Source organism: Cynocephalus volans, chromosome 2 (genome assembly GCF_027409185.1).
Source record: "Cynocephalus volans isolate mCynVol1 chromosome 2, mCynVol1.pri, whole genome shotgun sequence".
Lineage (NCBI taxonomy): Eukaryota > Metazoa > Chordata > Mammalia > Dermoptera > Cynocephalidae > Cynocephalus > Cynocephalus volans.
The window spans coordinates 6,209,988-6,280,836 of NC_084461.1; the positions used below are offsets into that span (position 1 = coordinate 6,209,988).

Sequence of the window (70,849 nt, forward strand, 5' to 3'; positions counted from 1 at the left end):
GGGCAAGAACAGAATGTGGGAAACCAGCTAGGAGGCACTGTTTTAAAATAGGTTAGGAATGGAATAATGCTGCTGGAAGGGAGAGTGAGAAGGTGGGGATGGAGGGAGAGGGGTAGCAGTTTGATTTTGGATGTTTCTGGCAGTGCAGCCAAGAAAACGTGTGGGTTATGGAGAGAGCGAGCTAGCGGAGCTTCGACGTGACTTCAAGGATTTTGGCCTGAGCCACTGGAAACAAAAGTTCCAGAGTAACGAGTATTCGCATGTGATTTTCTGTAGCTTTTTAAATATACGTGTTCTGATCCTTGGTCATAATTCCCACATGGACGACATACAAAGGTACTTCAAAACGTCTGAACGGGAACATTCAATTTTATTACTAAATAACACCCCTTGCCCAGAAGCCTCGGTAAGCAATACACCTTTCCTGTCGACGTTCGAAGTGTCAACCCTTTAATCACGTCTACTCATCCGTGATGCAGGGAAGTAGGTATTTAAAACACGCCGTTCCAAAGGCCTCGTCCTGTGACGCTCAAGAAGAGCGGAGCCGGGGGCCGTGGGGCCAGGGCGAGCGGAGGGGCGATTCCCCAGCGAACCCTGCCACCTCGAGGCCAGCGGGGATCAATGGAGCCGGCCCGGGCGCGCCAGCTGGTTCGCCGAGGGTGGGCACCGTCCAGCGTGCCCGGGGAACTGACGTGGGAGTTGTCACGTCCCCCACCGCACGGGAAATCACTTTTAAAAGGAAACAGAACGCCTGTACGCGGACCTACGGCAGCGGGACTCCACCATGCGGCCCAGCCCCGGTTCCGCAGCAGCGGACTGGTGCCCGAGTGCCCGCAGCGGACGGAGGGTCGCCTGTCCCCCGCGGACACGAGTGACCGCAGAGCGACTGGACGCACGGCCCCTCTTCTTACGAAAAACGGGGAAGCAGTTTCGCCCCGTTCCGAGAGCTGTGACCGAACCTCCGCCCTTATGGAAGACGGGCGGGCTCACCCGTCGGAGGAACGGCCCAGGGTGGCATCCGCGGCTACCGCCCGCGGCGCGGAAAGTTGCACCCGGCGGCGGCGGCCTCGCGTTCCAGCGCACGCGCAGCGCGGCCTGGGCGGCTGCTAGGAACCCTGACCATACTGCGCATGTCGGCACGCCCGGTCCTGCGCACTGTCGGGGCGCGGGGGGGAGGCGCCCGCCGGCGAGTGTCGCTGATCTAGGGCGGCGCACGTGTCTCGCCGCTGCTCGGTCTCCCACTCCAGCCAAGACTAGTCTGGAAGAGCCCGCGCCGCCGCCGCCGCCCCTTTCAGCCCCTCCCTGCGTGTCCTTCCGACGCTGTACCCTCCCCTCCCGCAGCCAAGCGTGCGCCAGTACGCAGGCGCGGTAACCAAGGCGGCGGTGTCTAGTGAGGATTTGAAATCGGCCGCGCGTGCGCACTGGCGTCGCGGCCCCGGCGAGGGAGGCCGCGCTTCCTCTCCACCGCCCCCGCCCCCTCCTCCGCCCCTCATTGGAGAGGAGACAGCGGGGGCGCCCCCTCCTTTCCCCGCGCCCTGTCGCCGCTGAGAGTGTCTTTTCGCCGCCGCCGCTGCTACCGCGGTCGAAGCCTGGAGCGACCGGCGCGAGCGTGACTGAGGGCCCGGCGCACGGCCCGCCCCCTCGGCTCCATCTCCCGCCCCTCTCCGATGGCCTCTCCCCGCGGCCTGAGTGGAACGCCGCCGCCGCGGCCTCCGCGCCCGCCCCGAGCCGCGTGAAGCGAGCGCCCAGAGGCCGGAGCCGCCCGCGGGGACGTGCCGAGCGCCGGAGCCGTCCGCCGCACGGCCTGTCTGGACCCGCCGCCGCGCCGGGACCCGACGGGAGCGAGGCGCGAGCAGGAGGCCGGGCGCGCAGCCGGCTCACCCGCCGCCGGTCCAGGGCCAGTCCGTCCGTCCGTCTGTGCGCCCGCGGCCGGGCCTTGGGGCGCGGCGGGGGCGGGGCCGGGCGCGCGGGCCCCGCGGGGGCGGCGCGTGGATGGATCCGCGCGTGGCCTGGATCCAGCCCGAGCAGAAGGGCCCGGCCAATGCCCTGTGGATGCAGATCTGGGAGACGTCGCAGGGCGTGGGCCGCGGCGGCTCGGGCTTCGCGTCCTACTTCTGCCTCAACTCGCCGGCGCTCGACACGGCGGCCGCGGCGGGGGCGGCCGGGCGGGGCGGTGGCGGCGGCCCAGGCCCGGGCCCCGCGCTGCCCGCCGCGTCGCCCCCGCCGCCCGCGCCCAGCCCCGCCGCGCCCGCCGCTCTGCCCCCCGCGCTGCTGACGGCGCTCGGGCCCGCGGCCGAGGGCGCGCGGCGCCTACACAAGTCGCCGTCGCTTTCATCGTCGTCTTCGTCCTCGTCCAACGCCGAGTCGGGCACCGAGAGCCCCGGCTGCTCGTCGTCGTCCTCCAGCAGCACCTCGCTGGGCCGGGCGGGCGGCGGCCGCGGCGGCGCCTTCTTCAGCTTCGCCGACGGCGCGCACGGCGCCCCCGGCGCGGCCAACGGGCACCCCGGGCCGCGCGGCCCCGCGCCCGCCGGCTCCCCGCTGCAGCACCAGTTCCACCCCGGCCGCCGGAAACGCGAGAACAAGGCCAGCACGTACGGCCTCAACTACCTGCTGTCGGGCAGCCGCGCGGCCGCGCTGAGCGGAGGGGGCGGCCCCGGGGCCCAGGCGCCGCGGCCCGGCACGCCGTGGAAGAGCCGCGCGTACAGCCCGGGCATCCAGGGGTGAGTGCGCCGGGCGCGCCGGGGACGGGCGCGAGGGTACGGACCCCGCCGAGGGAGCCCCGGAGTCGCGTCGCGTCTGGGCTCAGGTTTTATTTCGAGGATGGATGTTGGAGGTTAAGGTCCAATTCTGCTTCTTCTTCTTTTTTTTTTTTTTTTTTAATTTTAAGCTCCTTTTTAATGGAATGATCTGCCTGGGTCCTAGAACTAACTGTGCAAGAAGGGGTCGCTAAATTCAATTTGTGCAGATGTTTCCCTTTTCTCCCCTTGAGACTGGAAAGGGAACGGGCACTTTCTCTGTTTTCCTTTCTCCCTGCTTGGCAGGTTAGGGACTCCTTGTCAAAGTGGGGCGCAGATAGGTTTGCAATTTCATATAAGTTAAATTGCAGAAAATATTAGTATTGCCAGGAACTCGAATCAGGTTGAAGGTAGGTAACTAACACTTTTTTTTTTTTTTTCTTTTTGAGGAATTTTTTTAGGAGATGACTCGTTCTTTGGTAGTGATACAGTTTAACGAATTTAGACGTGGTATGTGGGTGGGGCTGTATTTTATGTTTTAGTTTTGTGGTGAAATTAGCATAAAAAGTATCATCTGCAGTTTTTAAAAACTGGCTAATAGCATTCAACGAAAATAAAAACAGATTTGTCGTAAAGACTTTTCCGGAAGGTGCCGTTTTCATTTTAAAGATTTCCACGTTAAGCCTAGAGGAGATTAGAAGTTCTGTTTAAATGTAGTGCACCTACAGACAGAATGGAATGAAACAAAACAAGAAAGAAAACGTGGTGTGTGGGGGGAGGTTGGAATTGTCCCAGGTGAGGCTGTTCAGAAGTGATGCTTCTTATCCAGCCTCTTTGTCTTTGTGTGTGCTTTTCTGGGTGTCTAGAAACAACGTATTCGTATGTAGGTTGAATGTCGGTATTTCCACACTTAAATGATAAACTTTCTTTGCAGAATTTCTTGCTAATTTAAAAGGCACTTAAGGATTTTCCAGGGTGTTAGGGTTGTTTCAGACATTACAGTCTTACAAATACCCAAAATTGCTAGGTATCGGGACTCCTTTTTAAATTTTTTCTCTTACATTTCTATTTTTTATCCAGAGTATATTAGGAAATATGTTGATACTGCTTTAAAGTATGTGTGATAGACAGTAATAGCTGCATGTTCTGCAACCTGTTTCACCTGGTTTGGGCCAGAAATGTTACTTTCTTAAATTCCTTGAAGCCTGAGCATGCACTGCAGACCCAAGCGGGAGCCCCGTCTCCTCTCCCCTCTCCCTCCAGTTCTCACTTGGGGAACTTTGAGATGAGGTGGTGGGGAGGAGTTGATGTATGAATATATCTAATTTTCAGCCTGTTATTTAACTGGAATGGACTCTGTGTCTGTAAGTAATAGAATAAAAAAATAGGAATACCTGTGGTGGTTGCTCACAGAAGGTGTTTTGGCCCCCATCGTCAGGAGTTGCGCTTCTGCCTTCATGAGTAGTGAAGAGCCTCACGCATGTCACTTGGGCTCTTGAAGCTGTTAGCTCATCAGTAAGCCATAGGCTTCTAGGCATACTAAGGGACACAGCATTGTTGTAGCTTTTATTAGTAAGTGAGCCTACTGGGGGTCAGGTGCTGTGCTGGAATGTGGGGCAGGGGTTGGCGTGGGAGACACAGCCTCATGATCTTGACACTGAAACCTGGCCCTTCTCTGAGTGCCCCATGCCTAGCACTTGTGAGCACTCCCTGTCCAATTGTGCAGATCTCGATCCTTTCACCCTCTTCTTTCCATCTCCCAGGTTCAGATATTTATCAGATGCTGTCCCTTTTGGCCCCTTTAATCTCTCCATACCTCATATTCCTCACCCCCATGAAGGCTGTTGTCATCTCTGGTGGAGTTCACTCAAGCAACCCCAGGTGGGTGTTTTTCATGCACTCTGGTCACCCTCAGGTCCTTTTACGGAACTGCCGATGAGATGATCTCCTCTGCCAGCAGGTTTGGTCAGGTTCTGCCCCTCTGCAACCCTCTGATGATACCTGCCCCCACCTCCACTCCCCCTGCCCACCGGGCTCAGCTCAGAGGCAACATGGTGTAGGGCTTAAGAGTGGGCTCTGAAGCTGGCTGGAAGATGTGGTTTGATTCCCACCTGTATGGGAGATGATGCAGTAATGCTCTTTGAACCCTCCCTTTTCCTTTCACTGTCACCTGTTTCTTGCCTAGCCCTGGGTGGCATTGCCAGGCCTCCAGTTCAGCCCTCGGTGCATCCACGTCCTGCCACCTCTGCCTTGGATTGCCTGCCATGGGCCTGGAAGGGCAGAGTGACCTCTGCTTGGTTTGCTATTCTGGCTGCTGTCTCAGAAGAGACAGGCAAGGAAGTACTAAACCAGAGTAGTAGTGGAGCTGTGCCCATGATTACAGGAGAGAAGGTGTCCCTAGTGACCATTTCTGTGTCACCCATTGCTCTTATGTGAACTGACCTTTTAAGTATCAACAAATAGCTTTGTCTGGAATTTGCTCCTGGCCACCAGCTTACCCAGTGTTTAAAAAGGTCACTAAAAAGTATTTCAGTGTGGCTTACAAAGGGACAGAACTGAGATTAGGGCATACCTGGTCTGGCCAGTAGTGAAGGGCCTTGTTGATAAGAAGCTGCTCAGAGTCCCCAACGTGTATTTCTGAAAAGACAGTGTCTGCGGCCCTCAGGAAAGGATAAGCAGTTGCCTGTGTGGTAGGGGTCTGAGTAGCATAAACTGAACCCAGTTGGGTCTTAGCCTGGGGCCCGTGTAGCAACCTGCACTATTTGTCCTTTTCTGGGGAGGAGTTTTCTGCCCTTGGAAACATTGTCTGGTGACCTGGGTCTGTAAGACTGCCAGTCTGCCTTTATACTTGAGTAGTATACAGAAAAAAGCAGGTGGAAGAGAACGGGAATTCATGCAAGAACTTTCAGAGTGGAGAAGGTAAGACGTTTGTTATTGGAGCTGTCACTGGCTCTGATTCTTACTCTGTCTTTTAGTTGAACTTTCAAATATTGTTTTGGGAACGATGTGGATAACGGAGACATGCTCTCTTCCTGGACTTCTGGTCTAGAAATTTGGGCAGGTGTGTGGATAGGCTCTCCGGCCCTGTGCATTTCAGCCTCTGGCTGCTGCCAATTTTACGTACTCTCACCTCTGACCCCTCACCTCCTGACCCAGCCGTGCTTTGGGTTGTTGTTACTTTTCCCTGGTCAGTCCCAACAGCTTTAAAAACTTCCTCATGTTTAAGGCAAAGAAAGTTCTGCACAAGTGAGGCCCGGAGTGTGGCCCCCAGATACTTGGCCCTGTCCTTACTGGTGCATTGCACATCCCCAGAAAGAGTATAGTGGGACGATGGAAGGTCCTAGCCCTGGTAGACACCTGCAGTCCCATGCCCTGACCAGCTTCCGTTCAGAGTTTGGCCCTTCCAAGATTGTGCTACCTTAGGTGTGCCTGCAGCGTGCAGCAGTCACAGCAGCTTCCTTTCTGTAGTTTCCTTGACAGCATGTAATTTAATATTTTAACATCTATTCCCCAAAGAAAGTCTGTTCTTTTGAAGTCTGTAAGAAGCCACCCAATGTCAACATTCATAGGACGTGATCAGCCATGCCCCACAGGGCCCCTGTGTGGGTCATTTCTAACTCACTGCATGTTTTCTTTGCTCCCTTCTTGCACAGGAGTCAGAGCAACCAGGATCTCTTGGTGGCTGCAGCACGCTTCGTACTACATAGACTAGAGCGGCGGTGACCTCCCCAGAACGTCTTTGTGAGGCTCAACTGGGGAGGGTGCAGGTGAAGCCCCAGCAGGGCTGCTGCAGAGCAGGGGAGTCACTACTTGTTGCCTTTCTCTTGTCCCCTTATCTTCCTGCAGATGTCAAGGCAGTTGTGAGATCTGCCTGAAAGGGTGATGGTGGCACACTTGGGCCTTTTTTTCCGGGCTTCATCTTCTGAGACCCCAAAGATATGAGGTTGTAGAGGGAAACAAGAATGAACACTATGCAAATATTTGCTGCTACCCCGACCGTTTATGAAATTAGCTCCCACTGAAACACTGCTCCTTTTTAGTAACGGCATCGTTCTTTCCTGCCCTTTGTACCACGGCCGCTCTCCAGAGAGTGAAATTGAAAATCTAGCACGAGATGCTGGCTGTGATGGGGCGAGGAAGGTCGTGATGGGGCGAGGAAGGTCATGCTGGGGAGCTGGTTAAACCACATGCGCGGTCGCGGGTACATGAGGACTGGCAGTTAGGACAGCTGACACTGGAGAAGGGGCTGTCCAGGAGGCACCACTCTGGAAAAGGAGGGTTGGGATAGTAAGCAGGCTGGGGGTTGTCCTTTGGGAAAATGGGAGGCCTCAAATGTTTTTGCAAAAAGTGGCCTTCTTAACGCTTATGCTGTGGAAGTCAAAGTAGGGTAAGGGGGATCCTGTCCCTCTTACTGCCGTGAGCTTTCAAGAGAAAGCAATGAAATTTGCTGCTTCTTAGAGGTAACACATGGCTGTGACTTAATTTTTTTAAAAGTAATTTTTAATATTTTAAAGTAAATGTAAGTTTTTCATAATTTTAAGCTTTGTATTTCAAGGTAAAGTCTCAGATTTCTTTGGTCACTATTTTGTATGAGATTTCAGTCCCCATTTTAAATGGACTCATGTAAGTAGCTTGTGGGAGGAGGGATAACAGTTTCTTTTGGAAAAATAAGGATTTTTTGTGTCTTGGTTAGGTCATACGGTTCAGGGTCTGTTTCTCTAATTGTGAGGTTAAAAAAAAAAAAAAAAGGTGGTAAGGGGAGCTGTACGGTGTACTCAGTTGGTTGGAGCGAGGTGTTAACAACACCAAGGTCAACGGTTTGGATCCTTGTACCAGCCAGCCACCAAAAAAAAAAAAAAAAAAAAAAAAATAGTGTTTTAAAAAAAAGAAATAAAAACTTGCGATGTTCAAGTTCAGAAACTTGATTTTGTTGGTTCAGACAGTATTCAGGTGAAAGGGGGGAGGGGTGACTGAATCAGAGAACCCAGACTCACAGGAGGTTATGGGAGCCTCAGTGTTGCTGTGGAGAGGCCCTGTGTTGGGGATGCTGACCAGCTTGTCAGTGGTTTCTCTTTTCTGAAGCAAAGATTGATGGGAAGCCACACCCTCTCAGAAAGCTGCGGGGGAGCCAGGCACCTGAGTAAAGGGCAGGCAGGTGGGTGATACTGAGTAATTCAATATCTTATTCTTGATATTTCTGGGATGTACTAGTCTTCTGTTGCCATGTAGCAAATTACCACAAACTCAGCAGCTTAGAACAACACTCATTTATTGGCTCACAATTTCTGAGGGTCAGATCAGGGATGGCGGGGTGGGTTCTCTGCTCAGGCTCTAGCAAGGCTGAAGTCAAGGTGTTGGCCAGCTGCGTGCTCAGCTGGTGTTCAGGCTCCTCTGAGAAGGCGCATTTCTCAGAATTGAGTTAGAATTCAGTTCCTTGCAGTTGTAGGACTGAGGTCCCTATTGCCTTGCTGGCTGCTGGCTGGGGGCCTCTTTAGCTTCTTGAGGCCACCTGCATTCCTTGCGTCATGGCTCCCTCCGTCTACAAACTAGGAAGGTGCTTTGAATCTTTCCAGTGACATCTCCCACCAGCTGGAGGAAGTCCTCTGCCTCTAAGGGCTCATGTGATTGGGCCCACCCAGATAACCTGCCTCGCTTAAAATCATGTAGTTATATGACATGATCACTGCATGGTGATCTTGTCAGAGCAACATGTTCCAGGGATTAGGGTATGGAATTCTACATGCAGGCGTTCTTCTGTGGGTAGACCTTCCCTGCCATGGAAATAGTTGATGAGGCTGTGGTTTTCTTGTCCCACACTTCTCTCCCTTGACTGGACTCCAGCCCATCAGGATGACTCTTGCAGATTGCCCGTCCTGTCCTCTGGCTTAATTGTCACCACTAAACCACGAGAGCTATGAGAACCTTTCTGTGCCTCTCTCAGATGGGCTGTTCTTTCAAATATGTTATTTAAGAAAAGTTTACTAAAAGGCCATGTGAGTATTTAGAAATACAGTGATTGAAAAGTCCCATTCGTGAGGTGTCCTGCATTGGCTAGCTTTGGGAAGGTGTCATTCTTATGCAGGTAGGGGTTGGTGATTCACCCAAGTCACCTGTGGAATACACTTGTAGGCACAAGCAGTCTATCTTTGCTTTGCGGATGTAGGCAACACTTGTCTTGAAAGCCCAGATTCATGGGCATGGTGGCTTGCTTAGGACCTCAGCTTCAGAGCACTGTGCCTCATGCAGGAATAGCAAGAAGATTCCTGTACAGATCTTCCCTCTGTCCCTTTCTGGGCCCCCATGTGAGCAGTTGGCTCTTGTGGTGTTCCATACTTCTCTTACACAACTGACCACTGCTTTCCTGAGTCCCCTCAGGGAAAGAGGGGATCTATCTTAGTCTGAATTCCCAATGCCCAGCACACACTAGCTGCTGAATAGTGTCTGTTGAATGAATGAAAGAAAGAGGATCTGTCAGCTTAGGTGAGCCAATGGGGGATGGCAAGCCTACACAGTATTCATAAATCAAATGCTAAAGAAAACTTTTGTTGTTTGTCTTAGATTTTTTAAAGATTTGATTGCAAACTCTGAATTTATCTGAATGTAGAATAGTTAGCATAAAGTCTGTTGCAGTTTATCTACTTGCCATCCTAAAGAGTGGTTAAAACGGTTTTATGCCTTACAATATAGAATGCAAAAAATAGAAACCATTCAAAAAACTTTCATCCTGTATTTGAAAGACATCTCTAGTTTTAACTGTTTTTCTCCTTATTATAAAAATTAATACCTAACTGAAAAATTAGAAAACTTGAAATAGTTGAAGATGCATTGCCCATCATTGGGCCACCTGGCGAGTGTCCCTGTTCATCTGTGTCCTGGGCTTTGGTAGTGTGCATTCCATTTGCTGGCAATGAGCAGGGAGCTGGACCGCATCTGAGGGTCTCTCTGCAGAGGTTTATCCATTTTTCAGCTGATGGGGTGGGCAAGATGCAAATGGCTCTGAGGGTCCCATTGGCAGGGAATGTCCTTGATGATCAGCAATGCGCCTTTTTATCGCGGGCAGGCTTGTGCTTTTTTTCTCTCCCAAATCAGCTACTGTGTATAACCAGTTAGGCTCTCCTGTAGTTTAAGATGGGAGTTGGCTTCCTAAGTGATAGCATGTGGGTATAGGTAGTGTCTGTCTTTCCACGTTTGAAAGAGATTTCAGATCATCGTAACATTTCTGGAATCCTGTCCACCTGAAGCAGTGGCTAGGGTGCAGTAGGTAAAGGGAAATGAAAAGTCAAATTATTTCTCTCTCTATTTTTTTTTTTTTTTTTTTGCTTCACACTCTCTGGCTTGAATTCACTTTCCAGTATTGGGAGGCATGTGCTTGGCCTTCAGTATTTGCTCTGTTAGCTGATGTCATGCACTCATGGGTCTGCTTTTGGCTGCTTTCACCATGGGGTCTAACTTCTGAGCCTCAGTTTCCCTGTCTGGGAAGCAGAGTATGGGGCATCCGTCTCACAGGGCACATTAAATAAAGACTAGGAAGCACTTGTGAATTGTCACATGAGGGATTTAAAAGGCTGCTTGCTCCTCCTCTCTAAGGAAATTGAAACTGAAAATTAGGTTCTTGTTGCCAATTGGATAGGAAAAGTCTTTCTCCTAGTTTTTGAAAATACAGACAACTTTCTCTCTCAGGCCAAAAGTTTTCTCTTGGAGAAGCTGCTAAAGACTGAAGTTCTGAGTCTTCTTGGGGGAGTCTGTGACAGAGCAAGAAACTGACTGATGCTGCAGAAATACTTCTTTGCATCAAGAGAGACTTATTTTTTAAAACTTAAGCACTGCCTTAGTAAGGTTTGTTCTACAGTTTTTGTATAAGATTATCTTCCCAGAGTCTTAAGGGTACTACTGATATACTTTATCAGATGTGCATGTGCTTCTGTGTGTAACTTGCTTAAAGTTGTTTATGAGTTTTTTGTTCTGTGCACATAGTAGAAGGAATGGACAAAGTGTTATTTTTCTGAGCTCTTTGAAGCTTCTAACATAGTGTTCTGTGTATAGTGGAGGAAACCAAAAGTAAGGGACAGGGAATGTTAAATAGGCAACTGGAACAGCACGGTTTAGTACGACTTGTTGTGAAGATGGAAGAGTTCTATTTTTGCGCTAATACGGCAGCCACTAGTCATAAGTGGCTGTTGAGCACTTGAAATGTGACTAATGCAACTGAAGAACTGAATTTTAATTTTATTTAATTTCTATTTAAATTTAAATGGCATATAATTTGGACCGTGCCAAACTGGAGTAACTTTAGACTCTGTCTGAAACACAGTGTTTGATTCAGTTAACTGTTGCTGGAATACATTGAAACTCAAACTTGTGTTACTCAGCAAGTTGTCACTGGGAAAGCTGTAGAAATTGTGTTTCTGAGTTTCCATTGCAAATCCTTTTCAGAAGGCTGCTGTTTTGATAGCACATGAAGCATAAAATAGGTTCATAGCAGAGTGCGACATGGAACAAATTTTAAAGCACTGAGTGTGTCTACTCCAGCATGCAGATGATAGGTCTTGGCATTTTTGTATGCAGGTTAGTGAAAGTACCTCATATGGTCTCTTCCCTGTCTGCACGCTCTCCTCAATCACCAGCACCACAGTGGCTAATGTGTGTGGGGCTCCTTGGAGCTCAGCTGTCTGCCTGAGTTTTATCCCTGAGTTCCCAGAGCAGATCTTTGAAATGGGTAATATTACTCCTGTTTCTTAGACAGAAAACCAAAGCCTAGACAGACTAACGTGATCTGGTGAAAAGTGCTGCACTTGGAAATGTCAATCCAGTGCTGACATTTGGGTGTTGCAAACACTGTTAAGTGAACAAGACTTGACCGAGATGCAGGAGGTGGAACTTAGCAACTCACTCTGCAGATGTGGTTAAAATATGTCGATAGATGGCCTTTTGCTTTTTCATTTTCTTAAAGAGAGAGATCAGATTCAGAGACAGTGGGCATAGTCCGTCCTGTAAAGATGCTCTGACGGTCACCATATGATGAGGATGCTGGAGCTGGGGTGGGGGAGCATTGGGGAAGATTCTGGGGCAAGAAGCCAGGCCTGCTGCTGCCTGCACATGAGGTCCAAGCTTTCCTGAAGTTTTCAAAACTGGATTGAAGGGAGGCTGCAGTGAGGGGAGCAGGACTACTACCATCTGGAGTATTCTTAGAAGCTGCATTCTATGAAAAGTAGAGCATTTGGTGAATTGTTGACTTGCTGACTTGTTTATCTGATGACAGCTGAAGCACACAGCTGGACCAGTAGTCCTGCTGCCCCAATGTCATGCACTGCTGTGTTGGGCACTTTAACTGCGTTCTCGTACTCCTTTGTGACAGCAACTCATTTTAAAGAGAGGAGAATTAACCTTAGGAGTTGTAAGCATCTTGCCCAAGGTGGAGCTAGAAGATAAAAGAACAGGGGCCCAAACGTGGGCTTTCTTGACACGCAGGTCCATGCACTTCACCACTGCGTCCCTGAGAGGGCGCTGGTGTGTTTGGGTTACCAGTGAGAAGTAAGAACTCTGTCATTGGCAGAGGGGAGCCGGGAGTGACATGGTAGAGTATTTTGGTTATAGGCATCTTCTCTAAATTTAAGCAAAACAGATTTTTAAAAACTGAAGGACAACTATGAAATGGTGACCAAAAATATAAAAGAGGATACCTTGCATGGTTTGTGCAAAGAAATTCTTAAGTGTGGTTACAGGTTACCTCATGGAAGAAAGCAGAAGGTGAATCTGCTGTCTATAGTCTGTGGCTGTGTCACATGCTGGCTTATGAGAGACTGATGTACACACTGAAGTACAGGCATGATGAAGGGAAAGGACATAGCACCAAGCCCACACTCTAGAGGATGGGAATGGTCTGGGGAGGTGAAGGCGTGGAATGAACTGAAACTTGCAGAATTGTTAGGAGTGAAAAGGGCCTTTTAGGGTCAGTATTACAGTAAGACCATAGAAAGCAAAAGGCTTGTGGTTGGGGAAGGAGACTCACTGTTTACGGATTCCCCTTAACAGAGGTGCTTCACCTTTTCTTTGCACCCATCAAGTGGGTGGTCTTCAGTCCTAGCCACAGCGATAATCACTGCTGGCCGTCCTGAGCCCTCATCCCTCTGCAGTGTCTCCTGTGGCTCTCCTGCGACCCCCTATCTGGGGAGGCTGCTGCTCTTCTCGCTTTGCAGAAGAGGATGTGAGGCTTAGAAGTGAAGCAGCTTGCCCAGCGTCACATAGCTGGTGACAGTCAGAGTAATCTTTTAATGAAACGTTGGTGTGCTTGCTGCGTACTCTGGAGAAGTCACCCTTTTAATATATCTTCCCACCTCCTGATTTGCGTTAACGTTATTTCTATGCTCCATGAGTTTTAAGCATTTGTATTTTATTCTGTAGTTATAGTTGCTGCCATTTATTGATTCCTTTTCGAGTGCCAGTGCTGTTGATTGGATGTCCCCCCAACCTCATTGAGGCTTAGTATCCCCACTGTAACTGTTGAGGGTGGGAAATCCTATAATCGTAATTGAAAGGTGGGGCCTTGAAGAGGTGATTAGATTGCAGGACCATGCAGTAGTGAATGGATTAATGATGGTCACAGGTGTGGTTCTGAGAGCTTTAGAAGGAGAGTGAATGAGGAGGTTGGTCTCTCTGCTCTGCCATTTTGCAATGTGATGCCCTGTGTCACTGTTGCCACCACCAAGACCCTCACCAGGTGTGTTCCCTGGACTTTGGACTTCATAGCCTCCAAAACTGTAAGCAATAAATTTCATTTTCTTAACAGAATACATGGTTATCCAGTTCCATGTATTTTGTTATAAGCAACAGAAACGAACTAATACAGCCAGGCTCTATTATAAGTTCTTTTATTTGTGCAGATTCATTAAGTCCTCATAACAACGCCATGTGGGGGTACTGGCACCCCCTTGGTGTACCAGCACTCCCATGTTCCACGTGAGGAAACTGAGGCACAGAGTAGCCAAGGGTCTTTGCAAAGTTCGTGATCTGATTGCCGGCAGTCCAGGTTTCAGAGGATTCTGTGATCCTGCCTCTAAGTGGGAAACCACAGTTTGCAGTTGATGCGTCTTGGTTCTGTGTTTACATGACTTCTCGTTCACTACCAGGATCTTCCCGGAGCTCCTTGAGATTTCTGAGTTCTGTATTTGGTTCACGTTTCTTATAGGTTCCATGGAGGGCCGTGCCCCCGCCTTCATGTTGCCTTTGCCTGCTCTAATTAACTTTGCAGGGTCAGCTCTGTTTTCCCACAAGGTGTCACACAGTGTCCTTTTGTTGTGACCTGAGCCACTCTACCTCAACCCAGGCATCCAGGTTCCTCCACCGAAACCCTGCCCTTCCGTTCCTTCACTTGTCTACAAATAGGAGCTGCTGTCAGTACCTTTTTGTTGTGTGTTGGATGGTCAAGATTTTAAAGAAGAGCCTATTGGGGCCACATTGCTTGAAGTCCGCTCTGTGCCTGAAGAGCAGGTTGATAGGCTGTGTTGTTTTCAGGGTTCTCTCTCTGCCTCAGCCCATGCGCGTTGCCTGTAGTCTTTGGCTGAGAGTGTCATGGAGACATCTGAGGTGAAACCGAGTCCCCTCCAGGCAGGCGGTTGATTCTGTTTGCCACCTGTCCGGAGTACCCTGCCAGTCCACACCTGGTCCTCTCTGTGGTGTGGATTGCTGCCCCGGTTTCTTGTCGACCCCAGGTGCCTGTGGACTCACAGACTGAGGTCAGCCTTTAGTGTAGGGAGATGTTCTTCTGTCAGGTCTTTGATTCTTTGTTCCTTGATTTATCTTGCAGGGGGTGGAAGTATATCTTTGCCCCTTCAGGTCTCCTTGCTTCACTTGGTTGAATTTAGTAATTTCCTTTTTCCTGTGTTCATCTTAATTAAATTGGCTCTTGTTAGAGAAAAAAATTACTCGTGACACTTCTTAAAGCATGGTAAGGAAGACTTTATTTATGCCCATCACAGTAGGTGTAAGGACCACTGCAGTGGGGTCTTGCAGTGGGAGAGAGAGATAGGGCCCAGCTCCAAATACAGTGTGGGCCAATGGGAATTTATAGCTGAGGAGTGGAATGGTGGTCAGAGGGTGGAAATATTACCAAGAGGAAATATTAGGGGTGAGAGAGATTCTGGCTAAACCAAGCTAGCAGGATTCTTGCTGCAGACAGGCCAGGGTGACCAGACATCACTGGAGAGAGGTGGAGGAAGAGGAAGCTGATAAAGATGTCCAGGGTGATCAAATATCGAGGGTGGGGGTCTTGCTGAACTGACTTTAGCAGGGTTCTCTGCTAAAAACTGCATTGTGCAAGGAAGTGCACACATGGGCCTAGCAGAAGATTCAGGAACCTGACGAAAGTTCAGCCGAGCAAAGAATCTTTGTCAGTCCCCTCTCTTGAATATCTTTTTCCCTTTGAACAGTTTAAGTCCATTTTCTTGTTTGGTCACCTTTCATTAAGGACCAGCTGAATTCTCTGTTAGGACCTGGTAGTGCAGGACATCTCCTGTGTGGTATGAGCCCTCAGGCCTTTAATGAAAGGAATTTTGTTTCTATAAACTAAAAGAAAAACAAAGACTAATAGTTGGACAAAATTATAAACTTAGTTTCTGAGTTCGGAGGACAGCCAGTCAAGAAGGTTTCTAGTGGCATGAGAACAGGCAGTCTGTTCAGATTTTCTTGGTTTGCATTTTGGATGTCATGAAGGTTGTCCATACATGAGCTGTTGTGAGTTCCTTGAAGTTTATATCAAGTTGTCCAGCTTCAGCTTGTATGGCTTCAGGAAAAGAGCAGTTTTAATTTCAGTGACTCCAAGCCTGAGGGTGGGAGAAAACTGGAAGTAATTAGTTCATAGAGTCGTAGCCATATATTGGAGGAAACTAGAAAAATTCAGAATCCAGCCCAGATTGCAGGATAATAAAACCTCAAAGAAAATGAACAAGACTAGAATAAGATTTGTTTGCAAAATAAGTTTAGTCTCATGAAATTTGGTCTGATTATTTATATAAGTGCAGTAAGAATAGCGATAGGCTCATTTTAAGTCTGCTTTACTGGAACTTTTTTGATAAGGAATCTCAGACTTGTAAAAGCCTCTCGAAGAAGCCAAACCAAGGACTTGCCATCAGGTCGGGTCTGTAACACTTACAGATTTGTGTGAAATCTTCTCTTCTCAAGGCCCCCAAAATATCCTGAGGTTCTTGGGACTGCCAGGAAGTGACATTTCTTGCTTAATTGTAAGGCTGGGAACCCTCTGGCCAGTTTTTTAAAGAGGAACTTTATTGGGTAAAGTCACCCTTTGCTCATGAAAGCTATCTGGTTATATCTGAAAATATGACATTTCCAATTGTGTTCCAAGGAGAACACAAGTTATTGAACTTATGCAAATAACTTTATTGCCATAAAAATAAAAATACAAATAATTGTTTCTCAGTTCTGCAGGGATCAGGTAGGGAGAAAACGTGTTTCATCTTTGTTCACAAAAATGCTTTACCAAACTGCTGTAAGTTATAGATAGCTTAAGTGGAGAAAGTTTCCTTAAATCTGGAAAAGAAAACATTTAAGGAACCAGCAGTGTTTCAAACAAAAAGTCATTAAAAAGTATCCTCATCACTTTATTTAGTCCCATGTAATTCTTGTTTTGCTCAGTGTTGGGTTAGCAGGATCATGAACCCATCAGTTTCTTCATTAGAGTTCTGGAAATTCTTACCCAGTCTAATGGTAGGATCTTAAGTTGTCACAAACCTGTATTGCAGAGTACTTTTTACAGTATTTTTCATGAATCTTCCTGAAGCAGCAGCAATTTTCAATTGTAGCTGATTGCAAACATGTTAAGAGAAGAATTAAAGTAAAACAAAACTGTCTATGGATGACAAAGTCTTAAGATGGCTATAGTTAAAAGTCTGATGAGAGTTTATTATCATAATGGCACAGTTGGCAAGGAAGTTTGACTATTTGTGTGGTATGCAACATTTTAATGTAATAACCATAATTATGACTGATAACATTAGGTTTCTAGGAATCTTGTACAATTTTTGGAACATTCATATCAATAACATACTCATTAATATAACTTTAAAAAGGCTTAGGATCATTTATTTGACAATGCTTCCAATATAGATTAACATATTAAACAAGCCTAATTAGTATAATATCTCTCTTTTACAAGGTGATAGACATCCTTTGAGCTTTCCAGGGGCCCAACTGGAAAATTCCAAAGTTAATTTGAGATCGAAAAGACTTAATTTAGAATTCAATTTGGGCAGGTTTGTCAAAAATGTCAAGAAAGTTTAAAACACTTGATTTAAATGTGATCTTGGTTATCCATTTAATCAAAGTGGCAGTAAAATATTTTAAAGCAAATACAGAAGATTACATTGTTGTAAACAAAAACTTTGCTCTTTTAATGTTTAGAAGACTTGTCTGTTATTAGGTCTTTGGTTACATAAAAACCTAGTAAAAGACAACGTGAAGCACAAGAAGTTATGATAAAACGCAAAATCTTTGTTTCCTAGTTACTTAAAAGATAAGGAAAACCTTTAACATTTTCAGACCAAATACTCCAAGAAAACTGTTATTTTAAAAATTTTAGTCCTGTGACAGTCAAGCAGAGTAATACAGATTCACTGGTTTATCTCCACTGTGTAAGAGGGTAGGTACTTCAAAAAGTTCATGGAAGTGTTCATATTATTTTTTAATTCTGGTTTTCCACAAAGTTTATGACGTACCCTTGTGTGTGTGTGCGCGCGCGCGCGTGTATTTTAAAGGACAAAAATGTTTATTTTCCTTTATTAATTAATTAATTAATTAATTAAATTTTTGTATTTATGTATGTATGTATGTATATTTTTTGGTGGCTGGCCGGTATGGTATTATCAGTACAGGGCAGGGAGGCAGGCAGGAAACTTCTCCCTGTGGCTACCCAGGGGTCCAGCCTCCTTCCTTCTGTCATGTTCCCCTGCCATTCCATAGGGCATGGTCCCCATCTGCTGGGTTGTAGTCATTCCTGTGTTTGGCTTAGAGGGGATAGTTCTACTTTATACTTTTTGTCCAAATTGTGTTTTTATGAAAAAGGGACAAGTTGTGGTTATCTACTCAATACTGGTTAAAGCTTTTTCCAAAATTTTTAGAGAAGGCTTTTTTAAAAAAGACTTTTCGTTTTCCCAGTTTCCCAATAGTTTCTTCCTATTTTTCCCCACTGTCTTCAGCCTCAGGTGCTTGTTTTTAGGGGTTGCCACTGAGTCCATTGAGAGCCCCCAATGGTGTGTTGGGGCCTAAAGTTCAAGCAACCAAGGGGCTGGAGTGGGAGTGAAAGAGTCTGGCAGATGGACAGAGTTGGCAGAGCATATAGTCAGCAGGGGTTTGAGAACAGTGGTTTCAGGTGACAGAAGTTCCGGTGGGAAAAGCAAGATCCAGTAGAGAGAACAGAGAGAATAGAGGGAGAGGCTTCACAGCGAGCCAGGAAAAGGACTTCTAGCCCAGGGGGTCAGGGAGTAATCACCACTCAGGAACAGAAAGCCAGGAAGAAGAGACTTCAGAAAGCCAGGAAGAAGAGACTTCTAGCCAGATAATCAGGGAATAATTCCCATTCTGAACAAGGAGCCAGGAAGATGACCTTCCAGCCCAGGAGGTACCTTCCCAAGGAAGCCTGGGACCTTAACCCAGCTTCAGAGAGTATACTCTTGCCTTAAGAGTCAAAATATGTCCTTACCATCTTCTGTGGATATCTATCTGGAGAAGTAGCTCAGGAGTCTGACTCACCAATAGCTCCCCCATCGGTCAGTCAGTAGTGAAGACAAAGACTTCAGAGGCGCTCACTTAGGGTCCATGGGTCCAAGTCAAGGCACCATAACTGTTAAAGTTGTTCAATGGTACTTGTTAAAGATGTTAAGGAAGACTTTATTCAGGACCATTGCAATAGGTATACGGACCACTGCAATGGGGTCTTGCAGCAGGGGAGAGAGATTGGGGTCCACTCCGAATACAGCGTGGACCAGTAGGAATTTATAGCCAAGGAGCAGGGTGGGGGTCGGTGGGTGGGAAATTACTTAGAGGAGACATCAGAGGTAGGGGAGATTGTGGGTAAATTGAGCTAACAGGATTCTTGCTGCAGACAGTCCAGGGTGACCAGATATCACCTGGGAGACACTGGAGGATGAGGGACCTGATCAGATGTTGAGAAGGGTGATCAAATACTGAGGATGGAGGTCTTGCTGAACTGACTTAGCAGGGTTCTCTGCTAAAACTGCATTTTACAAGGAAGTGCACAGATAGGCCTAGTAGAAGATTTAGGAGCCTGACAAAACTTTGGCCAAGCAAAGAATCTTTGTCACTTTGCTTGCTTTGGTTCTCAGTCTCTCACCTTAGCACAGTAGCTTCCTCATGTCCTCTCATTCTGCTCTTTAACCCCTGCTTTACTGGTATGTCCTTGCTAAGTTTCTCTGTAGGACAAGGCACTGCAGTGTTTTTCTTCTGATCCTTAAGTGATTTTCCATACTAGGTTCGCTGTTTTTATTGTGTGCTGGGTTCTCTTCCTTTTTTTCAGCTATGGCATGTCTCCGTGGTTGCCCGCTCTGTCTTTATGCTGACATGCGTGCATGTGTTCTCACTGAAGCCCCTTGCACCTTCCTTACCTGAGAACTTCCTCTGTCCTCCCAGGCTGTAGGCTTGAAAGAGTCTTTGGCTGACCATCGGGGGCTACTGGCACCACATGGGAGAGAGCAAGGCTTAGAGTGTGTCAGGGCCACCTCGTTGGGGCCTGGGCTCTTTTCCCTGAATATTTTGGTGTTCTGAGGATTCAGCTCTTTCTATCCTGTTTTTCATGGCACCAGGTTTCCTCAAGTGGCTTGTGATCTGTCATCTGCTCTGTAGTCGCCTGCTGGGACAAGGACATGCAACTCTGGGGTCTCAGACTTAGGCTTCCACTGTTTCCTGGGCTGTGCTGGCCTCGTGGGCCTCATCCCCTTGTCCTTCAGCTACAGTGCTGTCCCCTCGTTTTTGCATGTCTGGCTGCTGCTTGTCCTTTCTGCTTCAGCTTCAGTTTCGTCTCTTTGGGAGGCCGCCCTAACCACTCAACCTACAACAGCCATGCACATGGCTGGGGGCCGCTGTCTTGAATTCTGCGCAGCCCCCTTTCAGTTGACTTTGGTTATTTACTTATCTCCTCTCTCCATGGAGCAGCTGCCTCCCAGTGTAAGCTGAGTGAGAGAAGGACCTTACTCCATCCTGTCTTGCGTACCGCTCTACTCCCAGCATCAGAACAGTGCCTGCTGCTCAGCAGGTTCACAGGCAGCAGCTGGCGAGTGAGGCGCCATGTCTGCTCTCTGCTTCTGGACTGACTTGCACTTTGGATCCATGAAGTTCTTATCTCTCTCTTTCTCTCTCTCTTTCTGTAATTTTTGATAATTTTATGGCTTGTTGTGTTGTCCTTTTTCTTGTAATTTTTTCCTTTCATCTTGGTGGGGCCTCAGTAGGTCCAGTGTGCCAGGGAGAGCAGATACTGCAGAGGTGCTGCTCTTGCCCTGCCCGGGTTCTCATGCCAGATGGGCGGCTTAGGCAGGATACTTCACCTCTGAAGCCTGTGTAAAACGGGATGCCGGTAGTGGTGATCAGGATCATACTCCGCGAAGTGTGTCATACAGTGAGAGCCTGGACAGAGCAAGCAGATGGTAAATGTCAGCTGATGATAAGAACATCGGTATGTCATCATTAATGAATTTTAACAGTTTTTCTACTAAGCGCCTGCTCAACACAGCCCTCCGGCAACGTGTCTTGATGAGAGCCAGTGTGGTGGAGAATGGCTGGAGGTTGTACCTTGTGTGGCTGGCGTGCTCGGGAGAACGCCGCCTTCTTCACACAGCTCCCTTCCGGTGTTCAGTCTTCTGAATCCGCAGAGGTTTCTTGGGCTTGTGGGATAGCTTCATCTGTCTTTGAGGGGGATGTGCTTCAGTCTGGGGTAAGTAGCTTCCTAAACCAGTGACCTGAGGTGGCACTAGAACCACAACTGCAGAGCTGAAGGGGCCTTTTAGCTTGGCTGGGCTAGGATCTGAGCACAGTCACCAACAGGGACAGGGTGCTTTGTGGCAGGACCAATGGGATGCCAGGCAGTGGAGTTAGAAGGAAGAGCCCATGCTGGTTTTGGCTTTAAAGTAACAGCTGTAGTAGACAGGTTCTTGAAGATGTAGAAAAAGCAGTTTGACCTTTGGAGTAAGGGTAGTGTGATTTATTATAAAAGCAATAATGTACTTATTGAAGAAAATATGGAAAATACATAAAGGAAATTACCCATAATTTTGCCATTGTTAACATTTGAACATGTTTCTTTCCATTATTTTTAATGCTGCTTCAAATATGTAGCAAATGTGTCATTTTGCATTTGTTTAAATCTAATTCTAGACAAGCATTTTCTCTTGTCATTGAAAAGTTCTTTTAGATGATTTAAAAAAAATTATACAGATGTGCCTTATTTTCTAAATAATCGGGGAGCTGTATTTACAGCTTTCTGTTCCTTATAAAAAGGAGTGCAGTGACTGTCGAGTCACTTCCTGAGCCAGCTTCCCAGCTTGGTGCTGAGAGCTCAAGTTGGAGAGCTACTCAGCTCTGGACTTGAGTCCTGGGCATGTGGTCTTGGGCCAGTTAACCATCTGTCTAATGAATACTTAGTTCTCTCATATGAAATGGACATAACAGCACTTCCTTCAAAGACTCTTTGGAGGAGCTAATGAAAATGCTGGTAATATGGATATTATCTGGTATCTCAGAAAACTGATGTTTTCAGACTCTTGGCTCTTATTGCATACTGTCCCAAAAGACAGTCCTACTGTATCTTCCGTCCAGTGGAAGCACATCAGGAAGGATAACAGAAAATGTAGTTGCTTTTATTTAAAAAGTGGTCCACCTATTTGAGCCTAGCAGGCTGGGGGACCTTGGCTTCCAGACGAACTGCACAATGCTGTGCAGTTTCACAGCGGCCGTGGTTCCCTGGAGCACCCTAGAGGTGGCCTGCAGGAGTGAGTAACTGTGCTGTGGGCACCCTGAAAGCCTGGGTGGCAGGTGGCCCTGAGCCAGTAGACATGGTTCAGTGAAGTGCCTTCTTGGCCTCTCCTCAAGCCCCTATAGCTGTCCTAGCTTCGAGCTCTTCTAGAGTGTCTTCATGTCCTCACTTATCTGCAGACAGTGTTAGGAGACTGAGCCCCTTGGCATTTTTTTGCCCTGAGATGGTTGAAGACGTGCTAAGCATGTGGGGTGCCTCCCCCTGGGTTTGCTCTAGCGGGTGCCTGTGGCCTCGGGTGGTTGTTGGGCTTGTAATGCAAAGTGGCATAGTAATGGTTGTGAGAAGTTCTAACCCACTGCTGGAATGTCTGTACACTCAGCTCATGAAGTTTTGGGGTTGGCTTCATCTTGGTCTGATGCATCAACCAGAGTTCTCTCTACAGACCCCATGTCAGCAGGTACCTCCTCCTTCTCTAGCAGTGGGTTTAGAGGAAATGCAGTCTTCTGTGTTAAATTAAATACTTTTGGTGTCCTTAGTTGTTAAAAGCTGCTGTTACCTAAGCTCTTGCTTTCTGTCTGTGAGGAAGAGAAGATTGTTGTGGTCCTGTCTCCTCTGAGGCCCCCCAGGGCCTTTGCATGGGTGGCATTTGCAGTATGCTTGGGTTTGCTCTGCCAGGCTGGAGGAGTGTTGTGTCACCCCAGCAGGCCCAAAGGCACCTTTGCTCAGCTTCAGGTTAAGTTCTGAAAGGCCCTTGGACTTCGCTTGCTCTAGGGTCCTATGTGACAGATCCCAGGAGGCATCTGGGAGGGAAGGGGAGAGAAGGCTTGCTTTTGCTGGGAAATGAATTTGCATGGAGTCTCACATTGATTCCAAAGCTGCAGAGCCCCTCTGTCCTGGCTATTTTGTGAGCACCAGTTGGTCTGAACCTTTTCAGCCCAAATTGGCCTTGGCTGCCCCATGGAACACACAGTACTCTCCTGGCCCAGCTCTTGTTCGTCCTCTTGGAGGGTGCGTCCTCCTCATGGCCTCTGTGGCTTAGCTATTGGGCCTTCCTCTGCAGCAGATCCTCCTGTGCCTTTCCTGCCCTTCCATTCACATTTCAAACCCATTGAAGCACCTGCAGCTTCATTCAGAGCCCCTGCATAGAAAGAGGGGTGCTTAGGTAGGTCCCTGCCCAGAGTGGGAGGAGCTGAGGCAGGCTCTGCAGACAGGGGCAGCCCTGGAAACAGTGGTTCTCATTCACTGTTTCAGATTATTTTCTTACACTTCTTTTGTGCCTAGGTTTTTAAAAAATTCACCTTTGGAGGCCTGATTCAAGATTTTCTAATTTGTGCAGGTATTGCTTGTAATGTAATTAAAAATAAATAAAAATGATTTATAATTAGCTTATTAACTGCATTAGTAAATGGATGCTTTGGAGAGGATCGTTCACCCCTCAAAATAGTGGAAGCGAGTCGGTTGTTCCCTCGTGGGCGCTTGTGTCATCGTTTGGTGTCAACGTTTACATAGCAGCCCTTTCTTTCTAGCTATGGAGGGGGCGGATGCTGATCCAGACCGTGCCCAGGTCATTTGCTTCACCGTAATCACATTATATAGCATGTTATAAAATCTGTAAAATAGCAGTAGTTAATGCCAAATATTTTCACTAAGACATTGTTGTTTGGTAAAGGTGCAGACAGTGAACATTGTGGAGGTGAGGTGAGGAAGCTCCGATTTCTGAGAAACACTGTTCTTAAGGCTTTTGAAGGAAGAGTTGGGAGGAGAGGGAGAGAATAAATTAACAGCTGACGACTTTCCAGTATTTTCTATTACATTTTACATTGTAATGGAAAAGATGAACTGAAGTCACGTGCAGTTTATAAAATCACTTTTTCTCTAGCATTTTGAATTGGTGAGGTTTGTGAAGAGTCTGTTCAAGGTGAACCAGGCCACCTGATTAACAGTACGGACAGAACTGTGAGCCCCAGTGTTGAGTTCTGAAGTTGTAGTGAGTTGGGAAAATCTGAAGCTACAGCACTTCAGAGTAAAGCTCTTATGTTCAGTGGGTTTCGATGCTGAAACTTCTCATAACCAGATTGGAGGAGGGCACGTTTATTCATTCTGGTGCTTCTTTTCCCCTAAGAAAACATTGATTGAATTCTGACCTTTGACTACTGCTTTGCTTAGAAGAAACCACTAGATTTAAAATCTAAGGGGACCGACCCCATGGCGCACTCAGGAGAGTGCGGCGCTGCGTAGCACTCCCGCTGCAGGTTCGGATCCTATATAGGGATGGCCGGTGCGCTCACTGGCTGAGCACGGTGCGGCCGGTCACAAAAAAGACAAAAAAAAAAAAAAAAAATCTAAGGGAATGGCCTGAACTAGCAAACCCACTGTGTGTTCTCCATTCGAAGACTGGCATTATTAACTGTTTGGCATGTTTCTTTCTACAGCTATTTTATTTCAAATAAGTTGTTCTTGCTTCAGGGCTGTGGCCTCTGCCCTTGTTTCTTTGTGTCCCTTACCTACTGCAGCCCAGCTGCCTGCCTCTCCTTGGGTTGTGTACAAAGCAGTCACCTTTGAACAACTTAAAAACTGTATTCGGTGGGGATGGGGGACAGAGCCCTGGGGGCCTGGGAGTGGGGAAGGAGCCAGCTTGGCCCAGGGCTGGATGCCAGGTCTTTCTTGGGTGGGTGAGGCAGGCAGGAGAAACCAGGGAGTGGGGAGGGGGCTGTTTCACTTTACTCCAGTGGTACCGCTTTGGAACCAGCCAGTCCTCCCTGGCTTTGATTCAAAATTAGACAAACTTGGGAACCACTTAATCCCATCAGCTCAGCTTCTAAAGCTGAAAATTACCCACCTGAAGTGGGTCATCTGTTTTGATCAATAGCTTTATTAGCTATGAAATGATATAGTTTTCTTCTCTAACTATATGGTCCTCCTTTTGCTCTTAAAAATAGCTCAGTGAGTTGTGTTTCATAAATATTTATAGCTAGCATATAAAAGATACTAAGGTAGTAAAATATTGCTGATCTTTATTTTTGGTACTACAAGCAGAAATTTGAGATATTTACTAAAAATTGAGAAGTCAGTCATTACCTTTTGAATGGGTTTTGGACTCTTATGAGGTAGAGCTATGTTTTCTTGTTTTTCAGTGAACTTTATTCCCTAATTTTTAGTAAAAAAGTACACTAGAAAATAACGCTTCTGAATTCTGTTGTTTGGTAGTTTCATGATTAAAACTAAAATTTCTTAAAAACCTGTGGCCTCACCATTTCCATCCTCCTTAAAATAACCAGAAAGTAAATCATTCAATTTGAGGTTCCACCAGATCAAACTTCAAAGTTGCACCCAATCTCTGGGGCCAGTAGCCATCACCAGAATCTTAAGACTTCATTCACTTCTCAGAGATGAGCCATCAGAGGCCTTTCTGCATTAATAGATCCTGTAGCTTGCAACGCACCTTTTCTACATGGTAGCAAACCCAGATTGATGATGGAAGTTAGGAGGAGGCTGGAAGCCACCACCGCAGAGCATTTGGAAGCTCTCCTCCTGGCATTGTGTCTTTCAGCCCCTCCACTGAGAATATGTGCCTTCACAGGTCCCTCCCAGCCCCACATCTGGAGAGTGGCAGGCTAGTGTGTCGAGATTAGGTATGGCTACAAATCATAAAAGTCATGGTGGTCTAAACACATTGGAGTCTAGCTCAACTTTCCTCACCGGCCTTGCTCTGCACCTGGTCACCTTTCTTTGGGCCACCTAGGTATCACAGTTCCTGGAGCCCCAGCTACCAGGCTACTGCCTCAAGACCCAGGAAGGGGTAAGGTCAAAGGGCTGAGTGCAAACTCTCCCTCCCCCGTGAGGAACCTTCTGAGGAAGTCCTCCCGGGAGCTCCTGCCAGGCTGCAGTGACCACCCAAGCCTGCAGGGAGGGGGTCAGTGCGGCTCTGTGCTGGCTGCTTGTCTTGCTGGGAAGACGCGGGCGGCGGGCCCGGTGGGCAGCGGCATCTCACGCCACCTCATGGGTCATGGTCATTTCCCGCTGCTTTTGAGATAGCACCTCTGTGAGCCACTATGGAGGAGTTTTTTCTGTGATGGTCATGGCATTACAATTTCCTTGATTTGGAAATGGAAGGCTAGTGAGCTGAACTGAAATTGAGCTCTTTTACTAAAAGATATTGATGACTGAATTGTCTGTGGATAAGGAAACTTTATTGTGGTTTTTCTGCAGACATCTTCTCAGCCACGAGTTCCCCGGAGATTTTGTGAGAAGAATAAAAGTATTTTTTCTTTTTTATTATTGAGTAGAAATGATTAAAACTTTTCATTGACATAATTCTGTGAAACACTTGTGGAGAATTGAGCGTGTGGGTATATTTAGTAATGAAGTCAAAGACTAGTAAAAGGGCCAACAGCACGTAACTGTAGTTAACAGCACTTAACTGTGAAAGTAGATTGTAATAACCATGTACACCATTTCCTAAGGCAATGAAACTGGTAATGTTAGTATTAAATAAAATAATCCCAAATATTTTATTTAGCACTGTTTACATTTTTAAAAGGATAGTTGGTCATTTAAATGGTTTCTGCTAACAAAACAAGTTATCCAGTGCAGGGATAAAATATTTCAGAATCTTAATTTTTGATGTCATTTTATAGGGAATGTAGATCAGCACTGACAAGGCCATAGCAAAATATCTTAGCAAAACTGATTCATTCCGTATAGTGACTGCTCACCATGAGCAAGCACCTTCCGGGTGCTGGAGATGGAGCAGCCAGCAGATGAGTCCTTTCTCCCTGAAGGTTGCCATCCCCTGGGCGAGAGGGACCCCAGTGGCCTGGCAGGGTGGACCTTCATGCGGGCTTTGTTGGTTTGCTCTTCTTCCGCAGCTCTTCTCTGCGTGGTCAGTGGTTCCACCTTGCTGCCTGGCCCGCAGCCACATGGCTTGTCAGGTCTGCCCACATATCCTGACGGTGTGTCCATCTGCATTGCTGCCACCGTTAGTCATCCCACTCCTGGGTCCTTGGGTGGCCCTGGGAGTGGTGTGGTGCCTTGCTGGCCTCTGCTTGCCTCAAGGAAGACCACGGGGGCTGGGACAAGAGCCTTCATGTCCAGCTCCCACATCTGAGAGTCACCAGTGGGACAGTCCACCAGCACTCTTCCTTCCCTTCTATTCTGGAAGGCAAAACAGAAATATCCTTGACTTGTGTTAGCTAATATTTGGTACAGCGGTTGCTAACTTTTAGGTCCAGTTTCTTTTTTTTTTTTTTTTTTTTACAGATTTCAGGTAGGTATAGTTATCAGGATATATTATTGATAGGACACAACACTGATGAAATCAGCAGGTTTCTCTATTCCACTGGGCGCCACTTGTCGCCCAGAGACCGTGGGCCTCGTTAGTCGTGGAGGAGGAATGCAGGTGACCCCCTCTTATCTCTGAGCATGTGAACAGACATTTGATAAAACAGAGACCGTGTTGCATCTGTCGTGAAGTGTCCAGTGCAGATGGCAACAGTGTTGCCTTTGTGCTTCTTACTTTCCTGGAGTGTAGGGGACCTTCGAGACAGTGGGGGAGACGCTGAAGGGTGAGTACAGGCAGTGGCCTGGAGGCATGGAGGAGAGACTGTGTAATGTTGCTGCTTCACATACACACAACTCATGTTTACATTACGTTCCACTCTGCACATGGAGACCTGCACTGACATTTTGGCAAATTGGAAAGCCCTGTTTACGAGATGTTTTAGTGTGTTAAATTCGTGGGATATGGATAGAAGTTTAGCATGCCAACTTTGGTGTTCTTCCATGCTGTTGGACCAGTTATTTAATTATTCTAAGTCTGTGTCTTCATTAGGATATCTCTAAGTTTCTGTACTCATGTCATTATCCTTGGAACACGACTGTGAGTGCAGGAGAGCTCTCTGTGGTGACAGTGACTGGTGAGGTGGACTCATCCAGACATCCTTGCTGACAGAGAAAGGGTTGCCTCAGGCTGTTCCCTAGTATGGAGAGCAACCTGCTAACCTGACATAGCTAGACCTGCTACCATTACTAAATGGTAGGAAATTTTAGGTAACACCTCAGACTTTAAAATGGCCTGCTGAGCTGATGGAAAAGGTAGTTAAATGCCTGGTATGTAGGTGGTTCTCAGTAGTTGTTGAAAAGGTAGAAGCTTTACTTCAAAAGTCTTACGGTTTGATAAATATTTTGGAAAAATTATTTTAATGTTGCACAATATTACCTTTTCAGATTTATTAAAAACTGGACTTGTGGCTATCTGAATTGGAAACATGCTTGGGGTGAGGTTTTCTTTTTTTCGTGTGTGTTTTTAATAAGTTAAACATTATAAATGAAGTCAGGTCCCAGTGATGGCCTGATGTTGCAGGGTGTATCATGAACAAAGATGTTCAGTATTTATTTCCTATTCCTAGAGTCTTGTGTGTGCTTTTAGTGGCCTTGACTAGCCTTTAAACCTACTGCGGAGTGTTTGAAGTGGTTACTTCAGGTGGTTTTTGTCGGGGGGGGGGGGGGGCAGGGTGGGGAATGATGCTTCAGGTGAGAGACAGTTCAAGTTAAACGAGCTGAACTGTAGAATACTATGGCATTACTTACCTTTTTTACTTAACTCTGACAGGGTCTTTTAAGAAGTATTGCCTGCTGTTATGTGAACTATTTTGCTAGCTATTGAGCTGAGCACACTTTTTGTCTTTTACTATTTACTTTATTAATCAAATGTAGAAAGGAAGTAGGTGAGTTTGATTTAATTCCTAGGATTGGGTTATCCCCCCAGTCTTTAATCAATCCCTTTAAGTAAAAGAGGGTGGCCATGCTTTCTTCCGTGGTCCTGCTGAGCTCCACAGGCTGGTGTCCTGGTGCGGGACCTTCTTTCTCAGAGCCACAGGTGACTGAGATGGAGGTGCGAGGATCTCTCAGGTCACCTCCTCTTTCCCCAAAACACTGTGTTAGAGCTTTGCCAGAGAGGGCCGCTCACTCTGCCCTGCACGCGTGTGTTGTCGCCCTCCTAGCTGGAGTCTGAGGAGAGCATGCCGAGCGTTTCTCACATGGAGCGTTTCTGCCCCCAGGAGTTTGTGTGCAGTAATGAGACGTGGTGTGTGAGAGATTGGATTTAGTGCGTTGCCAACGGGTAGCTGGGCAGGCCTTGACTCCATGAGGACACACATGCCTTTTCCTTGTCCTGTGTGTCCCTTCCCTGCACCCAGCGTGACTCAGGCCTGTCAACACTCCTTAACATGCGGCACCCAGCGGTGTGCCAGTGGGGCCTTGGAGCTCGTCACCCCTTCGGCCCCCTTTCGGTAATTGTGCTTTACTGTGCTGCCTTTACTGGGAGATGTTTTTCGTCTTTCACGGATGGAATTCTCTCCTCTTGATGTCGAGTAACTGAAAGGATTCTTTTGGATAAGTCTTTAAAGGGCAATTATAAATTTATTGATATTTTGTATTGACACAATTCACTTGTACTAATCTGCAGTGCTGAGCCATGCTGTGTGATTTATTCACCATGAAGTTTTCATTTCATTATATACTTTCAGAGGAGAAAAGAAATTGGATTTTAAGTGGCCAGAAATATATCTTAGTACAGAATGGAAAGTATAGTTAAGTTTAATTGTATTTCTAGTGTGTTTTCTCTTTTTTCCACTAGACTTCATGAGGAAATTATTGACTTTTATAACTTCATGTCCCCTTGTCCTGAAGAAGCAGCCATGAGAAGAGAGGTGGTGAAACGGATTGAAATCGTGGTCAAAGACCTTTGGCCGACGGCTGATGTGGGTATATTCTTTGTACTTCCGTGCCACATGTTACATACAAGTGAATTTAAACACCCTGTGATTGTAAAATGTCAGTTGGATCCTCACAGAACTGCGTTTGTCATAGGCCAATGCAGTGCTTCTCCAAGTGTGGTCAGCACCCCTGGGGACTTGTTAGAAATGCCCCTTCCAGGCCCCACCCTGCATCTGCTGACTCAGAAGCCCTGGGGGTGGCTGCCCTATGTGGTGACGTGCTGATGCACCCTTGTGTGAGGACCACTGGACTAAGGGATTTGGGGTTTTTTTTTTTTTTTTTTTTTTTGTATAGTATAACTATTTTTCTTGTTTTAAATTCACCTTGAGGTTAGAAAGTTTTACCCCCTTCCCCCACCACACATAGTAGCCTATGACGTATGTTCATTTTGTAAAACTTGGAAGTATTTCCTCCCACGCCACTTTTACCGTGAATGAGCACGTAGTTATTGAGATGAGGTGCATGGGTATTTTGGAATGCTTGGCGCAGGCAGCATGAAGCCTGCACTCCGACCAAGATGCTAACTGCCCTTGGGCTTCCTGTTCTGATCCGTCAACCCTAACCCTACCAAAGACCTGACCTACAAGTATCGATGGATGAGTTGGCTGGCTGTGCCTGGCTGCTCAAGGGTCTGTGTGCTCTAGGGGGACAAGGGCAGCAGCTCAGTTTCCCCTGCTCTAAAATGATGTACATTTTTGGCTTTAAACTTCAGTGCCTTAGAACAAAGCCCTGCCCTGGTGCCTCAGCTGTGGGTTTGAGAAATTGGTGGAGGGTTCGAAAGTGGCTCTGAAAAGTTCTCAGCTTTGAGTAGTATGGGATGAAGACAATAATTGCTTCATCTCTTAATTTTGAGTTTTTAAAAATTCCTCTTTGGGGCAGGCCTCTAATATAAAGGGAATTTTCTAGTTGGTTGTAGGTTGTTTTTCACCTGCATCCCTTCCCTCTCCAACTTCCAAGGTGGTTTACTTTTTACCCAAGGGTATAGTGAGGCCTTTTGTGTAGTAAGAAGTAACGGAAGTATGACGACGTGAATTGTGGTACATATTTTAAGACAATCACTCTTTCTTTTAGGTACAGATTTTTGGCAGCTTTAGTACAGGTCTCTATCTTCCAACTAGGTGAGTTCCAGATTGTACTGCACAGATTCGTGTTTATGCTTACTGGGGGAGGGGTGGGTGCCTTTATGCATATTAAGAACTAAAAGTCTAGAGCTAGAAGTGCCAGCTGAAGGAAAAGACTGGGGAGCACAGAGGGAAAGTTGGCAGAAATTATAATAATGAATTGATCGCTTTGCATTTTTCCTTTTGCAGTTAATTTGTTGGGGTACAAAAATGCTGGATGCCAGGAAGATGAAGACAAATGAGAGGGTCATTGTGGGAAGTAAATGCAATAGAAAACATTCTGCTGGTGTGTGGGGGCATAGTTTTGAAAAATTGGTCTTGTGTTTTAATGAAGAGTCAATTAAAATTCTATTTAAATAGTAGGTTATAAGGATTTTTATCTGATAGAAAAAAATTCAAATTTGCATTCTAAAATTGTTTTCTGGTGTTTTTCCATTAAAGACTCTTGATATCCAAGTAACTTTTATGTGCATTGTTTCATTAAAAGATTATCTTCTGCTAACCTGCTACTAGTTCGTAGCATTTGGAGCTACAAAGCTGTAATCTCAGGATGTGGGAGTTGGTGGTGGCAGGGGGACAGAGGGGACTAAGGCAGATTCCAGGAGTCAGGAATCCCTGGGTCAGCCCGAGTGACACAGTTGTAGTGTAGGTAGTTCAGGAGTGAGTACTAGGAATGCAGCTGCAGCTTGGCTTGGAGGGGATGGTTTCACCTCTTAATCCCCTTGGTTCCCTAGTGCTGTTGGGAAAATCTTACCACCTTTTTACTTTTCATTTTTCGTAAACTGCATTTCATCTTCTGAAGGCTGATACGCTTCACGGGATTATGTCCTGGCCCCTGAAGGAGATGCAGGCCCCTGTGCTGTGGCGCTTTCCTCCCCACGCGGGCGTGCCACTTCTCGGGGAGCTGTGAGCAGAGGCTGACATGCATTTTTTCTTCTGTCCAGTGACATAGATCTGGTGGTCTTTGGAAAATGGGAGCGTCCTCCTTTACAGCTGCTGGAGCAAGCCCTGCGGAAGCACAACGTGGCTGAGCCATGTTCCATCAAAGTCCTCGACAAAGCGACAGTGAGTGTGGGGGCGGCCTCCTTGCCCCTGGCTAGTTTGTGTTGTTTGACCGTAGTTCTTGGCTACATTTTTGGAGACTCCTTTGCTTCTGGTAGAAACATGCTTACTACGTTTTTGTGTTATAGTCATGGTTACCATCTGAGAGCATGTGTAGTGACAATCTGAAAACCATTGGGGTCTGTGAGATCATCAAACTAGTCTTGGCACTAAAATATATGATTGCATCTGCTTGTGTTAGGATGAGTAAGGAAAAGAGATTAATATCTGAAACAAGGCCCTGTAACATTTAGGTGCTGCCCATTCAGAAGTATGTAGCTGAGTGATTAAATTGTGGCATTTATGACGTAGCAAATGGTAATCTTTTTCTAAGTTACGGTTAAGAAAGAAATACTTACTTGCTCCTTTGGGTGTCCCCAAATATCCGTATATGAAAAACCTCTTGGGGAAAATTTGGAAGATGAGACTGCTTCTCACGTGTACTTGTTAAGGTTTATGTCAGTCCAAGATTAGAAGCAGCTCAGGAACTGTAAGTTACTTGCCTGTTGTGCGACAGTTAGTTCAGGTGTGCTGTAGGCCACCATTTCAGTTTTAAATTGGTGTTTCTATATCTGTGACGTGTGATTAACGTCCTTGTAGCATTTGAACAGATTGTTGGAAGATGAGAGCTTCCTCTTGCTCACGTGGTGTTACGGTGAGAAGGTGTCTTCATGTTTCTTGAGCTCTTGCTCTCTATCAGGTGCTTTTGATGGGGGTGGGGGTTTGTAAAATGATGTAACATGTGCACCACAAATGCACAAGTATCAGGTGAACATCTTGGTGAATCTCAAAGTGCACGCATCTCCAGCACCCGCAGCTCCCTGCCGCTTGTCTCACTTGGCGTCTGGCACCAGCGATGAGCTTCGGCCACTTTTTAAAATGCTCACAGGCCTCATCGCATTTACTCTTCTCACCCACTCTCATTGGCAGATGCTGTTGTCTTCCATGTGTTACAGGTGAGGAAAATGAGGCTGGGAGAGGGGAGGTGGTCAGCCCAAGGTGGGTTAAACAGCCAGTAAGAGGGAGAGCCTCGATTTAGCTCAGGCCTGTGAGCTCTGTGCACCTCCCTGTCCCCACCACACCTGTGTGTGTGCTGCAGCTCTCACACCCTTTCCCGGGAGGGACCAAGCCACCTCTACAGCCCTCCAGCTCTGCCCCTTCTGGCTCTACCATTCACGTTTGCTCAGTTGATGAAAACGAGGCCCTCCAGACAGCAAGGAGGCAGGTGGAGACTTCTGACTAGGTATAGGAGTAGAGGAGCTGAAGAGGCTGTGCCTGACTGTCCTGAGTTCCAGAGCATTCTGGAGGACAGACAGCTCATTGAGTAGTTGCAGTAACTGCTTAGTCCTAGTGGCCTCATTACTGTGGCAAGTTGGGTACTGAAACTGTTCTCTGTTGCTGAGGGCCAGTGTAGACTGTGTTAGGAGAGTGTGAGTTGCCCCTTCAGTGGATTTCGGCAGTTTCCTGGTTGTGCTCTTCTCCGTGTGTCTCGTCACTGTAATGTCATCACAGCTCAGGACCCTAGGGGGAAGGCTGGGCGTAAGGTGAAAACTTGTCTGTTTGGACCAACAACCCAGAATAAGTCGTGGGGGTTCACACTGTGAGGGTGTGAGAGCACCAGGAGCGACCTGGGGAAGCAACCCATGAGTGTGGGCTGGGAGGTGCTTCCTCAGCCCGGGTGTCGGGAAGGAGGGGCTCTGCTTAATGAGGAACTGGTTTTGTCATTAAGGCATAGGCGTCTGAGCTTCTTCTGAAACAGTTTTCTGTGAGTTCTTTGGGAAAGAGCTTTGTTTCTCTGCCTTGGTAGAACACAACAGCCATAGCTTATCTGCCTGGTGGTCATAGTGATGTCCAGGTGTCCCTGTCCATGCTGACCTGTGTCCGCAGCATTTCGCCCCCAGGTGTATGTTTTAAAGCCCAGGTATGCGCTGAACGAACTGTCCTGTGTTGACTTTCATTAGACGTTTAGACCTTTTATTAGACCCTGACTGTTTTGGTGAGGGGAACTCCTTTTCACTATGTCAAGGCTGATGAAACAAAAGCATTGCCTTTTCTTCAGGAAGAACTCACTTGGGGGGGGGGGGTGGCATGTGGTTTGAATGGTTGCTTGGGCAACTTTTGTGAGGCTGGTTTTGAACACCTTTTGGTGATAATTCTTGTTGATGAGAGTATTTCCAAAATAGCCTTTTATTCTGATTTTTAGGGGGAAAAATTTTTTTTTTAATAAAATTATTTTAAAGAGTGAAAATCCATAGTAGAATTGTTTGGAGAAACAATATCAGTACAAAGTATAATTTAAAAGTGGCCTTGAAGGTACTTTGAATGTATACAAAAACTCTGCCAAATGAGCAGGTGGGGACCAGGCGCTCATCCCCATCAGCAGGCGCATGCTTTCCTGGTGAGCCTCGTTGAAGGCTCCAGGCCTTCCTGCCACGTTCTGCTGCCCTCGGATGGACACCTGCTGCCTTCAGCTTCCTCCCCTCCCTCCTCTTGACAGAGAAGGGCAGGGCAGAGAGTGGGCACCAGCTGTGTGAGGGACTGGGGACTGTGGAGGGTAACACCTGGCAAAGTTCCCTTCTCATCTTTAAGATCAAGGGTTCACTTTTGTGAATAAGCAGAAACCCCTGAAACTTCCATACAACTTTGGAAACATTTTGATTCCTGACTGTGGAAAATGTTGTATGTTAAAGCACAATTTTTAAAATTAAATCTTTTACAGGTACCAATAATAAAACTCACAGATCAGGAGACTGAGGTTAAAGTCGACATCAGTTTTAACATGGAGACTGGTGTCCGGGCAGCAGAGTTCATCAAAAATTATATGAAGGTACTGTCATTGGAAAATCAGCACAATGAAAATAAAGGACTTGAGATCTTATGTTGGGGGTATCATTTCTCTTATACATGTTACAAAACTTTCAACTGAATGTAGGCATCTTTAATAATACATCTTTAATAATACAGAGTATACACTTCACTTCTTTATCCTACGATGTTTTTAGAGATACTTTGAAGTTACACAGCTGTTTTTATATTTGCTTTTTTTGAGTAATCATTTCATGAAGTTGAACATTATTTTAGAGTGCTTCGTTAAAGTGTTCTTTCTAGTTATTACAGAGTGACTTTGCCTCTACCTCAGTGTAACTTGTTCCCAAGGTTAGTACAGGGGTTTTTTGAGGTTGAGGAATCATGACGTAGTTTAGATTTACTTGCTTTGGATGGTCTCAGTGCCTGAGGATGGGGTGGCAGACTTGTTGACTGAGCTGCAGTATTTTGGACTCTGAGCAGGTATGTGGTCTGGTTAAGCAGGTGGCAGTAGAAGCCGTGGAATCCTGAACAGAAGCAAAGCCACCCCAGTGACCGGGGCCCGTCTCGCCCTCCATTTTCCAGGGCTGTGCTCCAGTTTCCCCCTTTCCCTACACTATAATCTGGCCTGAAGGAGCATTTCTACCCCAGCAGAACAGGAACAGCACGGAGCCTCCAGCCCCTCTGCCCTTGCTTGCTGCCCCTACTCAGCTCTCGGCCTGCCCCACAAGCCATGATAAATCCACAGCAACAACACACTCATGTGTCCTCCCTGAGCTCCCCTTTCCTGGAGACTCTCCATGGCAGAGGTCCCCACCTCATTCCTGCTGAATCGCAATGTGGGGAGGGGGTCTCCACAGTCTGCATTTTCATGGGCCCCTCAGGAAATTAATTCTTCCCAAAATTTGAAACCGAGTGACCTAGAGCCTTTAGATAGGCAAGAACATTGATTAAACTTTGCTTTCTATCATGTGAAATTTATGCGAAATTTCTTTAAAAGTATATTAACTAATCAGTAAATCTTTTTCTTTTGGAATTTACAGAAATATTCATTGCTGCCTTACTTGATTTTAGTATTGAAACAGTTCCTCCTGCAGAGGGACCTGAATGAAGTTTTTACAGGTGGAATTAGCTCATACAGCCTAATTTTAATGGCTATTAGCTTTCTACAGGTATGTATGCTTTCTCTGTGGAGACATTTATAGTAAGACTTAGGAAGAGCAGATTCTTCCTTGTGCTCTGACCGGTTGCTTGCTTCCTGGGTCCCGCAGTCCTTGTCTTCCTTCACTATTCTGTTATGATTTGGTAGAGGTTGACTTCTAATTTTTACAGTAAAGCTCTCTTTTGATCAGTGTTCCTTTATAGTATTTTTGTAGCTTATTTAACTCTTCAGGTAAGGAGTGCTTTTCTGGTTCTGTAAGTCAAGTGCATGTCAACCTAAGCTTAAGGAAACACTCTTCTTACATTTAGAAAACATTCATTCCTTGATAGACAGTAAAAAGCTATTTTTCTTGGTGTTCATCTGATTCATACTGAAAATAATTTGTGTCAGGATATAGTTGGGAAAAAAATTAAAGAGAGCCTTTATTCTCAGATTGATGAAATTTCAGTATTTTGTCTTAAATTGTAAATGGTCCTTATTTTGTGGAGTGACGTGATGGAAAATCTACCAGTGGAAAACCTACCTGAGTGTGAGATGCTGTGATGTATTGATGAGCTGTGTGGGCATACCTTGCTTTGTTGTGCTTTGCAGAGAATGCATATTTTAAAAATTGAAGGTCGTGGCGGTCCTGCATCGAGCAAGTTTGTCACCCCCATTTCTCTAACAGTACGTGCTCACTTCATGTCTCTCTGTCTCATTTTGGTAATTCTTGAAATATTTCACATTTTTTCAATATTATTTTATCTCTTATTCCAATCAGTGACCTTTGATGTTACTATTGTAATTGTTTTGGGGTGCCACATACTGTGCCCTTATAGGATGGCAAACTTAATCAGTAAATGTCATGTGTGTTCTGACTCCTCCACTGGTCCCTGCCTCTCTTCATCTCTCCTTGGGCCTCCCTATTTCCTGAGACACAATAATTTTGAAATTAGGCCAGTTAATAAGTCTACAGTGGTGTCCATGTGTTCATGTGAAAGGAAGAGTCTCACGTCTCTTACTTTATTTATTTATTTTTAAAAGATGACCAGTAAGCGGATCTCAACCCTTGGCTTGGTATTGTCAGCACCACGCTCAGCCAGTGAGCCAACCAGCCATCCCTATATAGGATCCGAACCCGTGGCCTTGGTGTTATAAGCACCACACTCTCCTGAGTGAGCCACGGGCCGGCCTTCACGTCTCTTACTTTAAATCAAAAGCTAGAAAGGATTAAACTAGTGAGGAAGGAAGGCATGTCGTCTAAAACTGAGATAGGCCAGAAATTAGGTCTCTTGCACCAAACAGTTAGCCAAGTTATGAATGCAAAGGAAAAGTTTTTGAAGGAAATTAAAAGTGCTGCTCCAGTGGACACACAAGAAAGTGAACCAGCCTTACTGCTGATAGGGAGAAAATCTTGGTGGTCTGGATAAAAGCCCACTCCAGCAACAGCATTCCCTTAAGCCAAAGCCTAATCTAGAGGTAGGCCCTCCTAGCTCCCTTCGGTTCTGTGAAGGCTGAGAGAGGTGGGGAAGCTGCAGAAAACAAGTCTAAAGTTGGTTTGTGAGGTTTAAGGAAGGAAGCCGTCTCCATAAACATACAAGTGCCAGGTGAAGCAGCAGGTGCTGACGTAGAGGCTGCAGCATGTCACCCAGAAGACCCAGCTGAGATCATTGATGAAGGCAGTGACACCAAATAACAGATTTTCAGTGTAGATGAAACAGCCTTTTGTAGGAAGAAGATGCCGTCTAGGACTTTCGTAGTGAGAGAGGAGAAGTCTCTGCCTGGCTTCAAAGCTTCAAAGGACAGGCTGGCTCTTGTTAGGGGCTAATGCAGCTGCTGACTTTAAATTGAAGCCAGTGCTCATTTACCATTCCAAAAATTTTAAGGCCCTTAAGAATTAAATCTACTTTGTGCTCTATAAATGGAACCACAAAGCGTGGATGATAGCACATCTGTTTACGGCACGGTTTACTGAATATTTTAAGCCCATTGTTAAGACCTACTGCTCAGAAAAAAAGATTTCTTTCAAAATATTACTGATCATTGACAATGCGCCTGGTCACCCAAGAGTTCTGAAGGAGATGTACGAGGAGATTAACATTGTTTTCCTGCCTGATAACACAGCATCCATTCTGCAGCCCATGGATCAAGGAGAAATATTGACTTTCAAGTCTTATTATAAGAAATACATTTCATAAGGCTGTAGCTGCCATTGATGGTGATTCCTCTGATGGATCTGGGCAAAGTAAATTGAAAACCTTCTGGAAAGGATTCACTGTTCCAGATGCCATTGAGAACACTGATGATTCATGGGAGGAGGTCAGAATACCAACTTGAACAGGAGGCTGGGAAAAGTCGATTTCTCCCATCAAGAGTGATGTTGAGGGGTTCAAGACATCAGTGAAGGAAGTAACTGCAGATGTGGTGAAAATAGCAAATAACTACCATTAGAAGGGGAGCTTGAAGTTGTGGCTGAATTGCTGTAATCTCATGGTAAAACTTGAGTAGATGAGGAGTTGCTTCTTATGGATGAGTAAAAAAAGTGGTTTCTTGAGATGGAATCTACTCCTGGTGAAGGTGCTGTGAACATCATTGAAATGACAACAAAGAATTTAGAATATGACATAAACTTAGTCAAGAAAGCAGCAGTAGGGTTTGGGAGGTTCGACTCCCATTCTGAAAGAACTTCTACCATGGATAAAATGCTATCAGACAGTATCACATACTACAGAGAAATCTGTCATGAAAGCAAGAGTTGATCGATGTGGGTACCTTCATCATTGTCTTATTTTAAGAAATTGCCACAGCCACCCCAGCCTTCAGCAACCAGCACCCTGATCAGTCAGCAGCCACCAACATTGAGGCAAGACCATCCTCCAGCAGGAAGATTAGGACTCACTAAAGGCTCAGACGATTGTTAGCAGTTTTTATCAATAAAGTATTTTTTAATTAAGCTATGTATGTTGTTTTTTAGACATATTGCTGTTGCACACCTAATAGATGACAGTATAGTCCACACATCACTTTTACATGCACTGGAACACCACAAAGCTCATGTGACTCAGGTTACTGTGATACTCACTTTACTGTGATGGTCTGGAACTGGACCTGCAGTATCTCTGAGATATATAACTGTACTTACACTATTTTAACATATAAAATAGTCTCTAAGTTAATCAAAACATTAATTATTCTATGTATATTTTCTTGAACGAAGGATTTTCTGTTCTTTACAAAATCTTGCCTACATATTTAGCTGCACAACTATATGAGGGGTCTTCAAAAAGTTCATAGATTCATATTATCTTTTAAACCTATTTTTCCACAAACAATTTGAAGTACCCTCCTTTTCCTCCATGTTTATCATTAATTTTCTATTTGTGATTGTGCTTTATCATTAATACTACTGAGAGCGGAACCATTGATTACCCTACCTTTAATTACTGTGACTTCCTCAGCATATCTCTGCTTAGTGGAAGTGGAATTCCACATCTGTTTTCTTATAGTTCTAATCACATTGTCTTGTCCCGCACTTGCCTGTCTGTGGTGTGGCCCTTATAGCCATTCCTCCATAGTTTTTGGACATTGTTTTGAGCTAAACACAGCCTTCTGTTCTTATTTTTTCCGTTTTTCCTGCCCTGAACTATTTCTTTTCAGTAGCCTTGTAGTAACAACTATTTTTGTTGTGCGCTTCCCTGGTTCCAGCCTGGAGCAGTGCCTCCTGTTACACTCCCTTGTGGGGTCCTCGCAGGGGTCCTGCGGCTCACAGAGGTCTACACTAGCGTGGCTGGGGCTGCCCTTTTCATCTCACATCGCTGTGCCCTGCTCAGTGACCAGTGCCCATCCTGCCTCACAGCTGTGACAGTTGTAGCATCTCAGTTCACTTCATGACTGATTTGAGGGAAGGAGGCCAGACTTGCACTGGGAAGGCTTAGATATTTGATTTTGACTAAAAGGCGAAGAATAGAGAAGGGGATAAAAGTGAGGCAAAAAATAAGAATGCTCAACTTGTGCTGTGGAAATATGCATGTCTTCAGAAGCCAAAATTCTTCTGAGCCCTAAAAATTGTAGGCTTCAGGAGATGTTTCCTCATGGAGATCTGTGGTATGACTATTTTCAATCATTGCGCCTCTATCAGGGCTTTTCCTTCATGTGGACTTGACCATCGTTTTGTAGATTGGTGCTCTCTGGTAGAATTTTCTGTGCAGATGGCAGTGTTCTATATCTGCACAGTCCAGCAGGATAGCCGTGACCCGTGAGCCATGATGGCTGCTAGCATTGCACTGTGGCTGGTGAAACTGACAAGTTCGATTTTTTTCTTCCCTTAGGGGGCAGCTGGCTGGTATAGGGATTGAACCCTGAAACTTGGTATCAGTACCATGCTCTAACCGACTGAGTAATCAGCCAGCCTTGGACTATGTTAGTTTTAATTCATGTGTCAAGTGTGGGCAGCAGAGGTCTGGACAGCTGACAGTTACGTCTGTTAATCAGTGACTTTCGGGAGGTTTTCAGTGGCAGTGGGTTAGATTCAGAATAGGCTCATTATCTGCTTAAAGAAAGTGTGTCACGGAACTGAGGCTGATGTTAATCAGTATGACAAGCAGGATGAAGTCTGATATAAATATTATGATACAATACTAATTACCCATACACAGTTAAAATTAATCATTTCACATTCTGGTTTAAGTGATTCTGTGATGTTATTCAGTCTCATACTGCCCCCTATAGGTTGTATTTTAGAGTAAAGAAATTAAGAAGACTGATGTCTGTAAAATTACATCCACCATCCAGGCAGACTGTGCAGACTGTGGTCAGCTTACCTACACATATTTGGCAACTTGTGGTTAATCAGATGCTTATGTTTGTAGGAAGTTGCTGCATGAATTAGCAATTTCAAAAGTATAATAAAAAATTGATATTAGGACGTTTTCTTTCTTTTGAACACTCTTTATTCCCCGAGGCTGTCCAGGTTCTTTCTCTCAGTGCCTCCTTGCTGTGCTCCTGGCTTCCTCACACTGTTGGCAAGTGAGTGCCACCAGCAGTGTTTTTTGAAGGGCTGCTAGATGCAGACTTCATCATATGCCACCTGCTCTAGAGCATGTAGTGGATCCATACAAATTGTGGGTGCATTGCTTTTACAGTTGCATCCAAGGATTGATGCCCGGAGAGCTGATGAAAACCTTGGAATGCTTCTCGTAGAATTTTTTGAACTCTATGGAAGAAATTTTAATTACTTGAAAACTGGTATTAGAATAAAAGAAGGAGGTGCCTATATTGCCAAAGAAGAGATCATGAAAGCCATGACCAGCGGGTACAGACCATCGATGCTGTGCATTGAGGACCCCCTGCTGCCTGGTAAGGGTGTCTGGCTCTGCATTGCTGGGAGCCAGGTGGGCCTCCCTGCGCACTGGTGATGGGGGTGGGGCGGGGGAAGGGGGCTGAGAGCACAGGGCAGTGCATTGGCTCGTGATGCAGTGCCCTCCTGTACTGAGCGACAGTGACACTTTCAGAATTCCTTGCATAATGCTCCTAACTTACTGTGTTTTAAACTGCATTCATTTTGTAATCACCCAGAATTAAGAGGTTTTTTTTCCTGATTACAAAAATACTACATATTCACCATAAACCATTTACTTCCCAGAATTACATAACATAGAAGAGCAAAGTATGCCAGATCTCTTTTCATTTTTACCTGTACTTCTCCACTTTTTTCCTATGTGGATATTAATATTTATTTTTGCCATTTTACTAATTTAGCATCCTACAACATAAACAGATTTGCATCTTGGGTTTGGTCTTAACAGTATATCCTAGACCCCTTCCCTCTGTGTGTCGGTTACATTTCATTGTAAGGATTGCCACATTGAAGAGCCTGAGGCTGGGCTCCAGTTTTCCCAGGTTTATTCCCATTGGCGTATTTACAGGTGCTTATATCCCCATGCCTTAGACAACAGTCTTTTTTAATCTTTGCCAATATGATAAAAATCACATGATACAAGTTTTTCATTTAATTTACATTTCTTTAATGATTAGTGGGGTTAAACAAATTGTTATTTATCAATTCCACAAATGTTTATTGAGCAGCTATTAGGTGAGACACTGTTCTTACTGTTGGTGATAAAATCAGTGACGGACAGGTGACAGAAAAGGTGATGGAGAATGCCAGTGCCAGGTACATGGCCCCTTTGCGTTTCTCTCTTGTGCAACTTCATGTGCTCTGTCCATTCGTCTTCTGGGCTGTCTTCTCAACTGGTGTGTGAGAGTCCCATGTATGTTAGGAAAGCCTCTCTTGTTGTACATGCCATACTTTTTTTTTCCAGTTTGTCTTTTGTATCTGTATTTGGTATTTATCGTTCAGCTCCTATACATTTTTTTAATATTCTCAAATTTAATGACTTTTTTGTTTTGTTTTATGGTTTCTAGGGTGTGGTATTTATTTCCAAAAAATCTTTTGAAAGAACATTTATTGACTCTTCCGTTTTGTTGTTTTTAAATTGGCATGTTTTATGCCATGGTTTTTGAGCGGTGGATTTTCTGGTAGCACCGTGTGCAGTACATCATCCCTCTCGTCTGTTGGATCAGTCAGATTGCAGACTTTCCATTGTCTTCCAGTGTCTGCTTAAATGTACTTGAAAAACAAAGACTCTGTTATCACTCAGCTATATTATTAAATCTAGAAAAGATAAAATTGCAATACTTAGAGTATTCCTTCTTAAAAAAAAAAAATCCATACTTAACCTGAATTGTGAAGAATGAGTTATATGTAAATTAAAATTCAAAACTGGGCTTATAAAAATTAAGCTTTTCCTGATTGGCTTACTTGGTGACCTCAGTGACAGCTTCATGTAATTTGCTGCTAGCTGTCCAGAATTCACCACTGGAGAGTTCGTTCTAAAGGATGTACTTCTTGCAGGTTCTATTAGGCTTCATTCAGTTGCCATGTAGGCAGGGTGAACCGCCACTGTATCTGCATCTGTTGGGGCATTTTAAGGACTTGGGATTGTTTTAAGGACTCTCATAAATCTTGGGTCAGCACTGCTGGTCTACACGGTGGTGGTCTTTGGCTCTCTCATGTTTTTTGCCACCTGGAGAGTTAGCATACCTTTTCATGAACTGTCACTTCATCTATGAATTACAACTCTCTGTTGGTGGAGGTAGACCATGACCACATGGGGTCCAATGATGCAGACTGGGCCTCTTGGCATTTGCTGATTTCCATGTGTGCCCATTGTGTTAACATGACTCACCTTTGCTGATGGGGTCTAGAAATGTTTCAGTGGTGAGAGCCTGCTTCAAAATAACTTGTATGAGAAGATGAGAAGCATCTGGATAATGGCTCAGATATTTGGCAGAGTTTGACAACTGCCTTTCTGTTGCAGGAAATGATGTTGGCCGAAGCTCCTATGGGGCCATGCAGGTGAAGCAGGTTTTTGACTACGCCTACATTGTTCTCAGTCACGCCGTGTCACCACTTGCGAGGTCCTATCCAAACAGAGATTCTGAAAGGTAACAGAAGTTGATTGTCTGCGTTCTGGGTTCATAGCTCCTGTGAGATGGCAGTTACACCTTTCCTAATATGAAACTTATTAATGGATATGCCATCATCTTTTAATAAACTTGAACATGGTAAAGAGGACTTTTCAGGAATTCAGGATGGCTATATTTGATTCATCCGTGGTCAGTTGAAAATTTCTTCTCTGGGGAGTTGACATTTTTTTCAGAGTATTTTGTTTTGGGGAGATGATTTCTGGTTTTTAAAACTTTGGAACATGATGCTTTGTCTCCAGGCAGTCTTAAAAATACGGACATTCAGCTTCCAAGTGGATGCGTGTCTGAATACTCAGCTCTGTCCCTCCTCTCGATGTACAGTTTTCCCTCATTCTGCATTTTTTGGAACATTTTTGCTGTGTACACTCATTGGTAGAAATACTTATTTTTGACCCCAGATTATGCTGCTGTGGTGGAGGTGGTGGGATTTTGGGGGTGGAGGGAGGGCTGTGAGATGGGAGTGGAAAGGAAGAGTAACGTGATTGTCGGGAGTGGTAGCTGAAACGGTGCCGTTAGTCTGTTCCGTGGTGGATTATGGAATAGGTTTTGAGGCCTGACTCAGGAGCCTCTGCAGGCACTGGTGGTGGTGTTCTCAGAGGAGCTTTGGTCCCTATAATGGCAGTCGGTGTCTCTTGGCACTGTCTCTCTACTCCTACCTGTGCAGTGGAAAGGGAAATGTCACAACTTTATGATCATTGGAGGTGGGAAGGCTGGGCTCTTTTAAGAGCTCAGTTTAGACAGTCATCTTCTGTAGATAGATGTGGGTTCAAGGACTTCTCCATGAGTGAGCCCACTTTTTCTCTCCTGTGATCTTAGAACACACTTGAGCTTATACATCATAAGTCATAGATATTTTGTAAAATTGTTCTAGTTCTTCTGCTGTCTTTTGCTTAGCAAGATAATATATTATTGTAAATATAAAGTAGCTACTGGAGGGGCTGTCAGCTGTTGTACAGTGTTGATTTCCAGTGCTGTCCCTTTGCAGTACTTTAGGAAGAATCATCAAGGTAACTCAGGAAGTGATTGACTACCGGAGGTGGATCAAAGAGAAGTGGGGCAGCAAGACCCGCCTGTCGCCAGCTCTCGGTGAGACACTTGCTCAGTGTGGTCACCTGAGCCTCTGTGCATTAGTGCAGAAGGATCTCTTTGTCCATTAATGGTAAACTGTTTAGACAAAACAAATAGTTTTTCTGATACACGTTTAATTAAAAACTGTAAGATCTAGACCAGCACTGTCTTATAGAAATATAAGGCATGCCTAACATGGAATTCTAGAGTTTCTTTGTTAAAAATGTGGAAAGAAACAGGTGAAGTTAATATTAATATTTTATTCAACCCAATCCAGAATATGAACACTTTAACATGTAATCAACATAAAAAAATATTGAGACATTTTATAGCCTTTTTTGTCCTGTCTTTGAAAACCAGTGTGTATTTTTAACTATAGCACATCCTGATTAGGATACTAAATTTTCATCAGAAATACTTGATTTGTGTTTAGATTTTATAAAATTTACTGTAGAAGATTATTTACATACCCAGATTGTTACTAGCATATTTAAATGTTTTCTAGTAACTAAATATAATCTTTAAAATTAAAATAATTAAAAGTTTAAAATTCAATTGTCACATTAGCAGCATTTGAGGGCTCTGCAGCAGGTGTGGCTGGGGCTGCCTTTGAGGCTTTGCTTTCCTTCCACAGACAATAGAATTAAGATAAAAGAGCGAATAACCTCGTGCAATGGGGAGCAGACACAGAGCCACGAGTCTGAGTCACCCTACAGCCAGCGCCTGACTCTGTCTCTCTCCAGTCCTCAGCGCCTCTCCTCAGGCTCCTCTGCTTCTTCCGTGTCTTCACTTTCTGGAAGTGACATTGTGAGTGTGCCCTTGGCCCTTCTCCTCCTGTGTCTGTTGGGTGGTTTGTGTTCCTGGTAAAGTCCATAGTGTTGAATTGATTTATTTATTTATTTAGTGGCTGGCCGGTACAGGGATTGAGCCCTTAACCTTGGTACTATCCACACCACACTCTACCCACGTGAGCTAACCAGCCAGCCTCTGCATAGCATTGAATTTTAAATCTATCTTCCCATTTGTTTTGGTCACTTTGTGTGTGTGCGTGTACACATGCGTGCACGTGGCAGCCCTGAAGTCTGCACCCGGTGGTCCCCCCGTGTCACAAGCCTTGAACGTATCAATCTTCATTGTTCACGTAGCCCGTTGAGAGTGGTGATATTGTTCACAGTTGAACTTCAGTGGACTGTCTTGAATAGTGCTTTAAAAAGCCATTGGGAGATTTTAAAAACTTAAGTCCAGGTGTCTCTTCTCTATGTCCTTTAACATTCTTTTTCAGTTTTGAACTTACTTGAAGGAAATCTGGATAGATTTGGACCGCCTGTTGTTCAAAAGCTGGACTTACTCTAATAACCTTTCATAGCTAGCCTTGACGCAGGCGCTCCTTTCATACCTCTAAGAAGCAGTGCACCTCTGTGGTTCAGCTCTCCTTGTTATTTTTTGTACTGAATTCAAGGACTCAGACACGCCTCCCTGCACAACGCCCAGCGTTTACCAGTTCAGTCTCCAGGCGCCAACTCCCCTGATGGCCAGCTTACCCACTGCCTTGCCGATGCCCAGTGGCAAACCTCAGTCCACCACTTCAAGGACTTTGATCATGACAACTAACAATCAGGTACGTGGCCCACTGATGCCCTTCCCGATGACATGCCCAGGGAACAGCGTCTGAGCTGCGAAACACACTAGAGGAGATTGATGATAATTTTGAATTAGAAACAACTTTCTGAGTCTTTGGTGGGTTAGCCATTTCCATCTTGTTATATAGGAAATTCTCTTTTTTTTGTGGAACACTAGAATGTAACTCCTGTCATTCTATAAAAGACAATGTCTAACATCATTGATGTTGAGGTCCACAGTGCACAGTTTAGGAGACTCTGGTTCTGAGTTCTGAAATGGCTTTTGATAGGGACCAACTTGACTGCCTTTCTGCAACCTATCTGGGGTCGTCTTGGAGGGGCTCTGGTTGTCTCTACTCACCCTGTCCCTGGGCAGGCATGGACACTTGTCCCTGTTTCCTCATAGAATCTCAGTGTTTAGACTTTTGAAAGTTTTAATATGAACTTAGACTCTTTTCATTTTATTAATTAGGCATTTTTTAGGGCTCTTTCTGTTAGAATATGCTGTTTTTTAAATTTAAATAAACCTAGAAGTCTAAAAGAGAATTTATAAATATTCTGTAGCTGTTTTCGAGTTTTACATTAATTGAATATGTACACAAGTACCAGTTTCTGAAATGTGGGTTATAATCTGAACATAAAACAAAGTAGATGCATGCAAACGTGTGTTCATTTCTTGGTGTCATCTGGCTCTGCCCTGGGAGACAGTCTCCCAGGAGACCCCCGAGGCCTTAAGGGGTGCTGCACACGTGGCTCCCCGGCCACACCAGCATGGCCAGCATTTGACACACACAGCCCAGCCCGAACCTGGGAAAAATATAACATTTCGAGGCTGTCGTTATAAGCTATTAAAATAAGTTCTGCCACAGGTAAGCTTGGTTGCCTTTGAACGGTTATCACGTTGGCCACAGCTTCCCTGACTCTTGTCATGGAGGCAATATTTTAACCTCCTCCTGGGCTCAGTGGCCTGAGAGCTGTGTGCAGCTGCTGAGCTGCAGTGTGTGGTGTTCCTGCCCAGAAGAGTGTCCAAGACGGCGTGTTGGCACTGTGGTCCAGTAGTCACTCACATTCGTGTCCATTGTATGCTCACAGTGAGTGAGGTTAATGTGTTAACATCAGTAAAAACATTACGACGAGGCTCAGCGACCCCTTTCTCTTTTACTTCCACTGGCATATAATTACATTGCTTCCACTGCAATAATCAGGTGAAGTCCCATCCTGAAACGTCATGTGCGTCATCCATTCTGTGCACGCTGCGAATGAAGTCCCCCATTCGAGGTGGGGCTTCCAAGTCTGAAGGGGATCAAAACTGGAGACCTTTAGAGTCGGTGGGCGTTAAGATGTCAGAGACCCCAGGGAGTTGAGCCTGCTTTGCTGGTGACCCATTTGCCTGGGGAAGCGAAGCCCCCACTAAGGAGAGGCTATGTCTGTGGAGTAGGGCCCTGGCCCTGACCAGGGTGGTGATGTGGGGACCTGGGCTTTGGGGCTGAGATTCCCCAGCATGCGCTTTTAATGAAGCCTCGGAAAGATTCTTTGTGAATGCTCTGGAGAGCCAACGTGGGCCGAGATGGGACCAGTGCAGTTGTCACAAGTCTGAGGGGGGCTCTGGCCAGCACCTCTCTACTGCTGACAGTAACAGGTACAGAAATGACAGCAGTCCAGGAACTGCAGAGGAAGTGCCAAGGACCTGCCCACCCTCCCTCCCCTCCCATCCTGAGGCTCATCAGCCGGGCCAGCCTGGCCTCTGGTCCTCTCGGTTCAGTGTGGTGTTGGAGGAGGGGATGCTGTACCATGGGGCCCTTCTCAAATCCGAGTCACAGCTGTTATTCTGATGACTGTTCTTTTCTGAATTGTTGTTTGGTCTTCAAAGAATTTTAAAACTTCATGACTTGGGTTACTTGGCATACTTCATACTGTAATTGCTATTCCAGAATATAAGGTATTTCTGATTCAAAACAAGATACTTTTAGGTTATAGTAAAAGAAACTGCTTTATCAAGCTGGTATTCAAATGGACTGCTCCCGGCAGCCACCAGGCTTTGCTGTGCTTAGCTCTAGATCTCGGCTGCTTCTACCTTGTTGGCTTGGTACCTATGGATGTCTCTGCTTTTTTCTTCTAGACCAGGTTTACTATACCTCCACCGACCCTAGGGGTTGCCCCTGTTCCTTGCAGACCGGCGGGAGTTGAGGGAAGCACATCGCTGAAAGCCGTGCACCACATGTCTTCCCCGGCCATTTCCTCCGCATCCCCCAACCCGCTGTCAAGCCCACACCTGTATCATAAGGTACGTCTCCGCTCTGCTAGTGCCCCTCAGAGCATCCCACCAAGGTACTGTTCGACAGCCCAGTGCTGTACATTTCCTCCTCCACAGGGAGTTCCAGGGGGATTGTTTTGAAAGGGAACTTGTTCTCTGGTCATTCGGCTTCATGTTCACTTTCCTTTCCAAACAAAACTTTAAAAATGTTAAATTATTTTAAAGTGTAATATAGTTTTGTTGGTCACCACAAGCCTCTCTGTCTCTTTAAGAATAGTAGCAGTGGTTTACTTGGGTCACAGATTCACAGCTTGGTCAGGGCTTGGCTATGACAGCTCATCTCTGTTCAGGAGTCATCAGCGGGGGCAGCTATCTCTGCTGGCCATTTTCAGGATGGCTCACTTATAATTAGAGAGTCCCACAGCATCTTTTAATTCTTCTGTTGGACTGGTTAGCATAAAACTGAAGTTTGAAATGAGCAAGATTCAAGATGAAGAATAGTTGTTTTCCCTTTTATTTATTACATTTGTTTATATGCTAAATATGTTGGTTTTAAAGAAGCCAGAAGTAAACCAAGAACCAGTCTTGCCACGGCCTCCCATATGTGGCGCTGGGAGTGCCCACGATGCCTGGCACCTCACCTGGCTAGTGAGGGGCGGATGGACAGACAGAGACCACATTTGATGAGCTTGCCTGGTGCTTTGGGGTCCCTGGGGTGTGTCTGTTTTATGTCCCTGTGGCTTTTCTTTGAATCCCATGCCTGAGACACTGTGTGTGCTGTGAACACAGGTCATTATTAAGTCCCTGTGCTCGTGAAGTACCTGAATGTCGAGTGAGTTGTGACCAATGTCTTCCAGTAGGAATCCCATGCCACTTCTGACATTCCCCTGGGCCCCGATGGTACTCGGTGCACTCACTCGTGTTCACATCTCTTCCTCCAGGTGCATCCTCCTGTGCTCACGTAAACCTATTTGCCAGTAAAGGTTTTGTTCTTGAGGGTTGGTTCTTTGGTCCTGTGTCATTGATTCATGATGATTATTTTTCTGAGAGTAACGTAGTAGGACATTCCTTCTTGGGTCTCTCCATCCTGCTGCAGTAGAGCTGTCATTGGAAACATTCAGGATGAAGTTATAACTCTGTAGGAGGGAGGAGCAGCCTTCATCAGTGGCGTTTGGCTTTCCTTTCTCAGCCACCTTCTGTTGTTTGGTTTGCCCCGAAGTCTTCCCAACACAGCTTGTGTTTCTCTTGGTCTGCTTTGCATGAGGACTTTGCAGTGCAGGGACTGTGCTTTGGGAGCACCTGCACACGTGCTGTTCCCTAGGCCTACGGCACCTGTGACTCAAGTCTGTGGGGAAGGAGATGAGGGGGACCTTCTTATTTCTGTGGACAAACAGACCCAGCGAGAAGTGAGAACTAATGGATTTGTATAGTGTGCCGCTGGCCCACAGTTCTCACCTTGAGTGAGTCACTGAATGGGAATAATGCTTCTTGTCTCAAATGTCAGAGTTTAGAGTTATGAGGTGGAGAATGCAGGTTTCTGCCACCCCTTCCAGTTTAATGTCACGTACACGCTTATTGTGGGCAGCGTTGACAGGCGTGTCTCAGTCGTTCACTCAGCTGTGTGCGTTCCCCTCTCTGGTTTCTGACCATTGCCCGTAGAGATGATGCGCCGGTGGTTGCTCAGGCTCACGGCCTGAGCACTGAGCTTTGTGTGCACTGAGCCAGGGCCGTGCTCTTAGGGGAGTCACATCTGATGTGTGTGTACTGGGCTCCAACATTGTTGTTCCTCTTTGTCTCTTCAGCAGCACAACGGCATGAAATTGTCCATGAAAGGCTCTCATGGCCACACGCAAGGCGGCGGCTACAGCTCTGTGGGCAGTGGAGGTGTGCGGCCCCCCGTGGGCAACCGGGGACACCACCAGTATAACCGCACCGGCTGGAGGAGGAAAAAACACACACACACGAGGGACAGTCTGCCCGTGAGTCTCAGCAGATAATGGCCCCTGCTGCGCCAGCCTCCCCTCCCTCCACAGACTGCCCAGCGGCCTCGGCACCGGCGGGGACCCGAGACCAGCATCCAGCACACGGGCTGCCGCCGGTCACTCTGCATGTTTCTCTGTGTGGCAGTCGCATCCATCCTAAAGAACAACGCGTTGTGCTCATCTGTGAAGCCTTATTAAACGTGGACGTCGCTTCCTGCCTTGCCAGGATTCTTCGTTCAGTGCTGAGGCAGGTCGGGCTCAGGAACTGCAGGCACGTGAACGTGCTCTTGTGGTTTCACAGTAGCCGTGGCTATTGCTTTGCGGTTTGGTATTTTCATTTCACGTTTGTCAAAGCAGCGGAGGAGATCAAACCCGTTCTTGTGTCTTTCCTCTACGCATATGGTTGGGAAGTCATCGTTTTACTGCCCTCATGTTTTGTTTGAAATCTCAGAACTGGTTTTCTATGTAAATATTGAAAACTTATGATTTGTGCAATAACTCAGATATTTTTTATTTAATTTCATATTTTCACATAAGTTATATTTAAGGGAGGAGGGAATTTTTTTTAAACAAGCTCAGATCCTTTCCCAAGTTGCATTTTCTAAGTTGGGTTCATCGTGTTGGTTGATTGTCTGATGAGCATCATTACGAACACCATGATGAGGGGTTTGGGGTCTTATTTCTGTGTTTTTTCTTTTGGTCAGATGTGAGTGAAGGAGCTGAGTATCCTTGATGGTTTTCTGAGGGGTTCAGCCCCAAAGGCTCCTGCAGACTGCCTGGCAGTCCTGCCACGGGCCTCCGGCTGTCATCTTGCTCTGACCACTGAGTTCCAATGTTTTGGTTTTTGGTTCTTTTAAACTAGACAACAAATCCAGCATTTAAAGTGCCAGAAGTATAACTTTCTAAGGGGAGAAAGGTTGTCACATTATAAAATCTTAAAAAAAAAATGTGAACTTGGAAATGCTGCAGTCAGTTTTAGTGACATAGCCTGTAATGATGGGTCTGATGAATGTCATTGTGGACAATGGTACCCAGTTTTAGGAATGTGGAGAAAGGAATTACGTTGATTCCGTTGAGGAATCTATATAGCAGTATGCATTCGTTCTGTTAAGAGCAAATATATGAGAAGTACTTGAGCTGCTCAGTGCACCGTGGGGAGTGTTTTTATTGTACCGCAGGAGAGCACAGCCCAGTGTTGGGCCCAGGAGTGCTGGCGCCGACGTCAGAAACGTACAGGTATACTATGCAAGTGTATTCTGCCACAACAACCACTGTCTTTGTTACCTTTTTTTGAACAAGAATATGTCCATCCTGCCTAGCCTTGAGTTTTTGGAGTACCACAGTTGTCCTGGGAGTTGGTTGCATCTTGTAGGCCAGCTGACTTGCCGTTTTTAAAAGGGGGGCTTCTGCCCTGCTAAACACTACAGAGAGTCTGGTCTTCGAAGCCCACTAGTGGGGAGTGTCGAGACAAGAAACTTATTGCCATGATGTCTGATGGGTGTGCACCAGGGGTAGACTGAGGTCTGAGGGTGACGGACCCCACAGGGACAAGCTCTGTACCATTCCTGTGTCTGCCTCTGAGAAGCAGGACTGGCCCACACGGTCATGGGGGCTGTCGATGGTGCCTGCAGATTCTCTAGGAGGCATTCCAGACCAGAGTAGCACATTGTGTCTGCAGTTCTTGATGATTGAAAGTTATCAAAAATGTTTTAAAATATTTAAATTGTGAACTTTATTGATAAAGAATATTTATAAAAACTGATCCGTAGGCTTGTACTAATCTCAATGCATTAGCAATATTGACTGTAAACCTATATTAAGGAAACACTGTGGGGACAGTGGGGTATGTCCCGTGGGGTGCGTATTCTATATAGCTCAATGCATAGACACAGGTACCATGCTCCATGCCCATCATGGTGAATGAACCAAATGAATTGCCTGGCTGCCACTGTGGCCGCGTGCTGCAGGGTTAACACAAAGGTATCATGTCTCGATTCTGTGTGTGTGTGGACAGCAGTGTGGAAGCTAAAATTGACATATTTTTATGTAAAGTTTTTCTATTCTTTGATTTTTAATAAACTTTGGAAACCAGTTCTGTGTTTGTGTTTAAATATATCCTTTCTTTCCAAAGGGAAGGATGGCTTCTATATTTTCAGTTTTGAATTTTCTAAATTAGGGTAAGCTTTAGCCAATTACCTGGTCTAAAAAGGACTCAAAAAAAGGCTTCCAGTCCTATAAAGAGAATTTGGCTGGGGGTGGGGAGGGGATTGTTTTGTCATTGGTTCATTAAATGGGGTTGAGGTTCTAGCCTTTGTGTAAGGCCTGCAGGAAAGAAAAGTGACCAGTACATGTTGTTTTACCTCACATTCTAATGCTGATAGGGATTCAGTAAAACCACTTAACAGATACCATTTATGTGCAGTTTCTGATGAGCTGATACAGGATACACAGACCTCCCGGTGAAATGTTTCGTTTCTTCTATGTCTCTTTTAGGTCAGCATTATATCACTTAAAGACAACATATTTCAAACCACCAAACAATCATACTGTAGCTCAAAATGTAACTTAAGTTTGGAATTTATAAGGACATTTGTAAGAACTCTGATCAACCAGTGAGTGACAGAGCTGTGTGTCCCAGGTGACGAAACCCCTGTGTGTGTTAGCCCCAAGGCCACAGAGCCTTGCACGATGTTCAGGTGGGTGCTGGTGGCAAACATTCCTTCCTCCCTCCCACAGTTGCCACGAGTCCTCTGAGCAGGTGCTGCCCTGTCCTTGTGGCACCTGGTTCTAGCAAGGGTGTGGAAGCAGCTGAAAGTAGCTGTACTGCCAGGGAGGTGCAGCAGGGGAGGCTGTAAGCCTCCAGGAGAGGGACTGCATCAGCAGCGCGGTGGCTGGGGGGTGTTGGTGTGTTGCGGCCTGGCAGGCCCAAGTGGGTAAGCAAGGTGAGAGGGCAGAGGTGATAGGAGATGGGCCAGGCTGGGTATGGAGGCCGTGATGGGATTGGAGTCACTGTGGCCATAAGAGATGGGCTGAGGGAGGGTGTTGAGATGCAGGGTGATGTGAAGGGGTGAGACTACTGGAGGGACTGGATGGGCAAGAGGGGAGTCGCCCTTGGCTTCCCTCTGGGTTTCACTGCAAATGGTGGTGCCACCTTCCGAGACACTCAGCCTGCAGAAGGGCTTGCCTGCAGGCATCCAGAAGGGGCACGGTGAGCAGTCGTGTCCCAGTCGGGGCCTGAGGCCACTGAGAATGTACAACTGGTCCTGCTCTTAGCATGCTCAGGATAAAGAACATGTCATGGCCCTGGATAGAGAGAGCAAGGGCCTGTGGGAGGAGAGGAGATCTGCCCTGTCTTGCTGGACATGCCATGCTGGCATCGGGCCATGCTCGGGAGGACTGGCCCCCACTAGCTGACATTGTCGGCAGGATCACCATGTCAGCTCAGTTATGTGTTCCAAGCAAACTCTTTCACGATCAGGGTTCCTTAATTTCCTTTTTAGGTTCCCACAGCATCTTGACTGCCACACGTTTATGCCCTGTGAGATGTGGAGTGGTGCCTGTGAATTGCCATGCCCAGTGCACAGTGGCTACCCCACATTTGTGACCCGGACACGCCTGCTTCTGTGGAGACCCCGTGATGGTGTCACATGAACGTTGAGAGGGGAGTGTTGCTTACCCTTACACTGTCTAATCTATGGTGTTCTCACCAATCCTTAGGTGACTTGCATGACTAAAGGAAGCTGAGAACGGACAGTGGCTTCCATTAAATGGAGATACACGTCCCCAGACACCCCACACCGGGGACTAATTCCCATTGTTGAAGAAGAATTCAAAAAGACGCTTCCTGTGCTGGGTCTCCATGGCCCTGTGGGGGAGGTCTGGGTTTCCAGACTTAGGTGGGATTTTTAGAAAAAGGAAGCATGTTGTGTATGAGTCACCCCAGAGGCTGGCTGTCCTGGCTGTGGGGTGAGGCTCCTTGGGGGGCTCCTCCTCCCGTGTGTTTCTCTGCAGCCAGCATGGAGAAGCTGTCCTTTGTCCCAAACCTCTGACACTGAAGGTGTGAAGTGCTGATGATGCTGAAGGTCACAGGGAATTGCTCATGTGGCTCATTTAAATTTTCGGTGAGGAGTTCTTACTTGAAGCAAATTTCCATCATTCCTGCCCGAGCTGCAAGTCCTGATCGGGATCTCGCGATGATGGATGTGGACAGCTGTGCTCAGCAGACATGGACACCACTTGCATCCCAGGTGACTTGGGCATCTTCAGGTTGGGAAGAGTCTTGTGATCCGTTAGGGCCGCTCAGTCCTGAGAGCAGAAACTGAGGTCCCGAGACGTGAGAAGCTTCTCAAGGCCACACGGCAGGTCAGTGCAGAACCAAAGGGGAACACTGATCGTCACCCTCCCGAGGGGCCTCTCTTCAGAGACAGCGCCCCTCCCCCGTCTCCAATGTGGTCTGGAGAAGTTGCTGGATTTAGCTGAACACTCTGGCTTTTATAATTGAGCCCACCAGCTCTAAAAACCGTGGCCTGCGACTGTAGGTGGAGCTTGCCCAGTGCCACGAAATTCTCACTGACGAGAGTGAGCTCTGTTGCAGCTGGGCTGGTGTGTTGAAGCAGTGATGATAAACTACTGGGACTCAGAATGCTAGACATTTCCCGCTGGGCCTGGTTTTCACGACCAGTGTTTACAGTTATAGGGTCCTACCCTCTGGAATCAAATGGTTTTCTGGGTCAAGATTATTGGGCTCTGGCAGATAATTCTGTCAGCAGAGATCCCTGAGCCTGGGGTCAAAAGGGCGGTGTTGGGAGCTGAGGGGCACAGAAGCGGGGATTGAGAAACAAGTGGACAGGGCATATTATGTTCTCACTTTGTGCCGCAGCATTTTTATCGTTGGTTCAAGTATCCAGCGACATCAGCTGATAGATGAGTACATCTTCCATTTGGGGAAATGAAATTCTAAATCCTTAATGTAATTTAAAAAGCTTTCCAGAATCTCACCTTTGCCTCCCATTTCTCCCATGCCACTCGGCAGTATTTCTGTCAGGAAATAGATGTTTCCCTTTCAGTACCCCCAAGTGTGAAAGAAAAGTTGTCATCACAAATAGTAGTCTTGGGTACAGTATGAGAGAGAGTTCTCGCTGGAAGGGGACCAGGCTATCCACGGAGCAGAAGGGAAGATGGATTGTCACAGTCACCTGGTTCAAACCTTGATTCTGCCCTTCCTGGCTGGGTGTCCTGGGGCAAGTTACCTAACCTCCCTGTGTCTTGGTTTCTTCATCCCTTCCTAATGGGTTGTTGTTTGGACTAAATAAATAAATGCACGAAAAGCACTTGGAGCTGTGCCAGGCCTGGCATAAGAACACGGTCAGCATCGACTCAGGTTGTTAGACTTTCTAGTAGGACTGGAGCTGAGCCTGCTGGTCAAAATGCGAGTGGCTCAAAGAACTAATGTTTAATGACAGACAGAAGGGAAAATATTTTAATATATAGCTTCGTATTTTTCTTTCCCTTTTTCCTTGCATTCAAGGTGATAATGTTGCTTATCTCATATTTAAGGCTTTTGGTCAATTTGAAAGAAAAGTAGTTAGTGTTTAATAAATACTGTCGTTTGACATTATGGTATAGTAGTTTTCAAACTATTTTAGAATAACATAGTAGATACTGCTTGTTAATTATTCAATATTTATTTTTCTTTATTATTTATTAGGATTGCCAGATTTAGGAAATAAAAGTGCAAAACTCCAAGATAAATTTGAACTGCAGTAGGCGTTGAATAATTTTTTGGTATAAGTATGTTCCAAATACTGCATGGGCAATTTAACTGGGTGTCCTGTATTTTACCTGGCTCCATTTCATTTGGGGTAGCAGCGTGCACAGCTGAAAGGATTGCTTCCTCAACTTCTTTGCAGCTGGGGTGGCCATAACTGATGTTTCCAGTGAATGAGTTGAGTACAGAGTGCTTTTCCTCTGGAATAAAACTTTTCTAGGAGAAAATATTTTGCTTTCCTCCTTCAATTCTGGCTGGAATTTGAATGCAATGCTTGGAGCTGCAGCGTTGTATGACCTTGTGATCATGAGGCTAAGAGCTGTGTCATGAGGCTGGCAGAGCAGGAAGGTAGGAAGGGCCTGGAGTTCTGAGGTGCTGGTGGCATTCTTCTTTATATATACATATCCAACATTTCTGTTGAAGGAACCTGTGTCTGTTTATGCCGCTGATATTCATGGCTCTCAGCCAAACACAATTTTTCTAATACATACAGGAAATATCTATGTCAAACAAAATCTCACAGGAAGCCCCATAAGAGATGCTCTTGTTAAAGCAGCCTGATAGGGAGGACAAGGGGCATAGTTTCATTCACTTGAATTCCTGCTCCACACCCCCCCACCCTTCTCCTGGGTTTGGGGGGAATCTCTATGGAACCCTAGTGTTCCATGGAATGCAGCTTTAAACCTGCAAACTGCCAATCAAGTCCCACCCTTACTTTCATTTTTATTTTTCTCAATGCTTTGGTGTGGGGATGAGGACAGCGACTTGCAGGTGGCATAGATGCCTGTTGGGTTGATCGGAGCACTGTATCTGCACCTGGAATCAGGAGCTTCCCGGGGCCCCCACATCCCCCAACACTGGCCACTGTGTACCTGGGGAACATACCTGGGCAGCTGATCCCACGTTTTCCTCCTAACCCAGCTGAAGGGTAGGGCTTGTGACCTCAATCAGGGGAGTTCTTTCTCTGCTTGTGTGGACACTGGCCCCGGAGCGTCACCACTTCGTTGACAAAGTTTTTGTTACAGACACACGTTAGGAAGCTCAGCCTGAACTTGTAGCCCCTGGGACAGCTGTGGCTGGGTTGTGGCGGTCAGCCCAGGCCTAGCTCTGCATTCACGATGCATGTGACCGTCGTGGCCTGGGCCGGGCATTCGAGCCACGAAGGGGCCTGGCCACCTTTGCGGCTGCTCTTTGAACGCTCGCCTCTCAACCAATCTGTGCGGACCTCTGATGGTTATTTGTCAATATCCGATCGGTCATGTATTAGTAGTTGTGTAAAACACAGTAAAAATGAATACTAGAAAAATGAAATGGAAAAAAAAAGACCCTGAAGATGTGCAAGGTGGAAGCCCACATCATTTTGCTGTTGAATTCTGCAGACATGAAACACTCCTGTCCTGCTGCCGCAAGAGTCTCTAAGTGCTCCCTCGATGTCCACCCTCCCCATGGCATGCTTCAAGGACCACCCACTCAGTCCTGTGCCCTGCTCCCAGCAGCCTGGGCCCGCTCTTCCACGGCCTCCCAGGACCCTTATCCTCAGGCCTGGTGATGGCCTGGACTGCTCCTAATCCTTGCCACTCGATTCGTGGTGGTCCTTCCTATGGGTGACAGCTGAGATGCACACACCATGTCCTTGCTCTTCAGAAAAGAAATGCTGAGACCTGGTACCACTTCTCCAAGGAGGGATGGTGACCCAGGCCCCACTCTGGACTCTGCGTGACCTGAGCTGGTGGAGCCTGCATGCTGGAGAGTGTTCGGCTCCCAGGTGAGTCTCCCGTGTGCCTGGGGGTGAGAGCCGTTGCCCCAATATGTCATTGTTCGTATTTCTCTGCCTCGCCAAAGGAATGCGTTTTGCTTTGTGCCCATGTGTATATAACTGTACAGGTCGCTACCTCCCCTTACTATAGTGTCTACTTCATTCTCTTTTATTCTGTTCTGTTTCATTAAAATAAATGCTGGTGGCCTCTCCCACTAAATTTCTTTCACCACCCACTAGTGGTGAGGACCTGTCCTGGGAAACGCATGGCACTGAAGCTTGGAGAGGAGATGGCTGTGAACCTGATGCGAATGAAGGAGGTAAGAAATGATCAGAGCACACTGCCTCCTGATGGGTTCCCCGGAACCAGGCCAGAGTCCTCTGTACTCCTTTTCAGGAGAGACAGCAGGACAGGGTCTGCAGTGCTTAGCCCTTTGATAAGAAGGCCAGAGGTGACACCCCGTGGGCAAGGTCCAAATGCCGCTTAATGCTGTTTTGGGTGCAGAACAGAGGTCGGCTGGAACGTTTTTTGGCCAGCCTCCCTCTCTGTGTCCTGAATTTCCAGCTCATCTCAAAGTGGTGAAAGACCTGAGGTTGGTCTGGTGCAGAAGGGGGTCATGCCTGTGTGTGGGGAGGCCCTGACACTTGTGTCTCCTTCTGGATGTCCCCAGGGGTAGGACGGCCCCTTCCTGTTGTCCATAGTGTTTTCCATGGGGCTGGCACTCAGAGGCCAGAGTGACCAGCTGTCCTTGGGGATGACCCTGTCCTCCTTACCTCTGTCCAGCTGTCCTGGGACTCGCTCCGTCCATGTGCACTGTGGCTTCTCCTCCCAGAGAGCCACCCTGAGGGTCCAGGACTCCTCTCCTCGTCTCTTCTCCAGGGTTGGGCCTCACACTTAACTGTTAATCATTGATTCATTATAACCGAGTGTTATTTCCTCTGTGTTATTACTGAACTTTTTCAAATGTATCTTCTTTATTCAGTCAGTTGTGAGTGCGTGTGTGTCTGTACCTCATAGGCTCAACACTGTGCCAGACACCTAGAAACAGCGTGACGAAATTTCACTGGTTTATGGACAGGTGATCATGCTTCCCAAGCCTCTGTTACCCCATGCCAAAGAAAGTCAGGAGCAAATAAATAGCTATGCTTTAGTAAATTAAAAAAAAAAAAAAATTATGCTAAGAAAGGCAGCAGGAAATAGAATTAAGACTCCAGGTTTATTTTTTGGGAAAACTGGAATCTAGATATGTACTAGAATTTTACAAAACATTGAGTTCCTTTTTAGCTGTAACATAGGTCACTGGAGTGTTGCCATCCTGCATGATTTTGCTTGATTTGCTGACAGCCTGCCAGCTCGCTCATCAGCACAGGATGAAGACAAGTTGGAGCCACAGAGAGACAGATTGTTGCCAATGTTCGTTTTAGTTTTTAAGTTCCTGGGGGGGGGGGGGGGTTGTTTTCTGATGAGTCCGTCTTACTTGGCAGGTGAGCCAGGTCTTCATCTGTCCCTGCATAAGCGAGGGGAAATCTGTGTGATGGCCCAGGGTCTGGAGCGGGCATCGCTGTCTCCTGCCAGGTATGGCCCTTACTTGCAGGCCCTTCCAGGAGTTCTGGCTGTGCCCTGGAGTATCTCACCGTGGAGAAGAGAGGGGTAACTCTTCTCAGCCTGGCAGCTTTGCTCCTTGGCCAAAGCTACCTGCAAACCTCTGCTCCCTTCCTGCTGCGCTAGCTGGCAGGCCAGTGCACCACCTCCAGGAGGGCACCCCCTAAGGTTGGCTGTGAATTACCTTAATATTGCAAAAGAAACTACACACTCAGGTTTAAAAAAAGTACCAGGGAAATGAGACTGTAATTTTTTTCTCTATTGAAAAAAAGAAAAAGATCTGTAAAATCCTAACAGTGACAAGATGGATGAGGCTGGAGACCATGGGGACCTGGAGGCCACTCCTGCTTCCCCAGGGTGCCCTGGTGGTGGTCTTCAAGCCCGCTCCAGGGAGGTGGTCCTAACCAGGCAGGAGCTGTCTGCTGACAAAAGCTTGTCGTCATTCTGAAATCCTCACTGAGAGCCACATGACACCTGTCTGTGAAGGAAGAGAAAGAGGTCAGGTTCTCTAACCCTTATTTCAAGTGTTGTCAATGTTCGAGTGGTGATGGAAAATGTGCTGGAATGTTCTCACACCTAATTGTGTTAGTTTCTCATCCATGGTGGTCAACCAAACTTAAAAAGTCTTGGTGGAGGATCTCCCACAGCCATTTCAAGCATAAAGCTTGATATAAAAAAGTTATGCTCATAGAAATCACCTCACACTTTTTATTACAAACATAGCAAATGATTTCATATGGAAATTCTACACAAATTCTGTTTCATATCTCCATATATTGTATTTCATTGTAAAATTATATGGATATACACGACTAAATTTTTTGAACCAAGTGTCATACCAAGTGCCCAGCTCCCTCCTGTTTACCACAATATACTATAAAAATAATACAATAAAATATTTTCTGTGGACTCAAATCCACTCTTATTACTGGGAATCCCCCTCTCCCCCAGAGGATTGTGGATTTCTTATATTTATTCGGCTTTATCGAATACACAGCTGGCTTAGGATACAAACTAGAAAAGTTATGAAACTTATGGAGCAAATTTCCTTTTACTACCTGTGCTACGGTCGCTGGTCAAGTCATTAAAAAAGGACCCTGTGTATTTAGACCTAAGGATTCTGGATTTTCCGTTCTTTGGTGGATGAGGGCTTCTTTACCACTGAAAAAAGAAATCTTTTGAGATTTTATCAGGTTAGAAGTCAAGGTGTTGAGTAACACAAAAAAGTAGATTGGGTAAGCTCGAGGCACTTGGTTTATCTGATTTCCTGGACCCAGCAGGGCATGGTTTTGGCAGTTGCTGCTCTGAAGCTCGGGGTCTGCAGACCTCCCAGCCTGGTAGCAGTGACTTGGCCTCTAGAAACACAGTTCCAGTGTGCAGCAAAGGGTTAACTCAGAAGGCCCAGGCTGGCCAACACTGCATATTCTAGGGAAAGTTTTGCCCTAAACAATTCCTGGGAGATAACCTCAAAACCCTTAGAATATACTGCCTGATAAGAGTGTCTCTCTTTCTCTGGGGCTGTAGGCCATGTCTGTGCTTACAATGTGGGTTATGGGACCTGGGGCCCGGCTGTATCAGTCTGACCCGTGGAAGGGCTGGAGACCCTGTAAATGTCAGGAGGGAGTGAGTGTGGCCTGGTCCTTGCCTGAGCCACAGTGCTTTTAAGGCTGAATGGACTAGGTGCTGGGGGACACTGATCCTGTTGGCCTAGGAGCTCCCAGGCACTTGGATATTCTGTTCATGGGGGCTCCTTTGACAACAGAGGGCAGAGTGGGGCTCACTGTGTGCCCGGAAGCTGCCATGAGTGGTGAACTCAACTGTCCCTGGAATGTACACACAAGGCTCCTGGAGTTGTGTATGTCCTCCTTTAAATTGTTTTTTTTCAGAGAACTTCCAGGAAGATGGCAGACTAGAGGTGCCCAGGGCGGGTTCCTCCTGCAGAAGAAGATGGGAACGGGCCCACTGCTACCACTGCCACAGCTTCTGGAGTCATTGTCCAGTTCCAGAACTGTCACCCATCGCAGAGCAGCTCTGTGCAGAGCAGCAGTCCTGTGGGTGGCCTGTCACTGCAGCTGCAGACTCTGCAGAGATGAGGGAGGCAGCTGCAGCCACCGCCACCATTGCTGCACCTGCAAGGTAACCCCACTGCCACCAATGACACCACAATCATGAGGGAAACAGATGCAGCTGCCAGAGCTGCTGCCACCAAGGACATCACAGTCATGAGGGAGGCAGTTGCAGTCACCATTGCCACTGCTGCTGCCTCAAAGTAACCCTGCATCTGTTCCAGACATTGTAGCTGCATGGGCTGTCGCCGTGGACACTGCAGTCAAGTGGGCACCTGCTGCAACTGCCACTGCTGCATTTGCTGCCACCACCACTGGCACTGCCAGGAAGCCATTATTGTCATGTGAGCTGCCTGCCACCACTGGAGCCACCAGTGCCACACGGGCAGCCCACCAAAGTCACCTCCACAGCCACCACCACTGAAAGGGTGTCCTACTACCACAGCCGCAGTCAGATGGACTGCCAACCACTAGATGGCATTGAGACAAGGAGGGTCACCAGCAGGGTCCAGGGCAGGAGAGAGAGAAGAAGCAACTGCTCTACCAGATGACCAGACGTCAATATAGAGATAATAGAAATACAAATAAACAAAATATGAGTCCACCAAAGGAATACAATAGCACTCAAGTACCAGATCCAATAGAGCAGGAAACCTTTGAAATGACTAAAAAGGAATTCTGAGTAAAAATCTTAAGGAAACTCAATGAGATAGGAGAAGACAAGACCACACAATTAACTGAGCAAAACCATTCAGGATGTGAAGGAGGAAATTTACAAAGAGATTAATACTTTAAAAAAGAATGTAGCAGAACTCATGGAACTGAAGGAGTCATTCAACAAAATAAAAGAACATAACTGAGGGCTTAAGCAGCAGGCTCGAGCAAGCGGAAGAAATAATGACTGATCTTAAATTGGTTTTTCAGTTTCTCAGTACAGTTGGTCAAAGGAAGACACAAGAGGCTGATAGAATTAGTGAAGGAAGTGCTGGAATGAGGTTGCTTACATTAGATGCAAAATTGCACCATGTCCTGAAGCATGTGCCTTACCTCCTAAGCTGTGCGGCTTTTCTCCACATCCTTAGATGCTGCACGTTGCCATGTGCGTGGAGTCAAAGCCCCAGGGAGCGAGAACAGCGTGCCTCTCACAGACGCATGACACCTTGGCCTCGACACAGGACAAGGGACTTACGTGTCCATCTTGAATGGCTCTTCCCCAGGTCTTAGAAATGCTTTTAAATACTTGTCAGAGAATACGTATCGGTTTATTTTGTGACATCAGCCTTTCTCGACACCTGTAAACAGAGCCCTCTCCCTATCTCTAACTACACTGTTGGGGAAAAGGCAATCTTGCTTTTTTCTCTGTTACTCCTGGTTGATGCTTCCATGCTTCAGCAAGGTGACTTTGGTAGAGCAGGTTTCAGGGCTGCTTTTTTCTTCAGTGACCTGTTGTTCGGAACCACCATGGAAGGATGAGCTGGAGAGGACTTGGAAGGAGGAGCCAGGCCTCACTTTATTTAGGGTGTAGCTGGACAGAGTGTTAGATTTCAACTTCACATGTACGTTCTGAAAGCTCCAGTCCTAGCTGGTGTGGGCCCCTACACTTGAACTTGGCTTTGGGATTTATTGATATAATTGGCCTTGGGGCTTGTCTTGGGGGTCCCCAAGACCACTTCCAGTTTCGATGACTTTCTCAGGAGGACTCCCAGGATTCAGCACCTAGTTATAATCATGGGAGTGGTTTATCACAGGGAGAGGACATGGAGCAAAACCAGCAAAGGGACAGGGCACATGGGGCAGAGTCTGGGGGAGACCCGGTGTGAGCTTCCAAGAGTCCCTCCCAGTGGAACCACACAGGATGTACTTAATTCCTCCAGCAGTGTGCAGTGGCGACACGTGTGAAGTGTGGTCAACCCAGGGAGCTCACTAGGGACTCGGCACCCAGGCTTTTTACTGGGGGCTGATCAGGTAAGCACCCACTGCCTGACGTGCACCGGAATTCCAGTTCCCTGAGGGAAAGCAGGTGCCCAGCACGCACCACACTGTGTGTGCACATGGCTTAGGCGTGGGAGCCACTCTTGCCATCTAGGTGTTTTGGGAACCCCAAAGCCCACTGCTCAGGGGTGGGTGGCACTGTGCCTCATCCCATGTCAGGAAGCCTGTCTGGCTGGGGGACCTCATCTGCAGAGCAGGGGAAGGAGGGAAACTTGCTAGGTCACTGGGGCTTCCCGAGGTTCCCAGGCATGAAGGCAGCACTTCAGGTTGAATCTAATTTGGGGACTTGCAGGTGCTCAGCCGAAGCGTGCTGAGGGAGTGGAAGAATAAAGGGATATATGGGTGGGGCCTCCAGAACCCTCCCAGAGGACTGCTCCTCCCAGGAGGCAGGTCGGCAAGAATCCCACAGCCCCACAAGGCCCTGCTCTGGTCAGCCTCAGAGGGGCGGTGAGTTTCAGACCACACTTGGCTCACCAGCCCCACATCCTGATGTGAAAGCCATGAGGGCAGGGCTTTTAAATTCCTTCACTTTGCTCTTTCCACTGCTGTGTCCCTGCAGCCCTGAACACTGCCTGGCACACGTAGATGCTCAGTAAATATTTGCTTATTAAGAAGGGTCAGTCTCTAAACAAGCCACTGTGATTGGAGTACAGCATGTTCCGGCTGGCTGAGCTTGTCCTCAACTGTCCTTGGAGCCCAGGCGTGAGGGGAGCTTCCCTTCGTGACCCAGAGATGCATCTGGAAGACACTGCCCTCTTCTGGCATGGGAAGGGGGAAAGACTGCATGTGGCCCGGGCTGTCTCCCACAGCCTGAGAGTCCTGTGTGGTCAGCAGCCCCAGGCTGATCTCAGCCTTGTGCTTTCACCTCCTTGTTGTACTAGGAGGAGGGAGCAGGGTGCCTGGGAGACGGAGATGGGAGGTCCAAGACTGCAAGGGAAAACCTGAAATCCTGTCTTCCTGGTGGTTCCATGGCCAGAGGCAGGAGCCAGGCAGGGTAGTGATGGGTCTGTCTTCGCTGGAGCAAATGCTGCTTCTGCTCTAGGAGCTCGCAGATGCTGGCCACGACTGCATTGTCAGCTTCCCTCCTGCTGGGGCCACACTGGCCATTGCTGGGACTGGACTCCACTCGTGGGGCCCTCCATGGTCCTTCTACAGCAAGTTCTGTCTGCCTCAAGAGCCCCTATCACAGGGAACTGGGGCTCCCAGGGGCTGCCTTTCAGCCATGCAGGTGGTTCTCCATGTGATGGGCCTGGCTGGGGGGTCATCGGGCTGGAATCCGTGCTGTGCACTCTGGAGTGGGGCTGTGTCTGCCCAGGGGAAGGAGCTCCTCTCCCCAATGGTACAAAGGCACCATGTGGACTAGCAGGGGTGGGGTGGGTGGGGCCCGGAACAGCCAGGGACAGGGCAGGTTCTTTTCTTTGTAACATTTGGACCATGACTAATGGCCCATTTCCTGGGACTGCTCCTGTGTTCAAGGGGCTCTGAGCTGCTTCTGTGGGCTCTGGTGCAACCGCAACATTAGGGTACAAGGAACGGAGGGTGGGCGCCATGGAGCTGCTGGGGACTCTTGGAGCTTTGTTCTCAGCACTTGCCAGCCTGGGGGAACTTGCCTGCAGTTCCCGAAGTGGCTGAAGGTGGACACTGGAAGGACCCACCAGAGAGGGGGAGGTCGAGCGTGGCCTTTGCGTCTTGATCATGAGCTGGCTAGTGACCATGGCCATGGGGACTGGTGACGTGAATGGCTGGTACCTCTGCTGGTTAGAGCAGGGCTGAGGGTAGGTGTGCTGGGGAGGAGCTCATGTCTGCTGCACAACAAGGCCCACAGTTGCCCCTGTATCTCTTCTACTTGTCCACCTGGAAAACTCCACCCAAGCTCCAAGACCCAGCCCCATCTCACCTGCTCTGGGAAGCCATCCTGCCCCCCACCCAACTTTCCCAGCCAGAATTAATCACTCTTAGAAGAAATGCACACTCATTCCCACCTTCCAGAGGTAGCATCTTGCTCCAATGACTCAATCTGGGAAGGACTTAAAAGCTGTGACTGATGGAGTGGCTGTTGGTACTTTCAGTGGTGTGTGTGCACTCTCGTGTATCCATGTGTGTGCATGCATACTCGTGTATGCATGTGTGTGCTTTTGTTTATGCGTGTGTGTGCGTGCACGTATGTATGCATGTGTGTATGTGTGTGTACATGTGTGTGCATGTGTGCAAGCACACACAGAGGAAAGTACGTGATTAGATTTACTAATCCAGAACCTGTCAAACCATCATGCAGGTCCTTGTGATGGGTCTGCTGATTTTATCCTCTTATAATTACATTTTTACATGAAACAATTTTCAGTTAGATTTCTGTTTGACGAGGTACCGAGTGAGACCCATTTGATCTGAAAAATGACAGGAATGCTTTTAATCTTTCCAACTTAACCTTTTCATCCTGATTTAGCCTCTCCCTCCTTGACATAAATGAAGAAATCAGGACTCCTGACTTTATTGATTTAAGGAGATAACAGAGGCCCTGCTTGGGAGCATGAGCAGGAGAGTTTAGCTCCTCTGAAGCTGAAAGAAGATGCCCCATTCTTGGGGCCTGGGACCTCTGAGAAGAGGTTATTCAGCCAAAAGCATAGCCTGTTCCTGCCCCAGTTGAGAACTTACTAACTATCTTCATGCAGGGCACCATTCAGAGCACTTGGTCCGTGCTGATTTATTTAATCTCAGCCACTGTCCTGGGAAGTGGGCGCTGTTATTACTGTAGGTGAGGAGATGAGGTGGGAGACGTGGATGAACTTCCCCAAGCCCCCACTAGCCAGGACTGCAGCTCGGCAGCCTGCTGCCCTGTGCTCCTGGGCACCATGGCCTCCTGGAAGGCCCCTTCTGTGGCGTGGCCACAGCAGCCAGCACTGGGCACACAGCTGAGCACGGGGCAGGGCTGAGTGCTGCTGCGAGCTCCTGGTGGCTCCTCAGCACTGAAAGGAGGAGCAGCGTTCATGAATATGCCATCCTGTGTCCACAACTCACTAGAGGCTTGAGAGCTACCTGGTGACAAAGGACATCTGTAAATAAACAATTGACAGCAAGTGTATTAGTGTCCTAGGGCTGCTGTCACGGAGCACCACAAACTGGAGGGCTAAGACAACAGAAGTGTATGTGCTCACCTCTCTGAACTCCAGAAGTCCCACATCAAGGTGTCCATAGGGCTGTGCTCTTTCTGGAGGCTCTAGGAGGAGGGCCCTTCCTTGCTCTTCTAGATTCTGGTAGTGGCTGGCAATCCTTGTCATTCCTTGACCTGTAGATGCATCACTGCAATCCTGCCTCTGTCTTCACGTGGTCTTCATCCCTGTGTGTTCCAAACTCCCTTTCTGGTAAGGCCACCAGTGTTTGGATTAGGGTTCACTCTAATCTTTTGTGACCTCATCTTAATTTAAGTAACTTCATCTACAAAGGCTCTATTTCCAAATAACCTCATATTCTGAGCTTCCTGGTGGACATGAATTTTTGGAGGACACTGTCCAACCCTGTGCATCAACCAACCCCTCCCTCGCCCACCTGCCCACCAATCCTCCAGAGGGGGTGAGCAGTGGCTGTTTGCAGCCTCTGGAGCAGCGGCCTCATGACCACACAGGAGGAAACTGCCCAGTGATGTTGTCTGATGGCAAGGAGGACGCAGACCACAGCACACCGAAGGCATCGCCCCTCCCTCAGCAGTTCGATCCTTTGGGCATCTGCAAGGTGAAGGCTGAGCAGTGCCTTCAGGCTCATGGAGAAGGGGAACAATGGGTCTGTGTCTTTGGGGGACAAGTTGAGCTCAGAGACCCTTCCCCTGCTCCTGGGGGCTCCCAGCATTCTCGTCTCTCGAGGGAGCACATGGTGGATGCAGTATTGCGAGACTGGCTCCATCTAAATCGGGTGTGAGCTCCGATGCTGGCGGCCGGTGAGTGGGTACCTTCCATCCCCTCCCTGGGGCATGAGGACTCAGTGTGGGGGTGGCTTGTAAGGGCGTGAGTTTTGGAATGGGACAGCCTGGTGCGACTCCAGACCTGGCTTGGTGTCCCTACATTTCTCCTCCATAAGACGGGGATACAAATAGCATCCACCTGGCAGGGGTGTGGTGAGGGCAGAGGGGCGGAACGTGTGCAGGGCCGGTGCAGGGACGTACTCCGTGCAGCTGTTTTTGTTATTATTCCCACTATTTCCACACACTCTCCATCTGCTAAAATCCTATTCCTATGAGTAGAATCATACAATAGGAGAAGTTTCGTGTCAGCGTTTCCGAGGTTCATTCGTGCTGTGGCCTGTGCAGTGCCGCCTTCCTTTTTATGGCCGAATAATCGTGGATGGTGGGGACAGGCCACCTTCTGTGTATCCTTTCATCGGCGGGGGCATATGTCAGGTGTTTCCACTTCTTAGCTACCCTGAATAATGCTGCTGTGAACAGTCGTGCACACGTCTTTGTGCGGACATGTTTTCACTTGTCTTGGGCACTTACCTAGGAATGAAATTTCTGGGTCCTATGGTAATTCTACGTGTAACTTATTGAGGAACTGCCTAGCTGCCTTCCAAAGTAGACTCGTCATTTTACACGCCCGCCGGCAGTGTGCCAAGGCTTCTGATGGCTCCTCATTTTAGCCAGTGCTTGCTATGATTCGACTGTTTGATTGTAACCATCCTGCTGGGGATGAAGGGGTATCTCCCTGTGGTTTTTATTTTCATTTCCCTGATAGGCAAATCCATATAGACACAAAGAACAGCAGCAACAGAGAAGGGTGGACGTGAGGGGGTGGGGTGGGGCAGAGAGGAGGGAGAACGTTTTGGGATCAGTGGTGATGGTTGCACCACACGGTGAACTGAATACATTGAGAACCACTGAACTGTCCACTGGGTGAATTCAGCCTCAGTGGAAAGCAGCCCGTTGCTCCCTGGAGACCCAGCTTCCAGGCCGCCGCCTCCAGCAGCCTCGCAGGGTCTCTCTGCCTTGTTCGGAGCATGCGTGTCACGTTTATCTCTCATCTTGCAGTGATGAGGACAGCAGATGTTGTTCACGTGTACATTTAACACTGGTGACTTCAGCTGTTCATGGCGCCTGAGGGTTTTCTCCCAGAGCCACACCCTTGTGCACGCTCGGGTTAGGAGTGGGAGAGGGACTTGGTTGATTAACGAAGCTGGCCCGTTGCCCAGAGTCCCCGCCACACGGTGGGCTCTTTCTGCAGCAACCCACCACAGGAGGGACTGCTTAGAAGCGTGGGAATCAGAGTTCCTGGGAAGAAGCATGGCTGAAGGGGAGCCAGGCGCTCGTGGCAGTGGTGGACGCGGTGTGAGACAGTGGAGGCTCCTGGCAATTAGACTGAACTCTGAATTCCAGGCAGCCAGTGCCGGTGGCCTCCCAGGTGCACGCGCTCAGGCGTTTGACAGGTGCGCTGATCTGCGGTGACAGTGGAGGGTGGCTCAGAGGTGGTGGGAGGCGCTGCGGTGGGGCGAGGAGTGTTCCCGCCGGGGAGCGAGGGCAGCAGGGGGTGGCCCGGAGCTGCATCAGGGGGACTGCACCCTGTCGTGCAGGCCACCGCTCAGCAGCAGGCTGGGACCACGGCTCCACAGCACGCCAGAGACTTCCGTGTGACTCCTGGGGCTGGGACACGCGCAGAGAGCTCTCTGCTGCTTTGGACTAAACTTATCCTCCACCGGACACCAGGACGACGGAATGCTCCTGGCGAAGGACGGTGACTCAGCCGAGAGAATCGCCCCACGGGCTGCTCAGTGTGCGCGTGAGAGAAGACAGCAAGCCGTTCTTGAGGTATTTTTAAAACCAGGAGGTGCAAATCTGTGCCCTTTGCCAAAGTGATTCTTACATTGGCACGCTGGAATAATGTCTCTGAAGCACGAGGCAGACTCGTGATTTGGTCTGATCTGGGGTGTGAAGAATGAAATGCATCATGTGCCCCTCGTCCTCTGCTTTTCCTGGCAGGACCGAGCCCAGGCGTGCCTTCTGCAAGCCTGCGCTCGTCCTCGGGGATGAGACGTGACCTTACAAGTCAGCGACATCTGAATGCATCTGAATGCACTGCCCTTCAAATCAGGACCAGGTGAGAACATGCCGGAGGGAAGGAACCTGGAGTTCACTTATTCACTTCCTTTCTCTACACTGCCATTTGGAGGAAGGTTAGCAACCTAATGCTGTTTTAGACTAAATATTGCAACTAGTAGGAAAATACCTTTGACCTGGTGGACCTGTCCCAGATCCCTGCTCCACACCTGAAGGGTGTCACTTACAATATGGACTGTTTGAAGCCTTCCTCTGGGTATCTGTGGGTGGGGGTGGAGTAATAACAGCTCATCCAGGGGCTCCACTCAGAAAGATCCCGATGTTATCTGTATTCGTAACTGTCTAATTTCTTAGGTGACTGCTTAATCCACAGGACCAAGGTAAGTCCCATTCCCAATGTTGGGAACAATCCTGTCCCCATGGTAATCTAAGAAACTGCATCAAGGATTTTTTTTCTGTTGGGTATTGTCAAGACTTTGTCCATATCCAAATCGATTAGCTTTTCTTTACACTTATGTAGGTTCCCCTCACTTCTCAGTTCAGTGCCCCCGCCTGGAATGGAGAGAGATTGCCGGCCTCACTGACAGAAGTGTTCTTGAGCCCTGTCCCATTCCTCTGGGTGGCTACTCAGATGTGGGACCCAGGGCAGTATCCAAGTCTGATGGTGGTGTCCAGGGCAGGAGCCCATAGATGGGAACTGAAAACATGGGAACCAGGGCCTAGGGTTACCTGCAGGTCCTGGTGTCTGCTAGAGTTCCCGGGATGTCTTTTTGGATGGAAGTCTTTTATCCAGTGTGCCACCCAGCTAGGTGCAGTCTTTAGACTGGGAAGAGAATTCAGAGACTAGATGTTTTTGTCGCCCTCAAAATTCATATGTCGAAACCTAATCTCCTATGCGAAGGTAACTGGAGGCAGGACCTTTAGGAGGTACTTAGGTCATGAAGGGGAAGCATTCATAAATAGGATTAATGCCCTCATAAAGAGGCCCAAGAGAGACCCTTCACCTCTTCTGCCATGGAAGGACACAGCTAGAAGGCTCATGTATGAAGAAAAAAAGAGGCATTCCCAGACATCAAGTCTGCTGTCACTGCAATCTTAGACTTTACAGCCTCCAGAACTGTGCAAAATACATTTCTGCAGTTTATAAGCCATTCAGTCTCTGTAGTATTTTGTTATAGCAGCCCGAACAGAACTAAGACACAGAACATAGCTTGTGCCTCTTTCAGTCTCTTCTAGGTCTAAAGTGGAGCTAAGAGGTGGATTCTGCCATTAGGGCTGGTCTCCATCTGTCTCTTAAGACTGATGGGCTCCTCATTTGAATGACACTGGCCAAACTGACATTAACCTGTTGGGTATGGCTGGAATGGCTACTCTCATTTCTGAGTGGGGGGCCATGGGGGTAAGGTTGTGTCCTGTTAGGCAGGGCCCTGCTCAGTGTGGCTGGTGTGGAGGTCAGGGACTCTTGTGGATTGAATTGCATCTCTTCAGAA

General features: G+C 47.1%; 1 protein-coding gene across 2 annotated transcripts; it reads left to right on the plus strand.

Annotated features, from left to right (window-relative positions):
- Positions 1 to 1,975: 1,975 nt before the first annotated feature.
- On the plus strand, positions 1,976 to 52,221 carry TENT4A (terminal nucleotidyltransferase 4A). 2 transcript variants are annotated; one of them, XM_063085806.1, is made up of 13 exons: positions 1,976 to 2,720; positions 29,363 to 29,486; positions 30,574 to 30,620; positions 31,568 to 31,688; positions 34,444 to 34,551; positions 35,573 to 35,701; positions 40,812 to 41,025; positions 43,050 to 43,176; positions 44,204 to 44,304; positions 44,921 to 45,093; positions 45,746 to 45,904; positions 48,025 to 48,189; positions 49,962 to 52,221. In XM_063085806.1, exons 1-13 carry the CDS (start codon positions 1,993 to 1,995, stop codon positions 50,154 to 50,156), a joined length of 2,391 nt encoding a protein of 796 aa, XP_062941876.1. In that variant the 5' UTR covers positions 1,976 to 1,992; the 3' UTR covers positions 50,157 to 52,221. The 2 variants fall into 2 exon arrangements, with proteins under 2 accessions (XP_062941876.1, XP_062941877.1); XM_063085807.1 differs by having other exon boundaries at positions 49,965 to 52,221.
- The last annotated feature ends 18,628 nt before the right edge of the window (positions 52,222 to 70,849 follow it).

Coding starts and splice junctions, on each gene's coding strand:
- TENT4A (XM_063085806.1), top strand. CDS start 1,993: ATGGATCCGCGCGTGGCCTGGATCCAGCCCGAGCAGAAGGGCCCGGCC. Junction 31,689..34,443: donor AAGTCCTCGACAAAGCGACA/GTGAGTGTGGGG, acceptor AATCTTTTACAG/GTACCAATAATAAAACTCAC. Junction 45,905..48,024: donor TCATGACAACTAACAATCAG/GTACGTGGCCCA, acceptor TTTTTCTTCTAG/ACCAGGTTTACTATACCTCC.